A 71,435-nucleotide genomic window follows, 5' to 3' on the forward strand; every position below is an offset into this window, starting at 1 on the left:
AACCCCTCCAGGGATGGGGACTCCCCCCCTGCCCTGGGCAGCCCATTCCAACGCCCAGCAACCCCTTCTGCAAAGAAATACTTCCTAAGAGCCAGTCTAACCCTGCCCTGGCGCAGCTTGAGGCCATTCCCTCTTGTCCTGGCGCTTGTTCCTTGGGTCAAGAGACTCATCCCCCCTCTCTGCACCCTCCTTTCAGGGAGTTGTAGAGGGCGATGAGGTCTCCCCTCAGCCTCCTCTTCTCCAGACTAAACCCCCCCAGTTCCCTCAGCCGCTCCCCAGAGCGGCTCCAGACCCTGACCCTTTTCGCTTTTTAAGCTGTCCTGATCTACTTTACCAGCCATAGATCCATGAGATTTCCCCAATTTCCCTTTGCTCTTTTACTTCCTGAGCCGCTTTTGGGGTTTCCTGTGGTTTTCCCGCCCATGCACCTGTCGGGAAGCACAGCGTTCCGCTGTGGCAGCACCGCTGCCCTCCTGCCCAGCTCCGTCGGCGCCTTTTTTCCTACACGAGGAGTCTTCAGGGCGGACGTGCCTGTTTTTAGCTGCTTTCCGCCCAAACAAGCATCACCTCCCAGGGGGAAGCCCCACGGCCCTGTGCTTCCAAAAGGATGGGTTCGGTAAGGAGCACCCTCTGTTCCCCTCTACAAGGTGACACTCGCTGTAGAAACATCTTGAAGTAAAGCGCCTGTAGCCCCTCCAGCTTCACGCAGCGGCGGGGCGGTGCTACGGCCCTTGCCCGGCCCCGGGCGGGCGGAGCGGGGCGGGCCGGGGGCGGGCCGGGGGCGGCCGCGGGGCTTTAGGGCGGCGGAGGGGACGGTGTTGGTGGCCTCGTCGGGCGCTGCCCGCGATGGAGGACGTGGGGTCGGTGGCGGCGCGGGTGGGCGCGGTGTGGCTGGCGCTGGTGCTCGCCCTCATCGTGCTGCCCTCGGCGCTGGGCGTCTCGCTGGGCATCTCCGAGGCCTACATGTGGGTGCTGGTGAAGACGCTGGAGGTAGGCGGGGTCCGCTGTCCCCTCAGCCCGCTGCCCTTCCCGAACACGCCGGGGTGGCCCGCGGGGCCTGTCCCGCCACCCCGAGGGACTCCAAAATGGCGCCCCCGGGGTCGGCGTGAGGGGGGCGGCTGGGCCTGTTTCCCCTTCCCCCGGTCTGGGCTGCTGCTGTCCGGCCTGCGGCGCCGGCCGGCGCGTTTGTGTCTCGTCCTGAGGGGAGCCGGCGGGCTCCGGCCGGAGGAAGCGTAAGTGCTCCGCCGCCTCCCGCCGCGCCCTGGGCGGTGGCGGCCCCCCGGAGGCCCAGCGGGCAGGTGAGGGGCCGGTCCCGCCCGTGAGGCCCTGCCCGGGGCTGGGGAGCCCAGAGGAGCGTCTGTGCCCCCGACCCGTCTTGGGGAGCGAGGGCCGCGGAGGGGAGGGGGTCGGTTCCCTCCTGTCTGGCGTCATCCGTTTGTAGTTTTGGAATTCAAGCCCTTAGGCAGAGACCGAAATCTGTACGAATTTAGTGGTTATGCAGACTCCGGCGTGTGCTCCTTGAACCCGCAGGAGTGTGAAATAAACCTTGTTACCTAAGGCTGTACCATGTCCTGGGTGCGGTTGTCTCTGCTTGGTGTTAGCTGTTCCCCACCCAAGAGAAAAACTGCGTGCTTGGATATAAAAGCCTGGCAGCATCCCCAGTGCCTGTGACAGCAAGTGCCAGGAGTGCTGATGCTCAGAGATACGGACTGCCATCGGAGTTGAGCGCCTCAGTCGCTGTCTTCCCCCAAATTCTCTGAAATAGCAGGTTTCTCGCAAAGGAACTGATTTCTGGATGTGGTTTAGTTTTTATGTGTGTGAAAATGCTCCTTCTGAAGCTCACGGTGGTGAGGAAGGGTGTTTTCAAATGGCAAGTGGAAATGATCTGGTTTAAATCTTTATGCTTTTTTTTTTCAAGGAGGAGGGGAACCCAAACCAATGAAGCAGTTGTAAGAAGGAAAAGTAAAATGATGCAAGGCACAGTCTTTGGCAACGCGATATGCATCAGTATGTGACTATGGAAAGTAGGTTTTGTCTAATTTCAACTTGTTCGATGAGGTTTTCAGTCAAACCTTGCTCATGTAGTTCAGTGCCTTCAGGATCCTTGGTGCGCTGCCAAAAAAACCCACCAGCCACCTAATAAAAATGGCATCTGTTAAATGCATCTTAAGTTAAAATGTTTAAGGCTTTTGGTGAAAGTGCACCTACTTGAAGTAATTTCTGGGGCCCTGAATGGTGTGAGGATAACTGTTAAGGGTAGGAAATGTGGTTGTTACTGGAAGAAAATTTTTGTATAGCAGAAGGTGAGAAGGTGAAGGTCACAATGGCCTGAGGGAGCAATCCAGATGGCCTAGTAAGATAGTCTTGTTTGGATGACTTGCCTTCACGTGTGATTAACCACAATTCACATTCTTTATCCTTAGATCATTAATCATTATTTTTTTTAGTGTCAACAAGTGTTGTGGCAGGAGGTGACCCAAAATGTCTTGGGCAGAAATATGGAGGAGCAGCTGATGGCATATTGATGATGGTGACTTGTAAGAGCTCTTCTGATGCCTAAGGGAGGAAATAATGACTTATCTTGAGAGTTGCCATTACTTTTGCATGAAATATTTTCTGGAATTACATGACATTTGTTATATTTAAAATATGATATTAATGCATAATTATATTGTACACAAACATTATCTATATAAAATACTATCTATATATAAAAAAGAGAAGCCAGTGACAAATTGGGAAGTCTTCTGAGGAGAAGAGTCTGGTAACTTGGACTTGCTACAGGAGAGTGAAGAAGCTCAGTCCACCTAGGTAATCCACTTACCTCAACTTGGCCTTGCTCTGCCTGTGAATTCTTTATGCCCTCAGAATACCTGCATGGGGAGAATCCCTGAAAGTAAGTGTCTTGTTGTGAAATGTCTTTTGGCTCACAAGTCTGTCTTGGTTAGCAGCCTGACAGGCTGATAGTCTGCCAGCCAGTTCCAAGTGGTGCCTGCAAGAACCACTGCAAGATATGTGTTGTCACACCTGACTTTTCCCTGCCAAAAATCATGTTAACAATGGAAAGTGTTAAATATGTAGCTGCTAGCCTTGTGCAGTTGCCCAGGTGCCTGAAGCTTCCTGGGCTGTTGAATTGAGTGTGCAGGTTTTCTCCTGAGAAGCAGCAGTCTGTTTTGTGGCTGTGTTGAGTCATAGGGTGCTGCAGTCTCTGATGGCTGAGACCTTTTTCAGCACAGTGGTTAACTTGATAGCTTCCTTAAGCTTCCTCTTGGGAGATCCGGGGCTGAAAGCCAAGGTGGTCGTCTGTGTCTCTTTGCAGGAGGGTGGGCTCCTGGGCCTGCAGAGCACTCAGTCAGGATGGTGCTGCTTCTGCTGCCTTCGTTGACTCTTTGGGCTAGATCACGGGAACTGTCTGCAAAGTGGTGGCTGTTCGTGCACCTCAGCTGGATACCAAGTTGCTCTTTGGCTTTGCCTCTTTATATCCCAGGTGTTGGCACAGTGGGAGCACAGGGACTATGCGGTTTGTTTCCTACACAGCATATATTGTCAGGTAATGGCATGTGCATTATTCAAGCTAATCTGTTGTGAGGGCCCAAGTCTGTCAGTTTGGGCACCATGGTACCAGAGACTAAGTAGATGAAGAGTCTTTAGTTCTGTCTGGGATCGCTGTTGTGTGGTACAGTTCACTGTGGTCTGCTGTCATGTCAGATGAAACAAGGCATATAAAAATGAGTCTGTGGTGTTCAGTTGTTGTCTATGCTGTGGTATGGAGCAAGTTGAGGATGATACTGGACTTGTGCTTGAATTTTTTTCCTGCCAATAAAAATAAATCTGTTCCTGCTGGTTTCAGGAGGGCAGAAGCTTGTTCCCAGTGGTGCAAGTACGGCCCTAGAAAAGGGAGGGGAAAAGCTCCTTTTAGGAACAAAGTGTTCTTGTACTTTGACTATGTGGTATTACTGACAAGGGAGATCAGTTAGTGCACAATAGGTTTTTCTCTATGCTGCGCTGCCTCAGCAAGGCACGTGCTTCTAAGCAAAAATACAGCATGTACAGACAGCAGTGTTCTCCTGTTGGGCTGTGTTCTGGGTCCCATTTGACCCTTAAGTACTGCACTAGGGATGGCCAGCTTTATATGGAGTATCTATTTTTTTCTGTGTGATTATATATTTTTTTTTTCCTATGTGAAAAAGGAAAAAAGAGCAGAAAAGCATAACCAGCTGTGGTAATACCAGAGGAATGCAGTATGGCAGGCAGACCACTTGCTGTTAGAAAACCTGCTTCCCCCCTCACATCCTTCAGGTGCATTAACATGCTTCTGAATTGTCTTACCAAATTAAGCAAACTTCTACAAAACTGCTCACTTCTGCTGGTGGCTTCCCTTTCAGTGTTAATAGAAGGATCTCTGGCACAATGTTAGCATGTTTCTTTTTTTTAAATGTTGGATTACTGCTACAAAAGCATCTCCAGCAGCTGTTTGCTCCTATGAGGAGCTAGTCCGTGCTAGTGACCTGCCACGCTGATGCTTGTGAAATCGCTTGCACAGAAATCTTTCCTATTGCTGAAATGCTGGGGACTGCCTCTTGCAATCATCACGGCATGTTGCACTTCTCCCTATTCCCATCAGTTTGTAGAAAATCTGGAGGACTAGTTTAGCCTGTGTGCCTATGTATTTGGCAGTAGCGATAGCAATGATCCCCTTGAGTGATGATCTCTGCTTGACAGACTGCTGCTCACCCTGTTAAGTAATTCCAATACACTTTTTTTTCCCCCAGTCTGCTGTGTTTTTTGGGGTGCGCCTAGCTCCCAGAGACTTGTCAGCAACACTTGTGGCAGACTGCCCTGTTTACCCTTTCTAAAGGGAAAACATTTATTTTTAAACTGCGTAGTGCATGTTACTTGTGAAGTGTTAAGAAATGCGCTGGCCTGAGGGAAGTGAAGTTACTAAGTCACACTTGTGTTAAGAAACAGCCTGGCTGTAACTAGCATGATGTTATTGTGTATTTTTAGGCTAGTGCTTTGTTGACAGCTGCAAGCAGTTTGAATGCACTCCCCCCTCTCCCTGATCTCTCAAGGCTCTTCTGTTGTGGGGCTTGGAGTTAGCAGAGAAAGCATTTCTTGGGTGGTTGGTTTTGCTGGTTGTGCTGTAATGCACAACAGATGCTTGAAGTAGTAGGTGTTTTTCATGTCCTGCAGCTGATCCATCTGGGTTTAATAATGGCCCCTTGTAGCAGAAGCAATTTCTAATAGCTGCTGCTGCCCTGCAGAGAATGTGCATTTGGTAGCTAGGGGGTGCAGCCAAAGGTACTTGTGTTGCAGATGACCCTGACAATGAGAATGGACCTAAACTTGAGAATAATATACCTGTAGGGGAAATGGCTGTGGTGAAACTGTATGTGGTGGCTGTGCAGGGTAGGTGGAATGGGCTGTTACGTCCTGTCTCGGGTATGCCAGGCTGCAGCTTCTTCCCATGAACCACCCTCAGGATTGTGTGTGGTTCTGGGTGTAAGGGTGGGGAAGGGAAAAGGGGAATGGGTAAGCTAATAAATAGGTGAATCATTGTGGGTTTTTGACTGTTTCCTCTTTAACTCAGTGGCCTTTGAAGCAAGCTCTGCTGACTAATGTCATTGCGCAGTGTCAGTGAAGGCCTCTGTCTGTGTAAGAACTGCCGGGCAGAGGAGAAACGGAGAAATCTGAAGTGAGGGAGTAACTGAAGGCTGCCAGCTCAGATGTTAACAAGAGGCACGTCTTGGAGATGTGCCTGATATGAATGACGCATCCCCGTTTACAGGGCTTGGACTGACTTTGGGAATAGTATTTTAGAAAATCTGCTGCATAATCTTGAGGTTAAATGTGTTAACTTCTGTCTCCAGCTGGGTACTTCAGTCACTTGTGTGACAGTTAAACGATAGAAGAGTGTGGATTTCTAGGGGTTCCATGGTAATAACTTATAGCTCTGTAATCTCATAGTCCCAGGATGCTTATAAATAACCTAAGAATACAAAACTCTGAATGTTCTGCTAAGAATGCAGGATAACATCTTGCTTACCTGAGTGTTGTCTTTGCCATGTACTTGGCATCTTAGAGCATCAGGCCTGAAGTAGCAGTGGGATTCAAGAGTTCTCACATACTTCTACATGTTTGGGGTTTTTTCCCCTTTTTTCATCCTTCTTAGTTCTAGTGACACACTCACTTTGTGGAGGGGGGAGGTGATTTTTGTCAGATTCTTGTCTTTCCCTGCAATATGCTGTCTGCTTACCCAGGGAAGTGGCTGAGTCACCATCCCGGGACGTATTTAAAAGATGTTAGATGTGGTGCTTGGGGACAAGGTTTGGTGGTGGATTTGGCAGTGTTAGGTTTATGGTTGGACTGGATGATCTTAAAGGTTTTTTCCAACCTAAATGATTCTATGATTTGAACTTAGACCCCAGTCCCATGAAAGATTATATATGTTTTCCACAGATTAATAACCAAGGCTCCTTGCATGTTAAGTAAGGTTGGCACAGCTGGGGGTGACCCTCTGCTAACTAATACAGCATCCTTCTGGTCAATTCTGATCTGTAACTGCTCTCAATTTCACATCATATGAACACTGGTATTTCTGATACCGTTGTTAAGCAAATGCTGTTAAAATAACAGCAGCTGTATTCAGAGCTTGCCTTAAAGTAACAGTTTGTGGAGCTGGTGTAAAGAAGCTGTTCAGTGTTTCTGTTGCTGATGCCTTTGGTGTTTTCCTGTAAAGCTGGACTCTGTTGTTGTTTGGATACCTGTTCATCAGGAAGGACTTGCTATACAACTTGTGTGCAGAAGAATTTGGAAAGCTGCTTGGAGGCAGTGACAAGGATGTCCCATCAGAATGAGGAAAAGATGGCTTGGGAGACCACAGAGGACCTTTTGCCCTCACTCAGAGATGGTTGCTCCTGTTTGTGGTGGTGTTTTCCTCTACTCCTCACACGAAACAACCCAATAATTGGCATGCAGGTTTTGCTGCATTAAACAATGTAGCATTGGATGGGAGGTGCTGTGAAATCTTGCTGTTACTGAGGTTTGGAGAGCTTCCAAGGAGGAGTTGCATCTAAATTAGCATATAAACTTTTGCCCTGAACATGACCTGGCAGTGCCTTTAAGTAAGGGATCACCAGTGATCTAACTCCATATGACTCCAAATTTCAGTCATCATCAGTAATTCTCTTTTGAATAATTGTCAAGCATTGCTATTAAGCCAGAGGTGATGTAAAGGTGATAAATGGGGTGAAAGGCAAAGCTCTGTTAGGGAAACAGGGGAAGTCCCTGAAATAGTTCCAAATAACTTGACTTATGATTGATCCTAACAAAGTGTCTCTAGATGTGCTTCCATGAAACAACATGTCAAGCTTGGCTTTGGAGTAAGTTTTTTTTGATGTCTCTTGTAAATGTGTGATTTTTTGCCTCTGAGGTCTAATTGGATCTTTTTCAAGTACTGCATAGGCCCTATGTATATGGGAATTGCTTAGTGATGCATAAATGAAATGGATCTTTTGGCATTTTGTATAGGCTGTTGACTTGCTGTGTGTTTGGTTTTTTTAAGGTGCTGATAAATTAGAAGCCTTTCCTATGAGGATGAGGAGAAAAACCTTCTCAGTGAAAGGTTAATACATTTTCCTTGCTTAGCGAAGTGTAGTATCTTCAGACTGTGCCTTGTGTGCTTAAAGCATCCAAACTACTTTGTCCTGAGTAGTTGGAATATCAAAATTTCAGAATCAGACCTGTAGCAGTATTGTGTAGTTTCTGTGATCATCATGTGTTTTAACTTTATGTATTAGTTCAGTGGGTAGCCCCAGCTGCAAAGCTATTTTTAATCTGTTCAGGAGCCTGGTGTTTTACGCTCATTCCCCAAAACTGCTTCAGGAATCCCTGCTAAAGGCTTAGGTCTGCACCAAGGTACTCAAGACTGCCAGCTCAGCACCAGCTGACAATCTGGGAGAAGCCACGTAGATTTGTGTCAGTGTTACTGGTAAGTGATAAATCCAGAAGACCTGCCAGTCTGCTTTTTGTTCATCTTCAGAGTAGAATGGAGGCTATGGCTTATAATTTTTTCACACTTTTTGATCTCTAGTACACAAACACATTATTTTCCCCTCTGTGGGATGGCTCAGCTTACATTGCGATGGCTCTTTGTAGCATAAAGCTGGTCTTTAGCATAGGAACCAGCTGAAACGGTGATGGGTGCTGCAAATCCCTAGCTAGCGGGAAGGAAGGGAAGTTACTCGCATTGCTGCATGCACTGTCACTTGTTCTCCAAATTGGGTGTAAGCAAGCTTTTCACTTGATCAGTGTTCAAATTTTGGTTTTGATGATAGTGCCTTTATTTCAGGTGCCTGAGAATAAGCAGATTAGATTAAGTAAAAATGTCTTGCTGCTTGTTTGTTGGAACATGCATAGTTTTTGGAAATATAGTGGATTGAGAGAAGAAGAAAGCTGACATAGAGGACTGGTTTGGTGTACCATCTGGTAGACATGGGCCCTTGTGAATGCCCGAAGGCTCCTGGCCAAGAGGGATAGCTGGTCTCATCCTTGCTGGTTTTAGGAAGCATGCTTAAATCCCCTGGGAGATCTGACACCAAGAGTAAAACTGCCTCAGCTATTGATTTGTGGAGCACAAGTCAGCTGTCCCCTGGAACGCTCTGTGCAACCTTTGTACAACGTGCCACTCTGGTGTCAAGCTTGTGGCGGTGCTCCCATCTCCTGGGAAGGCATGGGTTAGAGGGCAAAGGGAACTATTCTCTCCAGCATTTCTCTGTGCCCCTGTCTGTCCCCCCGTCCCCCAGGTGGGGTACTGCAGCTTTCTGGAGTAAGATGAACCTGTGGACCAAAGGCCAGACTATTTTGGAATCAGGAATGTACTTTTGTGAATGGGGCAGATAAATGCATCTAAGCAGTAGGAACTTACTTGGGTTATGTGACTTTGCACTTTTTGTCAGCTTCGGGAAGAGTCCACTGCTGCCTCTGCATAGCCAAGTGTCAAAAATACTGCAGTACAGTAGGATGTTGCAAACTTTTTTGTCTCAGTGGCTTGTGCTGAGGCTCAAACTTTTTGACCCTGTCTAGCATGGACTTGTAACTTCAGGAGAGCTTATGGCTCAGGATTAAAGGGAAGGCAGGGGCAGGAGATGTTATAGTGGGGGTCTGCTACAGGCCACCTGACCAGGAAGACCGAGTGGATGAGGCTCTCTGTAGACACACAGGAGCAGCCTCTTGTTCACAAGCCCTGGGCCTCATGGGGGACTTCAACCACCCTGATATCTGTTGGAAGGACATTGCTGCAGTGCGTGAGCAATCCGGGAAGTTCCTGGAATGTGTTGATGAAAGCTTCCTTCTCCAAGTGACAGCGGAGCCAACGACAAGAGGTGCTATGTTGGACCTTGTTCTCACCAACAAGGAGGGGGCTGGTGGGGAGTGTGAAGCTCAAAGGCAGCCTTGGCTACACTGACCATGAAATGGTGGAGTTCAAGATCCGTAGGGCAGCGAGGAGAGTGTGCAGCAAGCTCACCACTCTGGTCTTCAGGAGAGCGAACTTTGGCATCTTCAGGGATCTGCTTGACAGGGTAAGAAGGGATTAGGCCCTGGGGGGAGAGGCCCAAGAAAGCTGGTTAATATTCAAGGATCACCTCCTCCAGGCTCAGGAGTGGTGCATCCCAACAAAGAGGAAGTCAGGTAAGACTGCCAGGAGGCCTGCATTCATGAACAAGGAGCTCCTGGACAAGCTCAAACACAGGAAGCCTGTAGAGGGTGGAAGCAAGGACAGGTAGCCTGGAAGGAGTATAGAGAAACTGTCTGGGTAGCCAGGGATCAGGTTAGGCAGGCCAAAGCCGTGATAGAATTAAATCTGGCCAGGGAAGTCAAGGGCAACAAAAACCCTTTACAGGTATGTTGGAGATAAAAGGAAGACTAGGGAAAATGTAGGCTCTCTCTGGAAGGAAAAGGGAGATCTGGTTGCCTGGGGTATAGAGAAGACTGAGGTACTTAACAACTTTTTTTGCCTCAGTCTTCACCAGCAAGGGCTCCAGCTAAACTGTCCAAGTTGCAGAAGGTGAAGGTGGGGACTGGGAGAAGGAAGAACCACCCACTGCAGGAGAAGATCAGGTTTGAGGCCTTCTAAGGAACCTGAAGGTGCACAAGTCCATGGGACCTGATGAGATGCATCCATGGGTCTTGAGGGCACTGACAGATGAAGTGGCCAAGCCACTGTCCATCATGTTTGAGAAGTCCTGGCAGTCTGGTGAAGTTCCTGCTGACTGGAAAAGGGGAAACATAACCGCCCCTTTTAACAAGGGAAATAAAGAGGACCCAGGGAACTACAGGCTGTTCAGTCTCACCTCTGGGCCTGGCAAGATCATGGAACATATCCTCCTGGAAACTATGCTAGGGCACATGGAAATTAAGGAGGTGACTGGTGACAGCTAACATGCTTCACTAAGGGCCTGATGAATTTGGTGGCCTTCTATGACAGGGTTACTGGTGGGCTAGGTTTTGATTACCTGTTTTAGAGTATTTGGAAGATGAAAACTTACTTTCTCAGCTAGTGTATATGGCTGAGACCCATTAGCCAAGTATGTTCTGACTCTTCAATGTAATAAGTGACTTACCTGCTTACAGAGATTTTAATTTGTTGAATACAGTGGTTCAAGTCTGATCAGAGAATGATTGTGTCAATGTATTTGCTGGTTGGTGTGTACCCCCAAATCAATTTAGTGGAAAAAAAATGTAGAAATGGAGGTATTGTGAATAGTTTCTTCCTTGAATTATGTTTCATTTTGGTATTTCCCAGATCTTTTATGGCCCTAGCACTGCCAAGGATGATGTGTAGCTGGAAGGTACTGAGTTACTCCTACAGGTAAAATTAGTTCTTGGAACAGCTATTGCCTTAGCAGCAGGACTGAGAAAACAAATATATTGACAGGGTAGGTTGTGATTCAGCAAGGCCCAATATAGCAAGCAGTCCTGTCTGTTCCTGGGAAGTTATGTGGTGGAGATTATCTTCATGAGTCAGGATACTGACCCTTCAGAAGGGAACTGCATCCCCAGATGCCTCACAGCTCTGTTGGAGGTGAAAACTGCATGGTTTAACATTGGTCTGGGTCCTTTCTAGGCAGACCAGCGAGGACCATCTGTATGCTGTTAAAAAAAAGTATGCCTTTGATACTGCTTAAATTGTTACGGTTTGAACAGGATAATGTCCTGATCTTTTGATATGAGCTCACTGCTGCCAGGTCATCTGTCTGTCTTGGAAATGCCTATTATAACAGCATTCCTAGAAACAGGATTAAGTCTCGTAAGGGAGGAATTAATGTGTGTAACGGGGAGCCACACAGTCAGTCCTCTTTGGCTGAGCTTTCCGTCCCTCCGCAAAGCTGCCCCATAGGGAAAGGAAGGATCCAGGCCATAAGGGCTACTCTGTCATCACAGGCAGGCTTTGGGGCAGCAAAGGGCTTGTAATCGTTAACCCAGTAAAAATGAGTTGAGATGTAGGAGGAAGAGGGGCTGTTTAAAAGCACTGTGTGGAACTGAGTCAGCTGAAGGTGAAGAAAGCCTTTTGGCCTGAGAAGAGGTTAAACTGGCTCCAGAACCATCCAGGCTGGAAATGAGGAGGTCTCCTGACACACCTGTGGTTCTGCCACAGTGATTTGCAGGGAGCAGAGTTGCTGGGAAGCTTTGACACTTGGAGAGCAGAGCTTACTTTATCACCTATTTCAATCTCCTTCTCCCAGCCTAGCCACTAGAAAAGAACAGGTTAACCCTAGTGAGCTGACAGCTCTTCCCAAGGGCAGGGAAAGGGGCTCTCTCCAGCTATACACTACATCTGGTGTTTTGACCTGTTTCTCTGCTGCTCAGAGTTCTAAAATGCCAAGAAATGAGCAGTTGCAGAGTCAAGGGAAATTTCAGTTTTGTTGAGTTTGGAAAAATCCTGGGTGCGATCCTCTTTAGACTGAGACTGAACTTAAATAAGACTAACCATGACTGCAAGTGCTGTTCTGGTTTTTAGCAGAGTTAGCTGTGTGCAGGCCTCAGTTTGACTTAATCCAGTCAGGACTGTGTTTTTTCGCTCCAGTATGGTGAAACTACTCTGAAAGAAGACAAGCTGAGTTGCGATGTGTCAGCTCTGTGAGCACATGCTGTGTGCTCAGGGGCTGTTGTCTAGCTCGGCTTGTGGAGCTTTCTGTGCAGCCACGGCTCCGTGGCTGGTGTGCAAGTAGCAAGGCAGACTGAGGCCCGTCAGGCTTGGCGGGGCTGTGTGTCTGAACTGCAGCTGAAACACCTGTGAAGCACTGAGTCAGCTTGCCGAAGACAGGCAAGCAGAGTTGAGAAGTACTTGCCAGCACTGAGTGGGTTTTTTTTGATTATTAAATACACCGAGGCAGTGTTTCTTCAGAGGAACTGTGTGTGGGTTTGTGGACACATCTCTGAGGAAGATGGATGGTGATTACTTGGTAATGATATTCTTTGAAAATCACAACCTGTCTGATTAACTGTTGCTTTTTTAGGTGACTCTTTTTCTTAAGTCAGTACTACATTTGTGAAATTGTTTTCTTTCTCTTCAACAGTGGGCCACCATACGGATAGAAAAAGGTGTCAAAAAGCCACAGCCACAGATGCTAAAGACTCCTGCTACTAATGGTGAGAGCTTGGGGTAAAGTCAAATTGGTAAGACTGATGTTCTAAAGTAGGAGAACTGAATCCCTTCAAATGGAGAAGTTAGATGTGTGCGTGAGAGAACTGGGGAAGAGGTGGGGTGGTTACAAGCTAACTGTTACGTCGAATTGTTTTGCAATGCTACTGGCACAAGAACGGTTCCTGCAGAATGAAATGCTGCTTTTACTGACTTGTACTGAATGATTGAAAAATCAGGGGATGAGGAAATAAAGGGTATGAAATAACATTAAGTTTAACAAAACGAAGTAGAGCTTAAGATGGAGACTGTCCTCTGTTGAGGGAAATTTTTGAAATATGCTATGAGCTTGATTTTTGTCTTGAAAGCTGGCTTTAGGTCTCTTTGCTGGGCTGCTGGCCAGCTGTCTTAGTCCTCCCATCATCAGAGTACACTTATGATCTCGGAGGAGAATGTTTAGGGGACAGCACTTTTCTTTCCCAAGCTTCGTGCTTGTTCTGTTGTAGGACTGCTGGATGGAAGCATGTGGTGTTTCACCCCCTGGAGTTAACTGTGTTTCCCAGATGAACTTCTTAAATCATTATCTGTAGAAAGGCAGCTGAAGAGTTGCTTCATATTTCTTCCTTTAGCCTAATTTTGAAACTAGTTCTTCTACTATATCTTAACCCATACTCTGTGTGTGCTGTGGTAGGCTGTACTAGGTCAGAGTTGGCTGTAGGACTTTGGAGTTGTAAGTGCAGGGAGCAGTCTGAAGTTGCCCCAGAAACAGGAGAAGGCTGCACAAGGCACTGCAGCCAGTGCTTGGTTTTCTCCTGATTCCTGACTGCCTCAGTACTTGCTTTTGACATCAGTGTCAGCATTTTCTGTGTGCTCCCTCATTAGGCAGCACAGCTGGAAACAAGACCAGCTTGCCAGTTAGTAGACAAGTCAATTGTTACCTGATTTTATGAATTAGCTCATGTGAACATGATACAGTATATGGGATGGAACTACTGTGTTTTGTCTCCAAAGGAATATCTTTATCAAAACACTGGTATTGTACTATCTGCAGGCCAGGCATGAAACAGGCTCTGATAGTAGCAGATCTGACTGTCAGTTAGCACCTGTAATAATAAACTGGAGGTACTGTACAGCAGCTCTTAAAAACAGGTTAAAATTTGTCTTACTTAATTGCTGACTTTAAAGTGGCTGACAAAGTACATCCTGTATCACTCACCAGTGTCCTGAAAGTTGTGGGGTTGTTTTTTTGGGGTGAGGGGAAGGCAAGGTGAGTGACTTCCAAATAATGTCAGTGCCCTGCTATCTGTGTTTCACAGGTTGTCAGTGATGCAACAAGATATCCTTTTCTTCCTGTAAGGGTGATAGTGTCCCATCGTGTCACGGGTCAGTGACAGGGCAAGAGATTCAACTGTGCTGCTCTAGCCATGCAGTAGGTGCTCTTCCTAGACATCTGATCATTCTGGCATGTAGTTTTTTCTTCTCTAGAAAAGAAAGGTAAAGGAGGAGGGGACCCAGCTAGTAGATTATGTTCTATAAGCTATGTTTCCATAAAACTACAAGTGCCTGTTCCCCCCTGTATGTGTGACTAATGTGTATAGTGCTAATATGTGCTGTAGTTCAGAACCTGGGCTAATCTGAGTGCATTCCACTCTCTGGAGCATTCAGTGATAGTAAAAATGGCCTCTGCAGAGCCCTCTGGGTATCCCTGACTCCAGGCCTGGGTATCCCAAGAGGAGGATTCCCATTTCAGTGACCAGGACCTCTCCTCTGGGCTCATGCAGAGAAGTAAGTGGAGATCAGCCCAAGATATCATCAGCTGTGATGACAAGTTGCCACTCTGTCTTTCAAGAACTGGGCCCTCACTATAAGAAAGACATTGAGGTGCTGAAGCATGTTCAAAGAAGAGCAATGAAGCTGCTGGAGGCTCTAGAGAACAAGTCCTAGAGGAGCAACTGAGGGAACTGGGGAAGAGGAGGCTGAGGGGAGACCTTATTGTTCTCTACAACTACCTGAAAGGAGGTTGGAGTGAGGACAAGTGATAGGACAAGAGGACACAGCCTCAAGTAGCACCAGGGGAGGTTTAGAGTGGATATTAGGAAAAATTTCTTCACCAAAAGGGTTATCAGGCATTGGCACAGGCTGCCGAGGGGAGTGGCTGAGTCACCATCCCAGGAGGCATTTAAAAGATGTGTGGATGTGGTGCTTAGGGACATGGTTTAGTGGTGGACTTGGCAGTGTTACATTTATGGTTGGACTCGATCTTAAAGGTCTTTTCCAACCTGAATGAGTCTATAATGACTCTAGGTAATTCATATAGATGATTGTATGCAGGCTGTGTTCAGGTGGTTTTATGGATGGGGATACACTATCGCACTGGCGGCCTGAAGCAGACTTTTTAATGTCCTTTTTATATTTGAAATGAAAATGAAAACCTCTTTCCATTGTAGGTGGCTCTTACTGCAGTAAGCTGGAGTCTAACTATTCCTCACTTGAGAAGGTATGGGGAGCAGGGGAGATGTGGAGTCTGCAGTGCCAAGCTGGGCTCTGTATATAGCTTTTGAGAGCTTTTTAAGCATAGGTCTGACTTGTGATTAGGAGTCTGGGTTCCCGTATGCAGATGAAAGTACTTAAGGGCCAGGACAGGTGTAGCTCTAACAGTGCAGTAGATAAGCTGGCATCCCCTGAGGTGACAGAACATGGACAGGTGGAGAGGCCCAATTGTATTAAGCAATATTTACTGAGGGAGGAGAAATTCCTGGTGATAATAAATTATGGAGTAGCTGATTAAAACGGGGTAAAGGTTAAGTGTCTATGGTGTGTACACATATGCATGTGAAGTGCTGAAGGAGAATGTGTAGCACCTCTTCCATCTTTTCTGAGCATCCAGTCCTCACTAGGAGTTGGGTCAGGATAGGAGGGAGCATTGCAGATGTATGTGCAAGGGCAAGTTCTCCTGTTCCCAGGCAGAGCAAAAATTGTCCTCCCCAAAGGCCTTAAAAAAAAAAAAAAAAAAGCTTTTAGTCTGAAGAAGAGGAGGCTGAGGGGAGACCTCATTGCCCTCTACAACTCCCTGAAGGAGGTTACAGAGAACTGGGGATGAGTCTCCTTAACCAAGTAATAAGCGATAGGACAAGAGGGAATGGCCTCAAGCTGCACCAGGGAAGGTTTAGACTAGATATTAGGAAGCATTTCTTTCCAGAAGGGGTTGTTGGGTGTTGGAATGGGCTGCCCAGGGAGGTGGTGGAGTCCCCAACCCTGGAGGTGTTTAAGAGTAGGGTCGACTTAGTGCTGAGGGATCTGGTGTAGTTGGGAACTGTTAATGTTGTGTTGATGGTTGGATTGGATGATCTTCAAGGTCTCTTCCAACCTAGACAATTCTGTGATTCTGTGAAAATCCAGTGTCCCTCAATATGAGAGACAAGAGAGCATGACTGAGGAGACACCACCTTTCTCTGCAATACCAAATCCAGTGTATTTCACAACTGTTGCCACAAATGGCAGCCAGTGCCCCTGCATTGGTGTGATAAGGAATAATCCCAAGAAAAACGTTGGCTGGTGTAGCTGCTGTGTGGGGAATTACCTGGTGCTGTCACCTCAAAGTCCTGATGTGTTAGAGGGCAGCATGTTTATGTGCTGGACCCAGTGGTAGCTCTTGGCTCAGCAGATGCTTGGAGGTTAGATGTCTATCTCATCGCAGCAGAATAACCAGCTCTCAGCTCTTGGTGTGAGTGTTGGCTGTGTCAGAAGGCTGTTCAATTCAAGTTGGTGGGTTTAAAAACCACAAAAATGCTGTTAAGTCAGAGTTCGGAAAGTGACATCCACTAAAAGAAAGTCTTATGCAAATAATGTTACTGTAAGTAGATAGTGTAAAATATGAGCCTGGTGTAATTAGCTGACTAAGAGTATGTGAGCTCAAAGACTTGGGGATTGTGCTGAGACACTGAGTAAAGCAGCAGCTACAGCGTTTTTAGGTCGAGTGATGTTTGCTGTACTGCTGCATAATGCTGCCTTTTAGCTGTCTTTGGCAAACTCAGCTCTACCCATGGCCAAGGGATTAAAGGCCATTAAATGTTACTTCTGATTACAAGATCACCTGAACAGCATGTGTTTTAATTCTGTTCATATGTTCAGGTGCTGCTGAGATCTTGGCTCAGAGTAGCTTGTGCCAAGGCTGCCAGGCAGCTTGTGCGTGGGGTGTCGTGTGACAATGACAGTGCAGGCTGGTGAGGCAAGAAGCTACAGCCACGGCTATTGCTATCGGCTGTGCCAGCAGTGAGTGAAACTCGAACCCTGGGCTGGTTTCAGTCAAGCCTTGGAGCCGGGCGAGCCAGCTGCTTGGCTGGTGCTGAACCAGGGGTTGGATAAGGAGGAAGCGTTCCCAGTTTTCCTGGGAACTGGAGAGGAGAGCGGTACTTGTGCGATGGGTGCTGGAGAGTTCCCCTGCCCAGTTTCTTGGCTATGAGCTGCTGTCTCCCACCCCAGCAGCAGCTTGTAGCAGACAGGTTGGGCTCACTCGCCTACAGTCCTGGATGTTTCACAGCTTGGAGGTTTAAAGGACTGACTGAGAGAAAAATTGAACCACAAACCAGGCCTCTGGTCCGGGTTTAAAACACAACACAAGTGTAGTCCAGTGTGCTAAATGTCTGATGCGGTGCATGTTTGTATAATTTAGATCCTGAAGGGCATGTGGGTGTTTGGATGTGTCATATTAATGATTTATGTTTATAGGCTAGCGATAGAACAGTGCACTGAGATGGTCCACTGTTGGAATTGCAAGTCGTGGCCACCAAGTTCAGAGCTGAGGTGCTAATAGGCTTTGTTGCAGTGTGACATCTCTCCTGCATGTTGTTCGTTAGCGTTTACCTCAGTGATTTGTGGGACTTGTATCTTGGAGCTTCTTGTATGTATGCTGCAGTGCAATACAAAGATTTTCCATGTCACTTGTGATTTTAAATGTTGCATGTGATTTGCACAGCAGATATATTCACAGAGTTTTTCTGCTGGCAAGACTTCCTTGGGATGCAGATTTCCACATTGTGGGATGTGTATTTGTGGGAAGGTGCCTAGTAGCTTAAAACAGTTAGGTGCTTCCTCCTCTCCTGTTTTTTTATCTCCACATGGAAGCACAGAGATTATGCAACTTGTCAGAGGGTGTCTGACAGAGTAGCAACCTGAACTTGGACCTCTGTAATCCTAGTTGAGTGTCTCGGGGGATGGTTGTTCTGGTTAAATGTTACTCTAGATTTCTTCAGTCATCGATTTTTGGAGCCAAACTTGCTTACCAGAAAGCAGCTACTTGATCTTTATATTTAGCTTACACAATTTGTCCTTGCCTTTGAAAGCTCTAGTGAGAAATTGGTGCTTATCAGACCATAAATATAAAGAAATCAAAACGGGGGGAGGAGAGGGAATACTTGACTATTTGTGCAGCAGTTCTGAACTCTTCAGGTTTCTTTTCTATTGCCAGGCATTATGTGGGCAGAGTTCAATTGAAACACAGCTGTTAGTGACAAACTAAATTACATCAAGGTACCTCTAGGCACAATTTATTTTGACTTTCTCTTTTTTGGAGGGTTTTTGTTTGATTTAAACTAAAATAAAAAATAGTGTGGTCCTGTCTGCATATAGAAAGGACGTGTGTTGTGAAGCGAGGGAGGTGTGTTTAGTTCAAAGCTGGTCTGTGCGCAGATGTCAGGTAGCTGTGGTGGTCTGGGGCTTTGACGGGCAGCTGTCGAGCATGTCTCAGCTGAATGTGGCTGTGGGACACTGGAATGTCTGACAGGAGACAGGCCTAGGGGGAAGGGAAGCCCCTGTGGAGGAGACTGAATGCCCTTAAATACTCAGAGCACCAGGAGAAGAGAATGGGAAGGCCAGGGTCTCGCTTGGTTTCCTCTGGAAGCATAAGATGGTCTTGGGTAAAGTTGCTAAGTGGGATGGTGGGAAAGGGTTTGCTGCCTTGCTTCACCTTCAGTAGGCAACAGAATGTGATATATTTGCTGCTTGAGGTGTTTATGTGAGGAAGGGGAGCTAAAACTGGCCTGAGTATGCTGTGTTCAGCTACCCGTCTGATCTTGCTCTCATAGGACAGTAAATTTGTCTTGCCTTGTAATGCAGAGCAGTGAGTGATTTGGAGGGTGATTGTTACTGTATAGAATTATTTCCTCATGGTTACTCTTTCATTCCCAAGGTATCATTGAAAGAGATGAAACACCTATGGAGAAAGAAATTGCACGTCTGCATCGAGTGGACTTCGAATTCTCTGACATATTCTACTTCTGCAGAAAAGGGTTTGAGGCTATTGTGGAAGATGAAGTCACCCAAAGGTTTTCCTCTGAAGAGCTGGTGTCCTGGAATCTGCTCACAAGGACTAATGTCAACTTCCACTACATCAGCCTGAGGCTGAGCGTAGTGTGGGGCATCGGGGTTATAGTGCGGTACTGCTTCCTGCTGCCACTGCGGTAAGCTCGTGGGTGTTGAGGGATTTTGTCAGCCTGGGAACACGTAAATACGTGTTTTCTTGAGAAATGGCATCTCAGCTTTTTTAACCCAAAAGCATCATTAGCAGATACAGAAGATAAACCCACCTGAACTCACCTTTGAATGGTTAAGAAGCCATTCAGAACACTTTTATCTTGCCATTTACTGGGGAGAGTAGGTCAGGGCCAGTGGGTCATCTTTTCTGTGAATGCTTCCCCAAAGTTGTCTGTATTGTCAACATAAGCGTAAGTTGGGTGAGCTCTGACGCTCCCTGACACTATATGCACTGAGGATCTGAATCTGCTGCCTTTGCTGGACCATGATTTTGAGCAATGTGTCAGGGAATTACCGGGTTAGAGAACTGGATATGTGAAGCATCTGAGGAATAATTGAATTCCTGCAATCCCTTTCCATTTTAAAGGGAAAAGTATATTTAAACGAGCAAAACTACTTATTTTGATTTAATGTCTCTTTTTGTCTGTAGCTTTACCCTCGCTGCCATTGGGATTACCTCAATGATTGTGGGGACAACAATGGTGGGACAGCTGCCAAACAGCAGGTAGGTGCTGCCTGTGGTGTGTGCGGAATGAACTTGCCAAGTTACATCAGTGCAAACTGCTCAAGATTAGGACTGGACAGATTTTACAAGTGGTGGACTACTGATAGCCCACTCCACCCACAAGCTTGTGGCCTTGCTTTTAGTGACATTTTGAACTTGGGCTGAGGTTGGCTTCTTGCCAGGCTTGGCAGTGAAGTTGGTGGTTTCTGATGGGCTCCTCTTACTGTCATGAGAGACTCGAGGAAACATTGTAAGGGAGAACAGTGCTGGGATAAAAAAATACCCAGTGAGGAGATGACAGCCTTGCCTGGGTAAGTGAGAGCAAGGGTATGACATGTCTTGGCTGAGCTGCTGTAGAGAGTGAGTGGTAGAGCTGGGAATATCCCTCTGTGCTCCAGAGTACCAGGAAAATTTCAGTCCTGAGTTGTGTTGAGTAGGCTGAAAGTTATTGTGTGTGTCTAGCTGCTTTCCAGGATGCTCCAGATGCCTGTTATTTCTTTCAGTGTGAAAAACTATCTGAGTGAAGTGGTCCACCTCACGTGCTCTCGCATCCTTGTCAGAGCTCTGTCTGGTACTATCCATTACCATAACAAGTAAGTGAGCTGGTGTTACGATAACAAAAGCGTGTGTATACTTCTACGTGTGTGAGTTAACCCTTTTGAAACGGGGCAGCTCTCTCCTGACCTGCAGGTTAATGTCACACTAGATGCTGAGTCACCTGACAGCTTTGTGAAACTGCTGTGTGTGTCATGTGGTGATTAGTGCGCTAGTAGTCTAACAAAAATTAATGTAATTGCAGGGAAAACAAACCTCAGAAAGGAGGAATCTGTGTTGCCAACCACACATCACCAATAGATGCGATCATTTTGACGAATGATGGATGCTATGCAATGGTATGAGATCTGTGACGACCACAGCCAAGGGAGAGAGGCCAGGAAAGGGAGAGATTGTGGGGTATTGATTGTGAAGTTCAGTATTTAATTTTGACAGGAGAGATAATAGCTTGAGCACCAGTCAGGGGGGAAGAGTGTAAATTGTGTTGAAGTTGGTCTACAAGTTCTATGCTGGTGAGGTTGTCCTGGCAGTGTCAATGCTAGGTGCTCCATCTGGTGAAACACTTGAGATCTGCTTCCACACATGCATCTAGATCCTTCCAAGGGAATGCGTTTTAATAGCTTTTCTGGACACTGCCCAATCCTGGTTTGCAGTCTCCAGTGTGTTTGGGTTTTTTGAGGGGGGTGCAGAAGAGGAACTTCCACTTTTTCAGGCGTCTCATATGCTCCTGTTGGGCTTGCAGGTTGGCCAGGTTCATGGTGGACTAATGGGAGTTATTCAGAGAGCTGCGGTCAAGGCCTGTCCTCACGTCTGGTTTGAACGCTCAGAAATGAAAGACCGCCTTCTAGTGACCAAAAGGTAAGGTGTGGGCTGGAGCAGGGGATTGCAGTGCTGCTGTAACTCTGGTAACTACTAGTGCCTGAGAGCCACTCCCGGGTATCTAATCCCCAAAGAGGCATGGAACAATCAAAGACCCAGATGAGGAATTAGAACTTCGGAAAGACGGAAGCCCAAGAAGCTGATGAGGTTGCAGTGGGAGACAGGGAACTTAGAACCTTGGGCTCATGAGAGGGCAAAAGGCCGACTTGCGAAAGTGTCTTCTTTTAGCAGGAGCTGTATCTAGTTATCTTATTCCAAATGATGACTGCTGCTTATCAGTGCTGATCACAGGGTTATGAGTTATCTGTAATTCCACGTTACTGTAGGCTAGGATGGTTCAGGGCATTGCAAAGTCAGTGGTTGGACTAGATGATCTTCAAGGTCTTTTCCAACCTAGATGGTTCTGTGATTCTGTGAAATGGGGGTAGATGTAGGTAGAAGTGGAAGCAATCACTGTAGTAGTGGCTCAACAGGAGTGAGTTGGAGGGGTAGTATGCAGCAAACTGGATCATTCAGAGTGACCCAAATATGCCTGCTTGAGTGGGCTTTGGAACAGTAGACTGCAGTCAAAATGTCAGCTTCCCAGGTCACTGAGGAAGGCTTGAAAAGTTTATACAGGGTGAAACAGTTCAGAGCAGAGGCTCTGATAAGGTCTGGATTGCAGCAGACTGTCACAAAACATCTTGTTTGGGTAGCCATCAGCATAATAACTGGTGTGATGAATTCAGATAGATGTTTTGAAAGGATGTAAAGATACTTCAAATTCTGGGACTTTCTGCTGAAGAGAAATACTGATGAAAAAATGGGCTTTCTGTGGTGTGAACTGTCTTGACTTCATTCAATATTGTGAGCCACTAGAAATAACAAGCTTTGCTCATTTGGGTGAGGGGCAAAAATGTGCCTAGTTATACAAGTGAGCTGCTTATGAGGGCAGTTGTCTGCAGAATGTCACCAAAGGCATACCCATTTGGTATGTGTAGTACTGAGAGAAATTCTTCCTGATTTTTAAAGAACTTTCAGGTTAATTTTGACAGGTGAACCTCTTCACCACCTCATTGGCCTCTGTGCAGCAGGACAGCTTTGCCACTTGTTACTCAAATCCTGTGAGCTGTAAGCATTTAGGAGTCCTCCTTTTTAAGAAATCTGCTGTTAAGTAAGCAGAGCCTGGATGGACCACTGCACAAGACTTTTATGTAGGTAATTTCTTGCAGGTTGAGTTGATCAGAGTTAATTGGACTGACTTAATGACATACATTTGTTAGCTTCCCTGACAGTCATTAATAAAATAATACAGAGGAAAGAAAACAGGATGTTGTCTCAGTATAATGCACCAGGGGCCTAAGGCATGGCTTGCACAAAGCTTCAGGTTTGTCAGAAACAGAAAAGCAAGTACAAATTAGTGTACAGTAAAAGCCTTTGGTTTTAAACAAATGTGTTATTTGTAAATATATTTCTAATGTGCATGTCTGGCTAAAGAAGAGTGGAAAGGAGCTGGTTTTTAAGCTTTCATTGTGCTTCCACAGACTCAGGGAACATGTGGCAGATAAAAGCAAGCTCCCGATCTTAATTTTTCCAGAAGGTAAGCTGAATTTTCCTTATCTCCACTCAGTGTAGATGTCATCCCTGTTCTCTTTTCATGGCTTCTGGTGCTCAAATGTATCTTTACCTCTGGCTTAGATTTTATTAGGGCACTCCTATTTTTCATCTTTAATGTGAGATTAGATGAAAACAACACAATGCTGTTGGGTCTCCTGGCAGAAGCTGTAGGCATAAGTGGGAAGATGGTTTCTTTTGCCCTGTGAATATTTCACCATCCTACAGATCTAACCTCAGCCTTGTGCTTTTTGTCTTACACGTGTTCTGACTTCATTCAGGCAGTCAGTCACGAGACAAAGAATGAAAGCAAGTAGGGGGAGATGCTTAACTTACTCCTGAAGGGTCTGCATTTGCTCTTCAGTGAGCATAAGACCTGTATCTTGATGTAGTGTTGCTACTGAAATGTGATAGGTTGTGTGAAGTAATAACTTTAGTTTCTCTTCTGGACAGGCACCTGCATAAACAATACATCTGTGATGATGTTCAAGAAGGGGAGCTTTGAAATAGGAGGGACAATCTATCCTGTTGCAATCAAAGTAAGTGGAAATAGCTGGCTATTGAAAGTTTGGGTTCTGTTTTTTGCCAGGGTGGTAGGAAGCTGTCTCAGTACAACTGCTAACGAAAGCACAGTGGCTCTGGCAATTGGCTCCATGTTGTGGATGACTCCGGGAGGATAAGTGACTGAAAGGAGAAAGTGAAGGCCTTCAGCCTGTGGAGCCTGGCTGGGGTCAGCCTGGTGGGGTCAGCTTCTTCCTCTGGAGAGCTGGAAGGAAGGGAGATTCAGCTAGTCCTCAGCACTGAAGGGAAGAGAATCAGGCAGTTTGCAGCAGACTTGTCTGTTTGGGCAAATGGGTGACATCTGCTGCTGGACCTGTCATGTAATCACAAGCAGCACTAATAAGCACAGGCTGCAAACGTGTCAGTAGTGAATTTTCTTACTCTGGCACGTGACTGAAGAGCATCCACCTTGGATCTGAGACAGGCTCTGGTGGTCTTGTGGGGCAAGGGTTTTATCCCTTGTGTTCAAGGAAGAAACAGAATGACCAGATGTGGGTATCTCTAGGTTTGCTTTATTAACAACTCAGAATTGGGCCAACGCCGCAGTGAATGGCCAATATCCGAAGGACTTGTGCAGTTTCTATACTGTTCCTAAATCTGTTACCCAAGTCCAAAGTCTTTGTAAATTTCCACTCAACCTTTTAGTTCTTGATTCTCATCATTTATTAAAGTTCACTACAATCCCCTGTCTCGGCTGAAATCTTCTCTTCTGGTTCCAATCCTTGTTTCACTTTCAGGGTCATCTTTCGGGTCATCATCTTCTTCATCTTCCTTCACAGTTTTATCTCACACAATTCTGAGACTTCAAGATGCTGTGTTAAAAGCTTAGGTAGAGCAAGCAGTTTCTATGTCCTAAATTCTCTTAATCTAGCAAAACCCCTGTGTTTAGTTGATTCATCATCCTTTGTTAAAACTGTCTCTCTAGGATTAGCTTGATGGGGTTTTAAACCAGCCTTGGGCTGGGACTATACAAGGACCAGGCTAAGAACACTTCTCAGGCCTGTGGAGCAGCATTCCGGTTACCTTGGTAGTATCACAAGATAGCTCAGTCCTGAACACATTTCACTAGGCCTTAAAATCTGTTTCAAATATACCAGAGGTTGTATTTAAAATTCTTCTACAAATTGTGTTTTGTGACCCCTTACAGTATGATCCTCAGTTCGGAGACGCGTTCTGGAACAGCAGCAAATACAACATTGTGAGCTATCTGCTGCGAATAATGACCAGCTGGGCCATTGTCTGCAACGTCTGGTACATGCCACCAATGGTTAGAAAGGTAATCTAGCATTTGGTTAACTGATCACTGTTTAAGAACCTGACTGTGTCTGTAAGTGCCTCTCTTTAGTCTTTTTTTTTTCTCCCCAAAACACCTCCCCACCCCATGTCTTCAAATCAGAGTTTTATACTAGACTTTTGTTAATGTTGACTTTGATGTATGATTGAACTTAGCTTTTTCTGATGCAGCTTGGTACCATCAGCAGTGCATCAAATATGCAAAGGATAGCAGTAAATATAGTGCTATTCACAGTAGCAACGGTCTTAATGTTCCATCCTGTTGGAGCAACATTTTCCCCTAATTTCAAACACTTTAGGGGAAGAATGAGCTAAATGATTGTCACATTGGAACATCAGATTGTGTTGGCATGATAAGGGATGGATCATTTGGCAGTGAGCTAATTTGATGAGGCAGCAGATGAAAAGTGTTATGGAAGTCTGTTTCAAATTCACTTCTCTCTGATTATGTTGGATTCATGACCCTTGAAGGAAGGCGAAGATGCAGTTCAGTTTGCCAACAGAGTGAGGTCAGCCATTGCTCGCCAAGGAGGACTGACTGAACTTCCCTGGTGAGTGGTGCTATCCTTGTGAGACTTGGTGGACTATTCGTGTTAGTTTGACATGTGCTTCCTCCCTTAGCTTTGTGACACATAATGTTCAACTTTATTCCACTCAGGAGACAATGAGGGAATAACTTCACATGCACGTATGTGAAAGTACAAATAAAAAAAGATGCATAAAGTCTGTGGAGCATGTAGCTCTTATGCAGTGAGTTTCACCTAAAGGCTTGATGCTTTTGAAGAAGGGCCCCTTCACAGTTATTTCTCATGTTGAGATTAAGGAGCGGAAGTGAAGTTACTTGGCAAAGCTGCTGAACAACAGAAAATAAAACACAGGGCTTGAGGAAGTTGGAGCAGAAAGCCTCATGTCCTACCTCAGTAGGTAGCAGCATAATGTCTAGATGTCATAGGACTGTATGAAACAAACTTGAGAGCAAGATTCTGATGAAGAGAACTGGCAAACGCATTCAACTACGAGGCCCAACTGGCCCTCTGAGTGATGCAAGGCAAGAAACGACTATGGTGTTGCAGAAGATTGACTGCCTCTACAGTCTAGGGAAATAGCATCCCAGATTGGCAAAGATTTCTATGGTAGGTGCAACCTGTTACCTACATGAGTAGGCTGCTTTAATGGGCTAAACTCAAAATTTGGACTGTGTAAGCATTAAACATGCTTCAACTTGGGTGTTCTAGAAGTTTTGAAGAAAAGCTTTCTTAATAATCTTTTAGCTTAAGACTCTAGAGTTGACTAAGATAATACAATACGTAGTTTCTAACAGTGGTAAAAATCATGATGGGTTACTATTTTTTCTCTTGCTCTGTTCTAGGGATGGAGGTCTGAAACGAGCAAAAGTCAAAGATACTTTCAAAGAAGAACAGCAGAAAAACTACAGCAAGATGCTAGTAAGAAATGGATCAATAGGAAGTCTGTCTACAGGAACAGAGTCAGACTGAGTGGTGGTTCTTGAAAACTAATTTTGCACAACCAGCCTTAGCAGGAATAATGTTTTGTAATTTAAAAAACCCCAAACACAAAAACTGGAGCAACAAAATCCCTCATATGTATGCATATTCCCTGTGTGGCTGGTGCAGAGCCTGCCAAGGGCAGTGTCTCTATCTCCTTCCCTTTTCACTCTTCTCGCTCTGTGCCCCCTCCCCATATTCATGTGATGGTGCACTGCAGCTCCTGGTATTCTTGAGCTGAATGTGTGGAGGGACAAAAGGCCAAAAGCACCATGAGTTTGTCAGGATGAAGGGGAGTACACTGAACAGATGCTGTCAGGACACTGGTTGTGAAGATACCTCTTGTTTATGGTACTCAGAAGCTTTAAACATAACAAAATTTCTTTTTCCTGTTGCTCAGACTTTTAGTTGTAGATGACTTAAATAACATGTTTTAGGGTGTTGTCAGAGCTGTAAGGTTGACTCTCTTGGTTAGCTTGCACCTGTATGTGCAAGGGGGGAAGGGAAGCAAGGGCTGCAGACCCTCAAGGATGGGCAAGGAGCTGCCCTGTCAAAAGCACAGTTCATGGACCATGAGGAATTTGGTGGCCTTATAACATGGTATTGCCTTTATTGAGAACTGCTACCTGAGGGAAGATAAGGGGCAAGTCCTCAATCTCCTTGTCCACTGCTACTGTCAAGATGGCTTTCTTGAGATCTGGAGCTGTAAAGGTAAGATACAGTAAGCAGCTGGATAATGTAGCTGTGATAAGTGAATTTTTATGAAGTGGGTTTTCAAGACAACCCTTCTGCAAAAATCACTGCTAATGGCTTAAAGATCTCCAGAGAGCCATTCCAGAAACACACTTTCTGTTGGCCTGGGCTAGCAATAGCTATCACAACTATAAACATAGGATCCCTCAGTCACCTGTGATACAAGATGTGGCATGTTCAAATCTGCAATATATTGCTGTCTGAATGTAAAGAAAAATAAATTCTATATTTCTAATGGGTTTTGTGTGACATTTATACTCTTCTCTAAATGTGTATAAATAAAACAGTTACACTTCCTGAAAACTTAAAATTAGGGTCATGAAAACTTTAGTCAGTGGATCAATTGTAGTTGAGCTCTTACCCAATTTCTAACCTGACTCTTCCTTTTTTTCACTTCCTTGTACTCTAAGGAACATACATGGCTTAGCATTTATCCTTTCTAGGGTAGGAGTGGCTCATCACACACACTGAACTTGAAATTACAACATGAAGTCACATCAGGGAGACTCAACTAAAGATTCTATAGTTAAGTGGAAAGCAACTCTAAGCTTCTAAATTTGTAACAAACTGAGTTCATTTGTAAGTAGTCCTTTCCTGTAGCAAAGAAATTTCCAATTTAATGCTGAAAATAAATTACTGTTCCACAGCCCATAATCAAGTTTAAAAATCTATTAGAACATAGTCTTCAAAAAAAGGGGTTCCTGATGTGTTTTCCATTATCCCTCAGTCCATGCACTTACACAAGAACAAATATATTTGTTCAGTGAATATTATATAGGCATGCAGCATATCGTACTTTGCTTTGGAAATCTGGTCATGAAGCCTGTTGGAGGTGTGTGACCTTGGAAAAAAACATTGGCAAGGGAGTCTTAGAGAATTGTTTTTGGGTTAACATGGCAGGCCTTTGAGAACAAAATTGTTTATATTAAGAGGGTTAGAGGGGCAAGATGAGTGAGACACAGCAAAGGCTTTATGCTTAATGTGAACCTAGTTCAACTTTGAACTGAGTTACAGTATTATTAAGATGAACTGGTCATGCAAGATTTGGACTAATGAATGTGTTTGTCATAATTCATGGATATTAGCTGTGAGCTTGAGCTTTCTTGGATTGCAGTCATGGTAGGAAGCTTTGTAAGGACAATTTACCTTTTTAAAAACACACCTGCATGTGTGCACATAAAATACAATTAGGTAACATTAAAAATCTATTATGTATAAATATTGGGGGGTGTGTATAAATATAACTTTTCTTCTAAGGTATAGCTTGTCATGTAGTCCTCTATAGATGGAACAGGAATTGGTTTGGTGAAGGCTTAAATACATGATTCCTAAGAGAATCTTCACAGTCTGTGGGCTGATGTCCCTCTGCTTTCTTCCTGCTTTTGATCATCAGTAAATGAACTGTGGTGGTTTTCGAAATCTTAACTGTGCTCACTAGGATGCCCTCTTAGGTGCACATGTTTACAGCAGCAGGATTGTGAGTTTTGGGAGAAGTGCCAAAGACTGCAGTTTGCTTCTTGCTTAGGGCAAAGCTGGATTGGAAGACAAGAAGCCCTGCTAAGAAGAAGGATGATGACAATAAAGTAGTACAAGGATGTTGTAATGAAATGTCTGGCAAGCCAAAGACTTTTTTAGAATCTGTGACTTCAACAGATTTACCAATAGCCTCTACTGAACTTGGTGTTAAACAAAATCTGCATTATCTTGGAGAGAACTTACCAAGAAAACATGTAGATTAGCTGAATGAGTATATTGCTATGGCCATGAGATGAGGCATCATTCACTCAGTTCTTAATTGCTGCAAGAGTGGAGAAGATACAGGTGAATGAATAAGCTGATGAGGTTTCTTGAACCTGCAGTTGCTCATACACCTTTACTAAGCAAAATGTTGCCCTGCTTCATAGGTTTTTGGCACTAGCCCTAGACTTCTCATACATGTCTGAAAATGTTGTGTTCAGAGAGGCTGTGTGAGCAGTGGTGACTACTAATAGATGATTCTGGACCATAGCCCAGATTTGTTACAGACATGAGATCCACATTCAGGTGGTTTGGAAATGAGTCTGCTAACTTTGGAGAAGTATTTTATAGGGCAGCAATGTGTACCACAATGGCTGACAGCAGGACAGTGAATAGAAGGGATTGCTTGGCTCAATGCTGGTTAAGCAGCTCTCTACTGCCTTTGGAAAGCTTTTTGTACAATTTTTTCCTTTTCCCCTGATAGATCTGGGAAATGATGCTGCTAAATTTGATTGGAAGGGTAGAGACAGCTCAAGAAATCCGTGCAGCAGTTGAACTTGAAGTCTTAGTTCCTTGTGCTGGGCGCATAGAGCACTGATTCTTATTTAAGGACCTAAGTACATAATATTTTTATTTAGATTTAGAGGAAGATCTTTGAGTTTAGAGAAGGGATGGCCCCTTTCAAGCTCTAATAGAACATGTATGTTCCTCACTGGCTTTGGGCATAAAAAACTCAGCTAGTTGGGTTCCAGTGATGATGGAATCCAATTCAAATGTCATTTATTCTTTTTCTGTTGCTGAACTCTACAGACTGTTTCTTCCTTGAGCACAGTGGGTATAGCCAAGGGTTCTGTTTGTATCCTGTTAAGTTGCTCTGCCTCTGATGCATGAGACACATGCAGGGTGTCATTATAGAAAACTCATGCTTGACATGGAGGCTAATGAAAATACTCAAATCTAGAGTCCTTGGAAATTTGTTACAAAAAACCTCAGTATTGACTCTGGAAGCTCCTGGGCCCAAATCTAAATTATGTTTTGCCCTGAGATTTAAGGTAGTTAAAAATGTCCTTGTCCTCTCTACTACTGAACAGATTAATAGAGGTTTCTGGTTAAGATTTAGGTCTTTCTACCCTCCTCTCCCCCACTGTTTAGCTGATATAACTTCTAGAAGACTTTAAGCTGGCAAATGTGATGTATTTCTGCTCTTCTTTGTTTTGACTAGTACTTCTCAAGAACTAAACAGTCCGGATATTATCCAATCTGCAAATTCTTGCTTGAGGAGTGGAAAGGATTTTAAGCAGTGTTGAGGTATGTGAGGAAGGGGCCAAAGAACACCCTAAAGACACATAACTAAGATAAAAGCAGTCCAAGGGACTAGTACCAGTGCCCTAGAAGGAGGTTCCTAGTTACTGGATGTTGGACGATACCTAGGTGTTGGAGAAACAAAAAAATTACCAGCACTAACACTAAGGAAGCCTGATTTTACATGCAGTTGTGTCTCAACTTAAATTGCAAGCTCTAACTGAAGTTGTGGTATAATAATGGTGTTTTCATAGAATCATAGGATGGTTTGGGTTGGAAGGGACCTTTAAAAGTCATCTACCCACCCCGCCTGCAATGAGCAGGGACATCTTCAACTTGACCAGGTTACTCAGAGCCCCGTCCAGCCTGACCTTGAATGTTTCCAGGGATGGGGCATCTACCACCTCTCTGGGCAACCTGTACCAGTGTTTCACCACCCTCAAAAAAAATTTCTTACTTCTATCTAGTCTGAATCTACCTTTTAGTTTAAAACCACTACCCCTTGTCCTGTTGCTACAGGCCCTCCTCAAAAGTCTGTCCCCATCTTTTTTACAAGCCCCCTTGGAAGTAGTGAAAGGCTGCAATAAGGTCTCTCTCTCTTCTCCAGGCTCAACCCCCCCAACTCTCTCAGCCTGTCCTCAGAAGGATGGAACATCTCTTCTACAATCATTTTTGTTGCCTCCTCTGGACCTGCTTGAGCAGGTCCGTGTCTTTCCTGTGCTCAGGACTCCAGAACTGGACCCAGCACTGCAGGGGGGTCTCACGAGAGCAGAGCAGAGGTGGAGAATCCCCTCCCTCACCCTGCTGCTCATGCTTCTCTTGATGCAGCCCAGCACATGGGTGGCTTTCTGGGCTGTGAGCACACATTGCTGGCTCACAGTCAGTTTTCCATCCACCAACACCCCCAAGTCCTTTTCTGCAGGGCTGCTCTCAATCCACTCATCACCCAGCCTGGATTTGTGCTTGGGATTGCCCCAACCCATTGGCAGGACCTTGCACTTGGCCTTGTTGAACTTCATGAAAGTCACATGGGCCTGTTTCTTGAGCTTGTCCAGGTCCCTCTGGCATCGCCTCCTTCAGTTGTGTCAGCAGCACCACTCAGTTTAGTGTCATCTGCGGATTTGCTGAGGGTGCGCTCAATCCCACTACATCACTGATGAAGATAGTAAACATACTGGTCCCAGTATGGCCCCTGAGGGCCACCACTTGGAGCATGGATGGAGGCCAGTATGTTCTGCAAAACATGGGTCTCGGCTCAGTCGTGTGTGAGCGTATGGAGTTGTACTAGGAAGGTGCTAAAAAGTCTTGGGGATTTTTATTATTGATTTGGATGAGAAATGAGCTGTTCAAGCCTAACAGTGAGGGAGAGCCCTTGGTTTTGTCACAGCTGTGCTTTTCGGCACTGCTGCTCCTGAAGAATGTGTCCATACCATGACCAGCTCTGATTTGTTCCCATCCAGAATGTTGCTTTTCTTTCCCTGAAATGAACATCATAAAAAAGGCAGAAATGTGACCTCAAGAGTCAAGATACAGACTCCAATGATTGTTCACTGTCTCCATCTTTTTATTAGATTTTCGGAGGCTGTGTTTTTCCCTTGATTTGCTGGATAAAATCCATACAAATGAAATACAGGCACAGTCAGTAAATAATAATGAAAAGGTAAATTCATTTTACAGAGAAGCCAGTGCATGTAAGACATCATCTGGAATGATGGTGAGCTTTTGGGTTTGTCGATCACGAAGCTATTACAGTCATTCAAAATTAATATCTGGCTTTTAGTCTCTTTAAGGGTTTGTGTGGCCTCTTCTTACCCTTTGGCTAATAAGAAAAATGATTTTGTTTTTAAATACAAGACACACAGAAGAGATGAGAGTTCCATGGATAAGAGTGATACTGCTGTTGAATGGCATGGAATGGGCAAGTGCCTGGCTCAGTTTGCCAAATTGGAGACTGGTGATGGGGCAGGGCGGTATGGAGTGGCTGGAGAGCTGCCAGTCAGAGAGGGACCTGAGGTGGGGTGATTGCCAGCCAGCTGAACAGGAGCCAGCAGTGTGCCCAGGTGGCCAAGAAGGCCAGTGGCATCCTGGCTTGTATCAGCACTAGTGTGGCCAGCAGGGACAGGGAAGTGATCTTACCCCTGGACTTGGCACTGGTGAGGCTGCCCCTCGATGACTGGGTTCAGTTTTGGGCTCGTCACTCCAAAAAGGCCATTGAATGACTCGAGCGTGTCCAGAGAAGGGCAACGAAGCTGGTGCAGGGTCTGGAGCACAGGTCTGATGGGGAGCGGCTGAGGGAACTGGGGAGGTTTAGTCTGGAGAAGAGGAGGCTGAGGGGAGACCTCATCGCCCTCTACAACTCCCTGAAAGGAGGGTGCAGAGAGGGGGGATGAGTGTCTTGAACGAAGGAACAAGCGCCAGGACAAGAGGGAATGGCCTCAAGCTGCGCCAGGGCAGGGTTAGACTGTCTCTTAGGAAGTATTTCTTCCCAGAAGGGGTTGTTGGGCGTTGGAATGGGCTGCCCAGGGCAGGGGGGGAGTCCCCATCCCTGGAGGGGTTGAAGAGTCGGGTTGACCCAACGCTGAGGGATCTTGGTGGAGTTGAGAACAGTCAGTGTGAGGTTAATGGTTGGACTGGAGGATCTTCAAGGGCTTTTCCAACCGAGAGGATTCTGTGATTCTGTGAGTTGTCCATATCTGAGCTTCAGTGAAGCTGCCCTGCAATGTGGTGAGGAGGCACAGAGGAATCTCCCTGCCAGCTTCCTTCCTCTGTATGCCAGGGGTGGAAACTCAGCTAGAGGTAGCCAGTTGCAGTTTGTACATCTCTGTGGCGGGAAGGGCCACCTGGCTTGGACCTGGCCTCACCCAACTCCAGGACATTTGCAGTGCTCCCATTAGCGGCAGAGGCTCTGTCGTGTCCTTACACCATCATAGCGTACAACTCATGGGCTGGATTGTATTCAATCGTTTCTCGCACACCGGATGACATTCTGTGTGCACAGCATGTCTTGGAGACCTATCTTTGTAGGGATTTTAATTTGAGAGAGAGTGTGAGAGATTAATAACCTTAACTTCTGTGAATTGCTCTGCCATGTGCTGTCTTGACACTATTCCACCAGTGTAACTTGGTTCATTTTACTGGAGTCATGTCAGTTTAAACCAAGAATGGATCTGAGGAGTGAGGTTTTTAGCTATACCTTGAACACATGTCCTGTCTTAAGCTTTTAAGTCCTGATCGTTCCAGAGTTGTCTCATGTAAAAGCAAGTTGCATGTAAATCTAAGGGTAATTTGCCTGGGAACCTTGAGGCCATCGCCTGAATCCACCCATGTGCTGAATGCATTGCAGGACAGAGACTTCCTTGCCAAGCAGTCTTGTCTTTCAACTGACGACTGCATGACGGTTTTGTGGTTTGTTTGGGTTTTTTTCCCCAAATTACATCCTTGTGCAACGGATTGGCTCTGGATTAATTTATAACCTGATCTTTCTACAAAATGGTGTAAATGTTCTTACTTTGGGTGGTGAAGAGGGCTTTTGGGATGAGCTGGTGTTGAGGTAGGATGGGAGCAGGGGACTCATGCTCAAGTCTTGATGCTCTTGGAGTTTTCAGGTAAAGGGAATTCTTACCAGAGTGCTGCCACTGACAGCTGGGGGCCCTGTGCTGGTGTTAGGCTAGACATGCTCAGACTTTCTGCCTCTGAAGTGACTTGTTGACGTGAGTCAGAGCTTTATTGAACAGTGGTGGGGTTTTATGCGTGCTTTTGCTCATTAGGACTTTTCACCTTTCCATATTTTTTGTCATGCGTTTGGGTTTTTTTAAATGTTCTCTGGCTGTGCCATTTCATGCCTGATGTTTTTTGGTTTTGTTTTGTTTGTTTTTTTCAAAAGAAAGGCACAAGTTCTGTCACTGAAGAATGATGTCTGTATGTACTTTCAGTTTTGATCTTCTCATATTGCTTGCCTGTGGGCTCTGTCTCTACCTCCATTCCCACACAGTAGCAAGTCACTGTCTCCTGCAATTAGTTACATAGAAGAACGATGAGATTGGCCCTGTGTTCTCCTCACTTCATCCTAGGATAATGGATTAGTCCAGATGCTTGACAGCATTGCATAAAGTGAATGTGATGGAGTGCAAGCCCATGTGGGGACAGCTCTAGCACAAAACAACGCTGGCATGGCATACTCTTCATTTTCTTCCTCATGCTTCATCTCGTGCAACGGTTCCACTTAATTATCGCGCTGCAGAAGTCAGCTGCCTGGGCAGGGATTAATCCTTTCTAACAATTGCAATCAAACTTCCACTCATGCACTCGACTCCTAATGCTGGGTTCGTGCTTAGGGGAAGGGATGGGAATTCAGAAGCACCATCTCTTGTCAGCAGCAGAAATTTCTTCCTTGTCGTGCTTAACAATAATAATGACTGTAACTGTTGAGGAGGGAGAAGAAGAACCTGGGTTAGGAGGTAGTCAGTGCCCAAGTCAGCCACATGAAGAAACCAGTGATCAACTGAAGTCCCAACCCCACCTGTTCATGTAGCTGGGCTGGCTCAGGGTAAAAGTTAAACATTTTGTCTGGTGTTTTGGGCAAGGGCTGGAGAGTAAGGGAAGGTACTTGGGCTTCTAGGGTTGTTAAATGCCTGGTGGGTATTGCATGCTGTCTTGGGATGCCTAAAAAACTTGTATCTTAATCTTCAGGTGCCAAAAGATCTTTGGAAATTGTCCCTGACACCTTGAGAAAGGTAGCACCCAAATATAAGTCTTGAATCTTAATAAGTTCAGAACAGGCTTGGACTACTTCTGTGAAACTACAAATAACGCGTGATTTAAAAGGAAGGCATGACTGGGGAGGGAATGCAGTTATGGCTTTTGAAATAACTTACTGCTCAGAAATGTAGCGCTCAAGCCACTTTATCATCTTTAATTTGTACTCATCTCAGTATCTTTTGGATCTGTGCTGGGCAGTCTAACAACCACCTCTTCATGCATCAAAGGGGCAAAACCTTTGCTTGTGTTCAGACTTGAGATGTTGTCCTCGCAGTTTTGAATGTGTTTTGGTCAGGATTCACCTGTGCTCCCCCTTCACTCAGTACAGGATTTACTGTGTTTCAAAGGAGGTCAAAATAAACCTTACGGATGGCAGCAGTGTTGGTCTTGCATCCCGCTCCTCCCTTGAAATCACACACACTCATTTCTCTCTTTAAGAAAACTCATGGGGAGTTGATAACCAGTGCTATCTCAGGTCTAGGATTTCCAGTTTCCATAGATAGGTTGATTTCTGGTCCATAAGTGCTGTGAGCAGGGTGTTCAGTGCTGTATTTACAGAGGTTTTCAAAGCACACTGAGAGGGCTGGAGTGGTTTGGCAAAAGGGCTAAGATTTGTACTAAGGGCTAAGACTGTGAGTTAACTTTTACTCAGAGTGGCATCACCGTCATGTTACTATGAAACGTAGAGAAAAGATTAAGGTTAGATGCATGTGTGTGCTCACTAGCAAGTACTAACCAGCCTGTCTTATTTAATCACCACTACAGGTGCCATCTCCAGGTGCCAAAATTAAGGCATGCTGTTACTTTCTTTAAATTATTGTTATGATTTTTATACAATAATCAGCCTCTGGCATAGCTACATTTCTGTCAAATGAATTTCACATCCTTTTAAACTGCATATACTCCTCATTTTAGGTTCTTTTCAGATACTGCATCTTCCAGCAGGACATTGGCAGTGAGTGTCTGGCTTTTTTAAAAAAATATATATATAGATATATGTATGTTTCAAGTTCTGTTTATTGATCTCTATCTATTTCACACAGCCTAGAGTGGTTATGAACCCAAAATACTGCCAGAATCCATTGGCAAAATCTCAGACCATGAACTGTGTAGGTAAGTTTTACTGCTTTGAATCCTCCATGTTTCATGAAAAATGAATATGCCTTTGACATAAGTACCATCACATGTGTGTTGTAAAAGGACCAGGCTCCATTTTCACATCTTGCCTGATTGCTTGGCAAAAAAGCTCCCTGGAAATTTGTGTTACCTCATGTTCTGACAGCACCCCTAGATAAAGAAAATTCCCAAGTCATTGGGACCAAGGAGGTTCACTAGCAACTCTTCCAGCTCTTTAGATAGACCGATTCTGGGGACATGATTAATTGTAAATTTTATTGAAAAAAGAATAAAACAGTTGCATGTAATTTGGTGAAAACAGATCCACATGCTTCCTGTGTGTCCTCAAGGTTTATGCCAATGACATTCAGCTTCCTAATTTGCACTGGAATCTCTTGAGGCTTTAGAGTAACAAAAAAACCCCAACAAGCAAACAAACAAAAACCCCAGACCCCAACCCCAGCATTGAGTGCACCAGTAATTTAAAGACAACAAAGATTCAAGTAGTCTTGTAGAGGATCAGATACGTAGGGAAATGGGGATTTTCATACTCTAAGGTTATTCAAATCCGTATGTAGCAAATCAGACCTTGCTTCTCTGATGGGCTCTGCGTGGGATGTGGGATGTTTACAGTCGTTGCTGATGGCAGCACCAGGAACTGGTAGCTGTGCTGCTCTGGGGATACTGCTACTCTCACTTTGGGCCTTACTTTGTAGGAGCAAACAAGACCATTTGGCCTCTCCTGGCGGAAATTCTCACATAGCGTTTGAGTTTGATCTGGCTAAATCACAGTAAGCTCGTATTATAGAAATCCAGTTGAGGAAGCCAGCCAAGTACAGGCTTATTGTCAGAAAGATAAAATTATTTGCTTAAAACTGTACTGTCCAGCTTTGCAGAGTTGAAGTGTCTTAACAATCTGGGAGCTTAAACGGGATTAATATTTGCTTGAGATAGCTTTATTTGCCTTGTGCCATCACCAGCTGAAATGCAATTGGGCAAAGATGGCATCTGTGTAAATGGGCCCACTGTTGAAGCTTGCGTGGGGTCGCATTGTAGCCCCCTCTACAAAGGGCTGCCTTCCTCACAGCAAGTTACGGTACTCCTGCCAGTTCTCTTGGCTTGCTGCAGGCTTGTTGCTGTCCTTGAGATTTTCCAGCAGTAAGGCAGCCTTCCTCATCTTGTCTGCTGTTATATTCTGGCTGTTTGCGGAGCATCTTCTCCTGTAGGCCTAAAAAAAGAGAGAGAGATGTCAGTAAATAGATAAAGAATGAGGTTGCTTGTATGTGTCACTGTGGTTCTTTAAGAAGATGGACTCTGTAGGGAGTAAAACTCTCAGCCATTAAGAAAATTGCTATTTGAATTGGTTGTGACCCAGAGAGAAAGCAGAAGAAATACATCCCAGGATGCGACAGGGGAAGTGCTGTCTCGAGAATGCCCTTGATAGCCCTGAAATTTTTTTCATGGGCATGTGATGACAATTCCAGCAGACCTCGCTGCAGCTTACAGAATTCCCTTACTGCAGCATCTCAGACAGCCTCCTAATTGTGTGCATTTGTGTTTGTGTCCTGAAATGAGAGTGGTTATTTCACACTATTCTCTTAGCAGAAAGGTAAAATAAACTCTACAGGATACTTTTTCAAGGAGGCTATTATGCTACTGAGCATCATGTTACTTTGCACAAGGATTTGGTCATTGTTTTCAAAACTGTCTGAAGAGGGTGCTTTTCACTCTATATAGCGGCTTGTGAAGTAATGAATAATTTTTTTTTTCCACTTTTTTGCTTTAAATGTTTCAGTTCTAACGCTTTCATTTCTTGAAGTTAGAGATGCATAGTATTTAAATGGGATGAATTTTTTGAATGGCAAAAATGCTAATGTCTGGATTTAGCTCAGGAATCAGTTACCTGCAAATATGCAAAGGGAGTGAGGGTCAACTGTGTTTGGAGCAACTGAACCCCCAGATTTGGCTTCTCACGTCTCTTAGGTATGTGTGTCAAGATTTAGTGTTAAAGGCAGTTACGGTTTGTCTTCCATGCTTCAAATACAGCATAATTATGTTCCTTTTCAAGGTGCTTAAAAAACTATCTAGCTATAATATGACTAACATAAAAATAACAGAGAGGAAAAAATCCCCAACACAACCCCAAACCCCTCAAACACACACAACCCAAAAGCCTGGGCTATCTTGTGAGTTCAGAGTTTCCACATCACAAACAAAATTGGAGGCACCCTGGTCCCGCAGAAGTCACATACTTCATTTTAAGTCCTTCCGTAGCTGCTGTTATGTAGTTTACTGCAAGTCCTGGCACCACTGACAAGCGTGGCAGTAAAGCATTACATCATGATTTTTAGGTAACCAACGGACAGATGAAGCTGTCTATCAAAGTTGTCTGTAAAGCCAAGGGTAGAGTCTCACTACCTGGGCAGAAAGCCGCTGTGCAGGAGGCTTTTGGCCAAAAATATACTTGGGCTGTAGCCAGAGAACTGGGAAACTCAGTGCCTGCAGGTGACACCTTGAAAGGAATAATCCTGTCTGTTATGAGCAAACTATGGGAAAATCAGTCAAGATGAACAGGACACAGGAAGGCCAGAATTTTGCGGGTGTATGAAACTGGATCACACTGTCCACTGCCCACCGCATGCCCGCTGCAAGGATGTGCGTGCAGTCACCGCCCAGCCTCAGTACTCCCGTGGCCGGGGTGTGCGGAGCTGTGGAGCGCTGGCAGGAAAACAGCTTCAACTCCAAACAGTTCACGTGGCGGTAGTCTTGTTTCTCCAGACAGCTAGGCGTGAACATCCTGGCAAACTTTTCGTTTGTGGTTTGAATTTTTGCAGTGAAGAGGACAAAGCTTCCTGAAATGCTCTTTTCCTAAAATTATTTTTGGTTTGGTGGGGGGAAAAGACGGCTCAGATTAGAGTGCTGGCAGGGTGGGTGTATATTAATGTTTATGCTGGTAGCCAGAACTCTCTTCTGGAGACTAAGAGTTGTCATTTGAGAGGGCAAGATGTTTAATTGATGCGGGTAGCGGTTGGATGAAATCCTTTCCTTGCAATATAATTATGCGCTGCTTAAAGTGCCTTTTCTTCTTGATGTAAGATGATGAAAGGAAGGTCGGCTCGGTTTTCTGTAGCTTTGCATGCACCAGTTCTTGTAATTAACCTTGAATCTGCTTTCTGAGACACACTGGTGTGCTTTCTGCAGCTGAAATGACTGAGCAGGAAGCTGATGAACAAGTGCTGTAGGGCCCAGAGTCTCTGCTACTTTTGCATCCCCTTTGAATAAATCGGAAAGGAGCTGGTGTTTTACAGCACAGGCAGCTAGGGGCCAGCACCAGCTCACGTTTGCGTTTGCCTGACAAGTGTCTTCCTCAGCAGTGCCCGAAGCAATAGCAGCTCGTCTATATGGTGCACTATTTGCATACTCTAACGAGATGGGCTATAATTGGCCTTCATTGATTTTGTTTTCATTGAGCTAAAATAGAGTCAGAGCTTCTTAGGCAAGAAGAGCTGATTGATTTGTGGTAGGATTCAGGACTATTCAGTTGAAGAAATAATTAATTATGTTCTTATTTAGTAATTGTCAGGGTCTAAGTTTACTCTTACCTTTCAAGTAGACACTGCTGAATTTTCTCTCTAGACTGTGTCTCTCCTTTTAAAAGCTGGGATAAGGTGGCAACATACAGAAGACAATTCACAGGAAACGCTCAACTCATTTTCTTGTCTATCCATTCATTACTGCCTCTTTTTCTCCCTGCAATTCCTTCCTACTTATGCATATGCATGCCACTCTTCTTTCCTGGTGTTAATTGATCAGCTCCATCCCCTGGCGATTTTATTATAAACAATTCCAAGAAAACACCTTTTTAACCAAAAGTTAGAAAACAAAAGAAAAAATAATTGCTTACTTAAGAAAATTTGAATAGCAACAGACTGTTAACATTTTTAATTTTTTTTTTTTAAGGCAAGCTTCTGCCCAGATGACATGCTTTTTTGTGTTGAGTGTGGGTGTTGAACAAATACACCTGCAAACATCAGGAGTTGGGGTGTGTTGATTGTGTGCTGTTAGACACTCATAAACTTGAAACAGTGGATATGTTTGTGTGTGAGTGACTTATGGTCTTGCCAAAACTGGAAAGGTACTTGTCCTTCCTTGTGCTTTTCTTGTAGAGTATCCATTTAATTAAACATTAGCACTGTGTGAGCAGACAGCGCTGTACGGCAGAGGCAGATTTTATGGGCTGTTTCAGTAGAGTTGAAAGCAAGGTTATAATGGCCACATACTGCAAAGTTAGCATTGGCAGGTATGTAACAAAGATGAGGTTTAGTATATTTTCTCCTCTTCTTATCTTGTGCTTGCAGCATAATATGGTGGCAAGGTTTGCTAGTGCTTTTAAAGTGGTGGATCTTATTACGAATATAATGTTAAACGCTAATGAATTGAGTCCAAACAGTTTCTGTGCTGCTGCCAGGAATGCAGTGCTCAGTAAATACCTTGCACCAAGCAAGTAAATGACAAAGGAACTCCCTGGGCAAACAACAACCAAATGCGAGAGATCGTTCTTTGTAATAAATCAGTTCTTGAATGGAAGAGTCTTCCACCAGCTTCACCAGATGAAGCCTCCTGACTCAATGAGTGCGCTGAAGTGGATGCAGTTGCCAATAATAAGTAGGACACAACTCCTGAGTGGCCTCAAATCCTTTGCGGTATGTGAGTTGTAGGGGTGGGAAAACCAGAAGAGAAAATTGCTGACAAAATAATAGGAGGTGAGGTTGTCTTGGCCACTGGCTCTGAGTAAAGAGCCAAGTCTAGCTCTGAGAGGAACCCTCCAGCAGCTCTAGTCTCTGCTGGGCAGGTGGAGTCAAGTGTGTAGGTAACTCCTGCCTGCTTGCTGCCCACTGCACTGGAAGAGACAATTCTGTCATGAGCACACTATTGTTGTTCAGAAAGAAAAGGTGCCTCTAGACCCTTAGCTTGGATATGTTCGGAGGGAAGCAGTTTTCTCCAAGAATGCTACTTCTTTGCATGAGAGCTGGTGGAAACCTTATGGAAACTGAACTGCCAAGAATTGAATTTGGAAGGATCTTAGCGAAAATACCATGTTAGAGCTCTGTGTTAAGGTTTATCCTTTCTTCCCCTTTCATTTCCAAGGAAAAGCAGGAGGAGAAACGCTTCCATACGCAGAAAAATCTTCTTCCCACTCATCAGTTTCCTTCAAAAATTATGAAAAGTAGAAAGGAAGTAGATTCTGAGGGTTTGTTGTGTTTTTTTCATTTTGGAAGGAGAAAGGTGGGTTTTTTTGCATGGGAGATCTTTTATTTAGAAAAGTTGGACCGGATTTCTTTAGCAGTTTGGGGAATATCGTTCCTACTCATTCCCATTTCCCAGATGTGAGCAAACATCTTTAGTCCTACTGTACCGAAGGAGCTCCCACAGAGGGAGGGAAAGGACTGGAGGCAAGGTTCTTTAAACTGATGTCTTTGAATGCCATCTGAAAAGCTTCCAAAACTGTGGCAAAGGTTCTTTAGACTGATGTCTGAGTGAACTTTGAATGCCATCTGAAAAGCTTCCAAAACTGTGGCAAAGTCACAGCTAGGTAATAGTCCTTCCCCAAGCCCTACTGCCCCCACAGATGTGTGAGCTGTTTATGCTTCCCAGCACTGAAAATGCTCTTGCTTCCTTGCTTGCTGCCTCACTTTTTGGTTAAATCATCTTTTATCACAGGTGGTGTTTATGGACTGCATGTACACACACACCACCGCTGCCCCACCCAGTTGCCTGCCTTGCCCTGGCCTGAAGAGTCCCAGACCCTCTGGCTGTCGGGTGGCCTGTGTAGTTAGGAACTGGACTTTGACTGGGATACGGGGTTATGTGGGAGGCCTTGGAGGTTGGAGTCTGAAAGAAAGGAGGTTTAGGGAGCAAAAGAAAGTAGGAGGGCAGCTGTGTGATCTTGTGGTGGTAAATCAAAGTCTGTGCCGACCAGCATATTCCTTTGAATTGGACACTCCCATTACATCAGCTAAGTTATTCTCTTTTTGGCAGTGACTTTTCTCTAAATAATGCTCTATATTACTCTGGTTTTGAGAGCTTAAGGTCACAGGCTTCGCCACGCCCATAGAGTAGTTTATTCTCTTCTCTTCTCTTTGTTACTGACCTGTTTTGAGGAGCAGAGATGCATTGCAGAACCTTTTTTCCTGCAGAATCTTCCTCTGCAAGGTTGAGATGGTTCATCATAAAGTACCTTTTTTGTTAAAAAGGTGAATGGGTGCACCATGCCACAAGACAATTAACATCACTTTGTGTCTGAATGTTTTCTAGTAGGGAGTTAACTTGCACATGTACCTCCTGGGATTTCTGTGGTTTGTGCTGCTAGCTTGCTATTTGTTCTGCGTCGGAGGTTGCAGGTCATTTCAGAGCAAGGAAGGCAGGAGCTGGGATATTCTGCACGTGTGCTTTCCAGCTTTCATACACCAGCAACCTGAAGGCACTTCTTGCCTACGTTCAGTTTACCAAAGGCAGATTTCTTCATTGCATATGCATCACTTGGATTGGATTCTTATCTATTTCTGCACTGGGACAGGCTGCTTAGAGCAGACCAGTGCATTTGGTAAGGTTACCTGGTTTTGTCAGTATTGTGGAATGAACCTGAATTCCATGTACTTGGTAAGAGTTTTCCCTTTGCTTTCACTGAAGGCAGGATGAAGCCTTAAACCCGTTTAAGATTAAACACGTGTTTACGGGCCTCTTCATGTGCTTAAGGTGGACCAGAGGTTCGAAGACTTGTCATTTCTACTACACTGACTGCCTTGAAAAATGAAAAAAAGTATTCTGTGCTGGTACACTCTGGATAATGAATGATCAACTTAGGAAAAGATGAGCACTTTGGGGGTTCTAAGGATTATTGGATTGCCTACCCTGGAGCTTCAGCTATTACATTGTAAAGATAATGAATGATTAATTAATCTCATACTTTGTACTTAACTTAATTGGTAGCAGTGCTTTGGCCACACTGACTGGTCTAGCAACTTAGCCTTAGAGGATATACTCATTATGAGTAAAAATTAAAAAAAAAAAAAACGTGGAGGGGCATAGGACAAGGAACAGAAAGTGCCACCTCACTGGCCCGCATAATTGTTGTGGGTAAAATGGGTGTAAGGGGAAGAGGACTACAGCAGGAATGCTCCCAGCTGGGAAGATGTGGAAACTCCCCGTCTGGAGCGAAGAGCTTGCATTGCATCCTTCTCCCTTACCAGCTGAGACATCATTTTTTCTTTTTTCATAAGAATACAGAACTCTGTTAAATGCCTGAAGTTTCTCTCGCATAATATTGCTGTACCAGCCTCTCTCTAGAAACAGGCTGACCCAGATGTCTCTCCTGGGTATCTGCTCCTTTACAAATGAATTTATTGCAGTGAGCTCCAGCTACAAGGGCTTGTTACCGCTGTTGTGTTATTTCCTCTTCCTGGCATTACTGCTTAGGTGCTCTGTGTCCTTGGTGGATTATTAAGCCCTGTACTCCTGTGTTTCAAGGGTTGAGTTACAGAAATAAGTGGCTGTTAAAAGAGGCAATCGGCCACTTTTAGTCCATGTTAGATGTGAAGTTAGTTCCTGTTAGTGTTGCCTTTGTCTTTGTAACCAGTAAATGCCTATTTTCCGCCCCTGTTTGTGTGGTATGTAAAATAACTTGCCAGGTCTAAAGGGAGCACTGGCAGCTGTGCAGCTCTAATCTTGTGTGCGACAAGGGAGAGTCACAATCACATTTTATCTAACAATCTGCCAGAAACCATCACACATTCATTTCACAAAGTGGAAGGAAAAAGCTCTGCAACTCCTCAATGTAAACCAGGGAACAAGCTGTAGAACTACATTGTCTTTCCTCCTTCCTGATGAGAGGAGAAAGGATCCTATAATGACTTGCATCACAATAAGGTGCTGCAATAGGTGCTTTCGGGGTTGTTCACCTGTCATCTTGCCAGGTGAACCTTCATCTTGATGGAGGTGGTGGTAGTAACATATAATGGTTAGAATTGTTCCTCTCGCTGAAATTTCTCACTAGTTTGGAAACAGGCTTAAGCAAAACTAGTAAAACTGCACTTCTGAATGAAAATAAGGGCATTACATTGCACATAAATGTTTGGATGAACTTACCAATACTTCTGCAGCAATCTTTATGACCAGGGTACTGACTTGGGCAAAAAATCCCTGAAGCGAAGTACAACTTTCAACCAGATTTTGAAAAGTACTAACATCTGTCATTAGCGACCCAGAGATGTGAAGTCCTGTCGGTGGGAAAATAAGTCTATTTTCTAATGTGCTGTTTCCACTTCTGCAACTTAGAAATAATTGCCAATATAAGAGTGGGAACAGATACAAATGAGTATGCTATGCTGTTAGCAAGTGGAGGTTATGTTAGTCTTGGTATGAAGAGTCCATGTATGTTAATAATAATCAAATAAAATTTCTCCTTAATAATTATCATAAGTAATATTGATCTCCACAGCACTTTCCACCCAGATGCTCCAAAATGTTTTACAAACTTCTGAAAATCACAGCAAAATGAGGTCAGAAATTTTGTCTAGTGTAGGCAGTGGTGGGGGGAAATGAAATCTGGGGTCATAATGACTCAAAAACTTTCAGTGAACAAAGCCGACTTGTCCTGAGAAGAGCTGAGATTTCTTGCCTTGGTCTGATACATGAAGACCCATGTTCCCTGATGTTGCTGGAGAGAGGCTCTCTTCTGGGTTAACTGCGGTTGGAGAACTGCCACAAAACTTAGTATCTCTGTACACTGCTTCTGCTGCTAAGGAGCAACTTCTTCTTTATACAGTCTTTGGCATGTGAGATGCCCTCCGAAGATAGTGAGTATTGTGCATTTCATAGCAATAATGTGTGAAAAATCTTTTAGGTTGGTTTTCTAATTTGTTTCTACTTCAATTAACTTTTTTAACTGCATGTCTTGTCTCATAAAATGATGAACGCTTTCCAATTTATTGAAACAGTGGTTCTATAAAAGAGCAATATGCTTGAGCAACTCTTTGTACTGATACATCATCATCAACCTTAGTAATGAGTGGGAGAGAGATAGGGCTGGTTTTGGCTCCATTGAAAACATTTGTAGATTTTATCTGGAACAGATTTTATTAAAATTGCAACAAACTTTATAAAGCCCAATATACGCTTCATTAAGGGAACATTACCTTACAATTATGATTAATTAGATTAAACTTATGAAAGTGTGTTATTTGTTCAAATCAAAACGGTGGCAGGGAAGAATGATGGATGATGAAAGAGTGTGATAAATGAAGAAAGCAGCTGAACTAAATTGAATGTGTATTCATCCGTTTTCACTTCATAACTAATGATAAATTGAGCATGTCACATTTAACAATACATGTCTGAGCTTAAGCACAGTCCCAGCTCCTGTGGTCTAATGTCTTTTGTCAGGTAGCTGCATTCAGGGGACGTGATATTTTGTTTGGAGACACCTACACAGTTCATTATCTATCTGTCCCTGCAGCTAAAATCACAAATGAAACCTCCTGCTCTCTCTTGAAATAAAATCACGGAAGTCTCAATTAAGATAGAGTTGTCTAGGAAGCAGAATCTGACTGTGAAGTGTTAATTTGACTTGAAAAGCAAGTGATGTATTGAAAATTGTGTGTTGTTGACAAGAATACATTTTGGGATAATTGTGAACTTGAACAAGCCTGTGAGGGTCAGAGTCTGACTCACGGGCTCACAGTCACTTCTTGTGCAGCCACTTGAGAAAGGTGCTATTCAGCACCAGCTGAAATGTTTGAATTTGGCCCGAAAGACTCAGGGACTTTGTGTGGGCGATACCTGGGTGCCTTGGGATGATTTTGCAGGCTTCTGAACTCGTACCACATTTTCCTCTGGGTTACCTTTTTTTTCCCTCTGCCGGTCAACATAGCAAACAGTCTTTCTGATGGTAATCTGCAATTCTGCTTCTATTCTTGGTCGTAGTGCATGTGAGGCAGGATGACAGCAGTGAGTGAGTACTGGGGAGACGAACTTATTATCATCAAAACCAAAAATGAAAACATCGTGTTCTGGGATCACTAAAAGCTTTGGTCAACATTTCATGCCAGAAATGTTGCTTTAGATGACTTCGTTGTTCCTCCAAACCAGAAATGGAGTAATGTCCTGCGTCTCTTAAGAGCACTGAGCATAAGGGGATGTGCTGTAAGCAGGTAACGACGGAAACTGGGGAGCTGAGCATGGCATAGATGTCACGTATAGTGCTAGCCAAAGAGTGTAGGGAAAGGGCAGTCTCTTGTCTTTCTCGGGGAATTAGGAGGGGGTTCCTTGTTGCTTTAGTGCAGGATCAGAGACCCCTTTTGCTCCTAAAATGTTATGTTGTCTCCTGCTTGCAGTCAAGTCTCTTGACATGGGAACTGCACTCTGTGCCCCATCCTTGTCCCTTGATAGGAACACCCACTGGAGTTTGAGTGACAGTTACATTTTGAGTGACAGTTATATTCTGAGTGACAGTTATGTTTTGAGCCTCTAAGTCAGGAGTGGACCAAGCCTCATTCCTATACAGTGCTGCCTGTAAGACTGGGTATTAAACAGGTTCTGGACAATTAAAGTAATTTAAGAAAGTTAGTGAAATTTAACTTTGCCAGCCTCTTTAAATGTAATGCCGGGAGGAAAGGAGTTTGTGTGCGTAGAAGTTAAGAAAAAACTAAAGGCCACCAAATAAAGGGAAGGAAACCGTATTGTTAAACTTTGTAACCAGTTTTAGTAATGACATCGTCCCCTCCTAGACTAATGCCACTGTTTTAAGTGGCTGTCGTACTGTTCAGCCCTGGCCTCAGGTGGCCAGGCACTTTGTGGTTATATACCAGACATCACACCTGGATGGGATGGGTGTGAAGGAACTTCTGTGAAGTCCTCCCTGCTTTATCTTTATCTCTTTCCCAGGAATGCTGTAAAATGTTTTAGTCTGTTTGACTGAGGAGTGCAATAGAGAATTTCTTGGTGTGTAAAGAAGTAATTTATTTACACCTGTGACCACCACCCATAAAACCAGAACCTGACTGTGTCAAACTATTAGTCTTATCCTTCGGGAAGGCTGTGATAACACGGCATGGAGTTGGGTCTAGCAGTCAGGTTAATAGGAGTAGGACTCTGTTTAAATGATGGGCTTTGTAGTGAAATTAATTCTGCAGTTCACTTGTGTAGTTACTGGCGACAAAAGTTAAGGAATGTAATGGAAGTCCTGTGAAAATTAGCCGTTTTATTTATCCCTCATTCCATGAATGCAGTTGGCTGGGTTTTTTACGTAGCAGATACGTGGAGACCTAACATTGTCCTTATCGTTGGCTGTTACTAGCAATGCTTCTTAAACAATAGTTTATGGTTGCCACAGAGATATTTCTGACTGTGACCTGATTGAGGTGGATTTTTTGAGAAATGGTCTATGCTGTGAAGATATTTAACACCCTAGGAGGTGGAGGTAAGTGGACCATGTGGACTACTTTAGCTATCTGAAGCTTCCGTACCTCAATACCTGATCTTTACAGTGAGGCTAGATCTGGGTGAGAAAGGAGGGTGTGAGGTGCTGGGCTTCTTTTTGGAATATTCCCACAGGGTCTTCAGGCTGTGTCTCCTTAATGCAGTGCCCTTGCATCTCTGTATTGCCACCTCTGCAAGCCCCCTCCCTGTGAGCTCTGCTCTGCTCAAGCTGCTGCATTCTCTTGTAGAAAATAGTGAGCTGACTGAGCAAGATGAGAAGGTGACTCTCCTGGAGGAAATGCTGCGGACTGTTCAGCCCCCTTGAGGACCTCACTCCTTCAGTGTGCCACCATTTTGGGTGGCCCACTTGGAGACTCCTTGAAAGGAGATGGCTCTGCGCTCCTTCTGGACTTCACATTTCTCCAAGGCTTTGCAGTGTGAGCTCATATAAAATAGAGGTACTGGAAATTGCTCCCTTCTTAAAAAGTAGCCTTTCATCTTAAAAACCTATGTAGGCTACCCTTCCCCCATGGCTGGGTAGAACGAGAAGGCGCAGAGGAGACACGGGTGTAGGAATCATTAAAGTGAAATGTGAGTCATGTTCATTAAAGGCAAGCTAGCAGAATGTCTTATATTAGTGGCTGCGTAATGATTAGAGCTTCCTGTAATAATGATGATGGCGATTCTACTATATGAATTGAACATTCATTCTAAGTTAATTCACATCCTTTTAACTAATAAGTTATTTAAGGGAATAAAAAAAAAGAAAACCTTTTTAGCTCTTAATTTGAATAGACTGGTCAGAAGAATACTGAAATAGCAACCCTCCCTCTGTGCTGGGGAGATTCAAACACTAATCTGTATCTAAATTTTGTAGTGAAAGCATATTTATTTACTCATAATTCATTGCATCCCTGCTAAATATTAGACCTTCCTCCCATTGGAGATTATATGTGTGTTCACTAGCAGTATGTTTCTAGTTGAGATGATGATAAAGAGCTTTATTTTGGTGTGAAATTATTTAAAGAGAACCTCACTTTGATTTTTATTATACTGAGACATGGCAGGGAGACAAATGATTTACTGTTTGCCTTACAAACATCTCCATTTTGAGCAAGGAATCATGGCCTACAAATATTTTTCATCAGGAAAAAAATTTTAAAGGGGGAAAAATTATTTATTGTATATAGGACATAACAATCTAGAATAGCAGGATGAAAAGGAGGGTGTTTAGTTTAAATATTGAAGGAAAGCTTTGGTAGTGGCAGCTGTGGCTTTGCAGTAGTCTCTTGGCAGGGAGGAAAACCTGTGGTTAAATCTGTTTAAAGATAGTCTGGGGGGTAAAAAAGCATATAAACTGCCCTAGCAGACTGAAAGATGGATACAATAAGTTCATTGGTCTTTTGTGCTTGCAGCTTTGGTCATTCTGGAGATCTGGACCCATCAGCAAGTTGAGGACTTCAAAAGCTGTTTCGTTGATGTCAACTCTGGACGTTTGCAAATTCACCTGAACTATTCAAGGTCTTTGAGTTAATAAGGTGGGTTTTCTCATCATTTTATCCAATACCTTTGCCTTGCAGTCAGAATAGGTATGTCAAAGACAAGTTTTGGCATAGTTAGGTATGAACACTGTACAGAATACCTCAGTGTTTAAGTGCTGCTTAGAAGTAACAACTGAATTTTTACTATGATTTCCCTTCTGATTAAAGGATTACATTTATTAAAATATTTCTTGCACTGCCATACATTTCAAGATTAAACTAGTCAAAACCTCAGCTCTGAAGACTATAAAAACTTGGAGGAGTTCCAAATTGTGTGAACTGAGAGGTTCAAAGTGAAATTCAGATTAATATAATTTGATATGAGCCTGGATGATACGTTCTGATGCCCTTGTACATTCAAGTTTGTTCAGGTGAGTTCTAGCATATAATAGCCTTTACAGATTAGCATGTGCAGAACTGTAAACATGTAGAAATTGTGAATAACTTGTCATAATTTACTCTTTAGGTTGTGCTCTTGTTTCTGATGTTGTCTAACCTGCAAAGCCGTCAAAGTCAATACTTATCTATTTGAGTCATTGCAGGTATCTGCTTCCTTGTAATTTATTCACTTGATAATGAACATATGGTTATTTGAAGTGTAACTCAAATTAGTTTGGAGAATGTTTCCTTTTGGGTGCCATAAGAGATTCTGGAGGAGAACAGCTGTGGAAGGAAGGCTGGCAGCTGATGGGTCTATCTGGGAGGGCCCAGCAGGCTGAGGGAGCTGTCCAGCTTTGTTTTCTATATGAATTTTGCAATGGTGATTCTTACAATTTTTTTTTTCTTCCCTTAAGATGAGCGCTTTCCTGTTTTCCTGCTCAGAACTAGAAGAAAATCCCTACTGCAGTCAAAGATGCTCTGGAATAGCATTACTGGAAGCCACCCCAGGTCAGGCTTGGATAATCTTTTAGTAAATAGCAAATACTAACTACCTTAGTTAAAATAGGCTGAAACACTAGCACCTTACTGTGTTATGATGCTGCAGATGACATTCTCACTTGAAATAATATCTAAAATATGGCCCTCTCCTCGTCTATAGCCTGAAAAAAAAAAAAGTGACTTGAAATTTCTCATAAGTAGTAAGCAAACAAATGTTGTTTTCTTTAGGGTTTGGGAATATGCTGCTAATCACTGATGGGTAATTTGGCGACAAGCCTTTGAAAGAGATTTTTTTTTTTCCATCTTAAAGTAGTTTTTATTCAGCTGCTTCTTAAAACTGAGTTGTCCTCAGACTCTGTCTCTATTTAGTTCTTACTGCATAGCATCTAACATAGGAGACTATTTCTGGTAAGGTACTAACTTAAGTAGTTTCTGAATGCCTCTGATAATCTTAGTGGTTTGCATATGCTTGGACATGGGTCTGAAAGACATGGTATATTGCACCAAAGGTTCACTAGAGTTGATAATCTTGACCTGAAATCTGGCAGACTTTTAGGAATCTGTTGGTGAATGGTGGAGTCTAAATTCTGCTGGGTTAAATACAGTTCTGGCAGCACACTCTGTGGGTTTGAACTTCTTGGTAGGCTCAGCTGTTCTGATTTTAAGCCATATTGCCTCCCTAAGAAGTGCTTGTGTGCTTTCATTGTCTCCAGTGATGACAACAACCTAACAGCGTTATGATTGTACTGTGACGGAAATACCGAAGGATGCGAGCTGTCTAACCCAAAACATAGGGGAAGCAGAATATGTGGCAAGGCCTAGTATATCCTATCTAGTGCTTGCATGCTGCAGTGGGAGATAACTGGGTGTTAGGAAATGAATCAGTAGCCAAGATGATAGTGATCAAAAAGAATGTTCGTGGACCATAATTAGTGATCTTTTGGCTTTATGTTTTTGCCAAATATAATGTTCTGATGAAGTTGTAGTTTAATTAACCTTATCTTAACAGTATCTGAAAACCTAGTCTTTGCAGGAATCAGTGGAGGGTTGGGTCTACAGTGATGTTACCATCTGTCTTGTTTGCTGTAATCTTCCCGTGTTGACTGTGAAAATTGCATCCGACTTCGCTATGAAATTCATGAAGAACTCTGCTTTTGAGCAACTGCCAGAAGTCCTTTTTATCCTTCCAACCTGAACATTCATGTGTTTACATTTAGCTCTGTGGGAAACCACTTGGAGAAAGGGATTTTCTCCTTCCTTTTCTGTTACTTTCCTCCTTCCACTGCCTTTCCCAATGCTCTCCTTTACTTCCACCTTCCTTTCATAACCCCATCTAGATACCTATTAGCTCTCTCTTACAATAACACTGCTCTGGCTTCCATGAAAGTGCTTTTTAATGTAGGAGATGTACTTCAGCCATAACACCAGGGTCACTTTCTGAGTAACATTTTATGGGATTGATTAAACTTTAACACCATAACTGTTGACTTTATAGGCCAAGGAAGAGACACTGAGTGCTAAGCTCCGGATAATTTGTGCTTCACAATTTTTTAAAATCAGATAGAGATAGAGTTTAATGTGTTTGATAAAACAACCCTCTATTTTTTCCCAGTGCCTCCTATTTTAAAAGACCCACAACATTCACCATGAAATAATGTCTTTAACACTAATGAAGTAAGGTTATAGTAAATAACCATATTAAAAAGAAAAGGTGTTTAGCTCTATGGGAAGAATATGAGAAAAAAATTAATTTGCTCTCTCCTTGGCTCCAAATGTGAACACCTCATATTTTTTGTTATTGCTAGAAAGTGACTGAATGGATGCTGTTGGCTCAGAGTTGAAGTTGCAGAAACATGTTGTTCCTTCTCACTGCAGATTCTCTCCTTGCAGTGACTTTGGTAGGATAGAAAAAATGGCGGTTTGCTAAATTAACAGAAGGCCCTCAGCTCTCCTTAAATTGTTTCTTTCAGTGCGCACGGGCGTTGCTGCTGAGAAGTGCTGGATGGTAGTGCCTCTTGCCATGTAGCAAGAAGAAGGATGAATATGAAGGAGTGCTTGATGGATGAGTGTGACTGCAGATCTGAGGACAGTTCCCAGGTTGCTTGCGGTCTCATGTGACTTTAAGTAGATCACCTGTAACCTCCTCATCACCTCACCTCTCAAGTGACTAACAGAGTACTTATGTGCCAGGGTTTCCCTATTCTTTTTTGCCTATGGGTAGCTCCTCTGGCTGGAGCTGACACGCTGTTCCTAATCACACTGGTATGTTTGCCCAGCAAAAGGGAAGTGCAGTCGTACTGGGCCTCAGATAATAAATGATAAGAGCTCTTCACGAATCCCTCGAAATGTTCAACTGGTGTCATGGTGAAACCCAGGCACCTTCAAGGTGAGAGAGACCTTTCCAGTTAGAAAAGATGGCTTGGTGTGGCCAGTGAGTGCAGTTATGGCCCGGCATCAGCAGCTTTCCTGATGAAGTCACAGTAAGATTGCTATTTGAGAAAATCAATAGCATGGTTAATTGTCTTGTCCTAACATTTCTTGGGAAGGGTAATTGTACAGCTTAAAAAAGAGCCAAATTTTAAAAGCCTTGTGGCTTACAATTTGAGTAGAAACATTTTTAATTGAAAGCCAAATCATGCTTCTATTACTAACTTCCAGAAAGGGGTTCGTCTACTTGAACACCTCAGCAAATTTCCCTTCTTGAGATTCAAAGGAGTCACGTAGAGGGATTCTTTCTCTCCTCTGAAAGCACAAGAGACCTGACCTCCTCGGTCTCTTGCAAATACCCGGAGAGCTGCTGGGAAAAGCTGGAGAGCTCAAGGTGGGTTATTGCCAAGGAAGGGCAACCTCTCCGTGAGCCCTTCACATGATGCTCTTCTGCCCAGGCCATTGCCAGTAGCACTGACCAACGTCCATCTTAATGCCCTTCTCCAGAGATGGGTGGTAGTGGAAAGGGGTGGGGATAGCACTGAGTTAAGGACAGCTCTGTAGAGCTGCTCCAAATTGTCAGTTCATCAAAAGCACAATTACGCTGCTGAGGGGACTGGCTATCACAAGTGATGTATAAGAGGCAGCCTCTGGCTCAGGAGATCCCTGACACATTCCTTGCTGGAAACTGGGAATAATACCCAGGAGAACAAATGCTCCATCCAGATTCCTGGCGAATCTGCTACTTGTAGCTGTCAGAGATAGGTGAAGTACTGAATGGATCTTGGGTCCGTTCTCAGTGCTTGTGAAACCCAATTCTTACCTTATAACTAAAATAGTTTGATGTAAGCCTCCAGGCAGCTCCGTAGCACACAAAATAAATGTTGCTTTATTTTCATTCCCATAGTTAAGCATATGAAATCTGGTAGACATTTTTGTTTGTTCAAGTTTCTGGGTTGTTTTATCCTCTGACTGAAAAAAATAGAAGAGGAAGAGTTTGTATTTTTTCTTTTTTTGTTCATGTTTTTTTTTTAAAGCTAGTCATCCACAGTCTGTAGACTTTTTCTTTTCATAAAGACTTGCATATGCATAAGCCAAACCCCATATTTTTTAAGATTAAGGAATGCAGTCCAAGATCAGACGAAAGTAAAATCTCTATGAAAAACCAAAGTGTGTACTTTCTCTGGATTGCTGTGCTTTCTCAGCTGCAGCAGAACGCAGAGGTTGCTATTTCTGCACATAGGCTGAATCCAGGAAAGTGCAGATCGCTTGTGGAACCAGGAGTGCTTGCGACCGGTGTTCCCTAGATGGAATTTCACAAGTTGAGTGTAAGGCTGCAGACGGTGGAGCCTTGACTGCTGGAAATTCACTGTATCAGATGCCTGTTTTCTCTGCTACTTCTTAATCTTTGTCATTCTCCTTCACGTGATATTTTTTTTCTAATTTTATACTTTGCCTTCCCAACTTTGCTAGAGCTTTTCCCTCTGCTTTTGTTCTCTGGCTTCTTCTCCTTTGCCTCCTTAAATGTCATCTTCCTCACCCAACAAAGGAGTCTAGTAAACATCTTTTCCTTTCCACGCTGATGAGTTAGCTGTATATTCTCCTTAAGTCAAATTTATTTCTTAGAAAATTTCTTGCTAGCTGTTACCTTCTCTCACTGAATCCATACAGGATTTGTTACTTGCAATTCCCCTTCAGTATTTTCTTTGCTCTTGAGTCTCGTGTCCTTCAGTGTGCCACTTAAGCTGATCGCTGAATTCTCAAGAGGGCCTGGCAGGCACTGTTGCTGTTTTCTGATCTTGCCAACAGTAATATTTCTTCCAGGCAAGGCCCTCATAATTCAAGTGAGGTCAGTCAGGACCCAAGAGCTGAACCTGTCCTTTCCAATGAATCAGCAGTGGGATTGAAAGTATTTATGCAAATCATCAAAATGACTGTGTTTGTTTCCGTGTTGGGGATAGGTCTCATAATGCCACAAATTTTTTCTTTTCCTCAGAAAACAGTAAAAAGTGTATGATCCATCAGAGATCAGCTCAAGCCTCCTTCATTCTAGATGTGGGCCTTGAGTCAGTCCTTCTACTGCATAGGAAACAGGAGAATGAAGCTAAAGCCAAACATTTTAGGTAACAATTTATCACAAGCCTTCTTGTTCCTCATTGGAGTTTCTCACCACCACTCAGCTCCTAAGAGCCTGCCTCTCACTTAAGGGAATGTAGTTTTTCTTTTAGACCATAATTAATTTCCTTCTCAGATAAAGGCACTAGACTGGGAATTTGTCTCTTACTGTGTGTTTGGCATTTTTTAGAGACTCTCAGAAGAGAGAAGGAGGTATTTTTCTTAGTGCAAGCTGTAGTTTCAGAATTAGGTAGTGTAGTAAAAGTCCATCTACCTGCTCTGGTTGTTTTATTGAAATTAGAGCTGTTCCAGACTCAGCAGCATATATTTTGGTATCACTTAACTTTCTGAGGGATTTGAGATCTGACTTCTATTCCAAGCCTCAATTTCTGTTTTGGGCACTCATGTCATAATGAGGTGGATCATAAGAGAGAGAAACACAAAACACAGAGCATTTGAACCCTCAGGAAAAGCTTGCTACCACAGAAATGCTATGGAAAAAACCCTGAGTGGGTGAAGGTATGCCTCTACAATGGATCAGTAAAATCAGTCTGTGTGCACCCTACGGTAAATCTAGTAGGTAAAGACAAAACTTGTTCAGCGCGTGCTCCAGGCTGCCTGGAGCCAAGTCTGCTCTAGTGGGTAATCTCTTCCTTAGGTACCGTGCTTCATCCAGTATCTCACTGCCGATGTGCCTTTGTAAATACTCTATCCTTAAAAGTTAAGATAAGATACCTTCTAATTCTAATGCCAAAAGACTTTGCGTGTGCAGATTGCTACCACTGTTGAACTAACATGCTTTAGAAATAAGATCGGCTCAATTTTCCTGAAAACTTAAATGTAGACATATTTAGATTCAGCTCTTGGAGATTTTGAAACCTTTTCTGTACATAATATCCTACTTTACACACTGTTTAGTTTTAGTGTTTCACCCTAAAGTAAATCAGGAGCATTAGTAGTAGCTCAGCAGTGCAAGTTGGACCCCCCACAGCTCTCCACTGCCTTTGGACCATGGAGCCTGTACAGTCCAGGTCCAGTTCCAAAAGTCCGTTCTTTGTTTCAGTCACTTCTTTACCAAGGAAGAATGTCTTTCATCCATGTAAGTATCCAAATAGTCTTAAGTCTGGGGTGCGTTGTCTTTGCTGCCATGAATGGCACCTCAGTTCCTGAGCAGTCCTGGACTTGCCGGTGCTTGCTGGAGCAAGGTGCTGCCTGAACAGCCCGATGGTTGCAGTCTACCCGTGGCGCAGGAGCAACGCAGAGCACTTTAAACTCACAGAGTACGTTTTTGCACACTTCTCTCCCTTGAGCATGCTGCCAAAGCAGACATTAATCAGCTTTACTTTAGGAGTTAGAATAGAAACTCGCTTGTAAATTACGATCATTACATTTCCGGCTTAAATTTCCCTACTCCTTTAAGCTAATGTTTTAAAAGACTAACCGTACCACTCTGGCAAGAGCCACGTCTTGCCTTTATATCCATTTGGCACTCTCTCTGTCTCTCTCTTTTTTTTTTTTAAGTTGAAGAATTACATTATCTCTGTGAAATAACTTTCCTTCTTTAGTTGTTCAATTTGATTCAAGGATTTTTGATTAAGCGTTCAGGGGTTATGAATAAATAAGAACCAGCAGCCCAGTAATTGGTATATCATTACTCCCTAGTAGCACATTTAATCCTCAGCTTCGCTGCACCACATAACCTTTTCCTTCAGTCCTCCTCCTCCTCAATACTGCTTACAAAAAAAGAGGGGGAAAAAAAAAAAGCAATGTCACTGCAAGCTTCGCAAGTTACCATTAAAATGAATACTTTTTAATTTCTCTGGATGAGATGGGGCCCTGCGCTCTGGGACAATGCTGATGGATGACATTTTAATGCAGCTGAAATGTTATTTTTACTGAACCAGGGAAAACTATAAATTTTGCTTCATTGCCACTGATGGCTCTATGCATAAAACTATGGTGGCGCCCATTGCCCATGAATAATCACCTCACCATGGCAGATGTTACTTCGCGGGGAAAGCAATTCTTATGCCGAAGAATTGTGGAAAGATTAATTGTCTACAGCTGTTTCATGGCCCACAGCAATCTTGATACATTTATGATAAGTTTAAGAGCTCACTAGAGGCAGCTCCTATTCCCTGTTGTGAGAGAGGGAGGGGGGGAGCTGAATGGCTTTATTTTGACACCTGGATTCATAGAATCTGTCAGCTCCATTACAGCCTTCATAGAAAGCCGGCTGTTGGCAGGTTTAGGATGATTGTGAGCAGGCTAAGATGCAGGAATTATCTAGACATAGATAAAGAAAAGGAGACTGAGAAGAATTATTCAAATTTGTGCAAATGAATTGCTTCCATTTTTCCTCCCTCTGCCAAGTGGAAATTGAACGTAACCCGCTCTGACCTTTCTCTATTAAGTGCTGCAAATTGCAGTAAATGCATAGTTCTGAGTGCCCTAATGAGACAAAGCTCTAGCAATGCCTCATTAATAAGGAAAGTTTGACCTTGCTGGTCAGCCCTTCATTCGATATTGAAAAGAAATAGGAAAAAAGAAGAGATGACCTGCTGTAAATTTTGAACAATACCTTTGATTTAGTTTGTATATACTCCCAAGCAGACACTTCACAACCTTTTTTTTTCCTTCCATTTTTACTATAGAAGTGAAGAAGAGGTATTTACTTACTAGGTTCCTCTGTAAATTCATGAGGACAGTGGTGATTTGTGGCAGGAATGCACACAGGCGGTCTGATGAAGCTTTTTGAAATGTGTTTTTAGTGTACTTGTATTGATGAAAGAATATTGATACCCTCCATCCTATACAGGTCTGTTTTTCTGTTTTCCTCAACCCATATCCATTATCACTGTATCTGAGTGCCAGCATGTATTTGTGTGTTACTTGAAAAGACTGCTGCAAGGAAATCATATTCTATTCTTAAATATGCAGTTGCTGGAGAAGGGAGTGTCTCTGAGAAGGTGATGGGAGATGTTTGCTCCGCAGCCTTACAAATGAGCTCTCTGATTCTGGTCACCGTACTGTCCCAGCTGAGATAAATACAATTTCAAGGGCACAATACTTTATTGAATGATATATGCCAATAAACCTGCCTAAACAGCTGTATGAGAAAAATCCCAAACCTGTGAAAGCATGCATATTAAGGAGAAAAGGGTACAAGGGTAAAAATTAAGAGAGAAACTTGAAAGTCAATAAATAGATTTATATAGGTTGAGTGGTTGTAAAGTGTGGTGTTCTATGGTCAGTCTCACTCTGAGAAGTCATAATGGGTCAAATATTGCAAATGTTGCAAAAGTATTTTCCCCTTTTGAATGACTTGTTCACGATCATGATGCATCTCCTTTTTTTGATACTTACAGGGTCTAGCTTGATTTTTATTATTTGTTTTTTATATTGACATTATTTTAGTTATATAAACAATATTTTTATATTTATTTTAGTTGTATAAACAATATTTTATATAATGATATATTTATCCATATTTATGTTCTATACTTGTTTCTTGTGTTCTTTATTTGTGTTCACTATTTCAAATGTTTTAAGTCACACATTCAAGGAATTTAAATAAGCAGTGAGGCTTAGATGTTTTCTCTGCTTGCTAAAACTTGCTTGTGTTAGGTGCATTAGATGACTACAACCAGTAAACGAATAGGTGAAAAGTTGAAGTCTGCTCAAAAATGGTTAATGAACCAAAATAATGTCAGTCAGTTTGCTGTATAACTTACAAAGCATGAGCTGAAGAGCTCTGTTAGACATTATGGTTCCTCCAGAAATTGCATCCCCTGGGATTTGGGGGGGGGGGTGTGTGTGCAGGTTGATGCCTTTGGGGATACCGTAACAAAAGGGAGCTGGACGGAGTGGTACCCAGCAGTGGCATCCTTAGATCAGGTTTTGGAAGTTTAGCAGAGCATTGAAAACTGTAATCAATTTTGTAAGTGGAGCAGCAGCCCTCTTGAGGTGAAAGACACTGCCAGACAGAAAAGAATATGAGTGTGTGCTTTGCAAGATCAGAACATCAGATACTGAAATGTTGACCGAGGAATCCCGTTTTGTCCGCCCAGTTTTGAAAATGCTAGCTTTAGGGGCTGAGGGATGTCAGGTCTTCATTCAGTGCTGTTTTCTAGAGAAGAGCATAGCAACTGTGCTTGCCAAGTGCCTGTCTGGGACATGCCGCTGAAAGATTTCGGGGAATAAAATAGATGCGTTATAGTGGTTTTATATATACAGTGCTGTAATCAAGAGCAGAGTTCGGGTGCCCTCGACTGCTTCTCAGCAATACCATTTATTCTATAGAGGTCTCCCAGATACAGTTGGTGGACCCTATGTAAACACGCACACCTGAAAGTTGAGCTGCAAAGCCCTGGTTCCTGGTAGTCTGCTGTCCCTGACGTCATGATAAGTGGTCTGTGACAGATCTGCAGACCTGTAACCTGGAATAACATTTATATAATCACAGATTTCTAAGCAGCACTGGTGGCGGTGGAGAAGATTTGAGGGGTGACAGCAATCATCAGTCTAAAACATCTGGGAATCTTTGTAGTGAAGGGACATCAGCTGTCAGTGAAGTCCCACAAAGGGATTTCTATAAAGGAATCTAGGTGGGTGCTACATACAGTAAGAGTTCGTGTAAAGGAAGGTATGAGCATATGGAATAAGGGCATTTTTAATGGGTGCAATAGTTTTAGATCTTTTTTTGACATGTTTTATATTTCTAACTTTGCCATCCCTCTAAGATTTTACTCTTAGACCTAGAGTAAAAGGTCAGTAGCAAAATGAACACAGATATATGAAGAAAGAATCCTAAACAAGTATTAAAAATATCAGCTTAATAGTTCACTTGCTTCAGCATATGTAATGTAAAGAGTACAAGTGCTACATGCATAGCAGCATTCATCCCCAGCTTACTAAGACTAGTAATTTTTATTTCTTTTAATAAGTTATATCTGGGAACAGATAGGATTTTCTCAATATATTCATAATTATAAATAATTCATTAAAATTCTGCAAATGTGTCTTAAAATCAATGTTATTTGTAAGTGGGCTCTGACAGTTACAATTTTAAATATACCTAAGTCGAGACAAGCAGGATGGCTTTCTTTGGATATGTGAGCCTCACACCTCTGGATGAGTGTAAAGCTTTGAATCAAATTCCCACAGTGAATATTTATACTTAAGACTTAAAATGTTCATTTTATATCAATATTTTCCAACGTGAACTTAAAATGTACTGTTTCTGCAAACATTCCTCCAGAAGGAGTCATTTGTTTGAACACGGTGAAAGCATCTCAAAAAAGGTTGCCCACACAGCTGGAATAATTTTGAATAAAAATTCTGATGTGTTTACTTACAGGTTGTGTAATACTCGCTTTCCCCTCATAAAGGGTGTTACTTGAGCCTGATGAATAAGATTAATAATCTGTTGCCAAATTCTCCATTCTTCAGGATCAGGTTTTTAAGCGTAGCTCAAAAATTGCAAATACTTAGTAAAAGATTAATTATGTAAGAAACCTTTTTGCGGTCTGAAGTGCCTTGTAAATAGTAGAGTCAAGTCTTCTGTATTACTTGGGTGGGAAAATACAATAGTATTTATTCAGAGAAGCAGAAAAAATACAGAAGCAGCTAAAATGATCTTTTGTGGGAGCTGTCACTAAACTAAAATATGACATGATTTCAACTAGATTTTTTTTTCTGCTATAATTAACTTTGTCTTTTGACAACTCCTTCTGAGGCATATATTAATTAAATATGGGATAATGAATAGAGACAACTAGATCACCAGGGTATAAATCAATTGAGGGGTTCTGATGATACCATAAACCACAAGAATGGAGTATGTGCAGTTAATAATAACATCAAAAGACTGTGATTGATTTGGAACTTAGCGATCCTTCCACATTCATTATTATTTTATATAAAGCATAAAAACGAGTGGTGTTTTATGCAAAGACAAGATGATTTTTCTCCCCCGGGTTCTTTGATAATGGAGGAATTGTCATTGTTCATAGTTAAAGAAAAAGACCGTGCTTATTATGTGGAGAGGGATGGCAGAAGATCCTTGTGTGGTCACAGACAAGCTCTGGGACTAAGGACAGTTTTACTGTAATTATTGATAGACCTTCTGTGGAGAATCTGGGGCCAAATTTTCTGCTGGTTTAAAATGGTATTGCTGCTTGCAATCCACTAAAATTTTACTGACTGATTGGGGTTTTTAATTTTTTTTTTTTTTTTTACCCTCAGATTGTGCCCATTTACCAGATTCTGTTCCATGGAGTGTAAGACCTCCCTGTAAGTGACCTCAGATTTTTATTTTTTCCAGAAAAATGAAACCATACACGTAAGTATGTTTAAAATATATAAATGCTAATAACCTTAATTTATCAATGGTAACATTAAGGTCAGACTGGTGGATTTTCCCTGCAGTTGTGCCTCTTGCACAGTAAATCTGGACCAAAGTGTGCTCTTTATGGTACAGCAATAGTGGTTTTAGAAAACTGCATGGGGATAAATACGTTTGTGTGTGTACACACGCACACTCACACACATATATATATATATAAAAATGAACTTTTGTAAAATAGCACTTGATGAGCACAGCGTGCCTCTGGGTTGTGCCACACACACTGCTTACATAGTCAGTGTTTTCCATTTTAAATTTATTGGGCATGGGAAGATGAGGTGAGGGAACGTGGGATCTTTTGGTTCCTAATTCAGAACATTCAATGGGAGATGTCTTCAGGCAGAAAGCTGAGCTCATGATCCTTTTAGCTACACTATGATGATGTCAGAAGTGCATATGGAAAGGTTTTTAGCAGATAAATAGGGCATTGGTCAAAGTCTCATTATTATTTCTTAATAAACCTTTTAAACATGGTCATGGTATCGTGGTATCTCTGGGCTGTGCAACACTTTTTACAAAGTGTAAAAGAAGATGGCTCTGCAATTGCATACCATGCACAGTGATGGAACATGATTTTGGCTATTTGATCAGATTTAAGAAAGAAGAGTCCGATTTGAATTTGTCAGTCAACCCAGCTATCATCGCCAACCATGAATAAATGCATTAACTTACAGTCTCTGTCCCCTACCACGCCGCTGCTTTCCCCAGGCTAGTCTGCAGAATTCCTGGCAGCTAGCATTCATTCTTTGCTGGTAACTTTTGAAGTTATAGATATTGAAAAGAAATATCCTGTAGTCCTGGAGCCCTGGAAGTTGTCAGCTTTGCAGTTCGGCCCTTGCTGCTCCTCTAAACATTGCTTATTTGGACACTGATGCAGGCACCTGAGAATCTGCCATGTTTTATGTGCATGAGGTTAGAGCCAGGGTGTTGAGGAAAGGCTTTGGGCACTGGGAGGAGAACCAGGGTGGTGCAGGTATGAGACAGCACACCAGCTCCAACCCCTCGTGGAAAGCTAGGCTGGGCTCAGAGGGCAGGCCGCTCCAGCACAGCCTCCCCTGCACAGGGAGCGGCAGGCTTCTCGGGGAGGTAAATCCCAGCACGTAATAAGCTCTGAGAAAGGTGTTTCCAAAGCTAGAAATGCACGGGAGGTAGAGAAGGACTGTCAAATACACAGCACTGTTTATCCAGCAATATAAAAGGAGAATCAAAGACTCCAGGGGCGTTTTGGTTTACCTTGGCTGCCTCGCACTCTGGCTACATTTTAAAACCAAGTTCATTTATATTTACCTGAAAGTTATAATTGCGTGCACACATAATCCAACGTAACGGGTTACTTCAGGAGCTTCTCTTTCCATGTAATCTGCTCTGAGCCTAAAAGGAATCTGCAGATGGCTTGGGCTCAAAATCTTTTTATATCAGCTTAAGTTGGCTTCTAAACACTTGGGCAAACACAACCATTAGGGATTTTTAGAAATGTCTATCTGTCCATTTAAAATGTAAATTTGCTGCTCAGGGCACTGCGTATAAGTAAATCACATTTTAAACATCAAATCCATTTTATTTGCTGAGGCTTTGGGCACATTTTAATACTGCAATGCTAGCATTTTAAGTGTATTTTTGTGAGGCCTCTAGAGCGCTGTCGCAGATAGGCACCGTATAAATAACATTTATTGTTATTATCATTGTATGTCGTATTCACTCTGTTTTGCTACCATTAATAAACCATTCAGGCAATGTTGTTGTAATGTATAATATTAGCAGCAGCCTCCTCTGGGAGACATATAACTGGGTACTTAATATTCTAGCTGTTTCCTGGGCCATCTCTCCACAGGCGCAGACGCTACAGTGTGTTCAAAGTTCAATATAAAAAAAAGGGGCTGGCTGTGCAAAGATCACAGCATCTCACAACACGCCTAGCAGTAACTCACACCGTGCCCGTTGCTGTCAAAATTCTGCTACACTAGATAATAGTAAATTAGTGAAATTGCCTGTGATTTTGGGAATGCTATTTTGCTCCTTTTAAATTCGTCACTGCTCAAAAAAAAAAAAAAAATTGCATTCACTAAATTCATCCCCCTCCTCCTCAGCCTTCCAGATAAGGTTGTTGCCCTGCAGCCCTCTTGCAGGGCTGCCTAAATTACAGGAAAGGCTGGCGCTAAGGAAAAGCAAACTGCAAAGCCCAGGGTTGTTTGAGGGCTGTATTAATTTGTGCTGAGGATCTGAGCCTTATGAATATCCTCCTTAATGGCTTGCAAAGCAAAATCACTGTGACCTTTTCTCTTAATAAACAGTATACAAAACCCAACCATGCTTAAAATTGCACTCTTAAAAAACACAAAACCAAACAACATTTTTGGATAATGATGATGTTGTGAATACAGAAGAAAGAGGAAAGTATGTAGGTGTGAAAGCACTGTTGGATTAGTGGGTGGCTTTGCCAGCCAGGGAGGAAAGATGGGGGAAGCATTGCTGCTGCAGAGCCCCCACACCACATATAGCCACCCAAACGCTTCACAGGCCCACAGAGCAAACCACATGAGCTGGCAGATGCCCCTGCCCAGCCAGTCTCCATGGGCTTTCTTCCTCTGGTCTTGTACACCTTTTTCTGTCTTGCTGTTTTTCCTCTTGGATCCTGTCTTTCAGCAGTCCTGCCCCTGTTTGTGATGTGTTCACCTGTCCCATCCCTCTGTGGGTTTTCTCACAGCTTTTTCCAGTCCTCCTGAGACATGGTGATTCGGCTGGGACATACCAGAGCTGGCCCGTGGCCTCGGCATGCCGGCTGCTAACCTCAGGAGGAGAGGAGGGAGCTCACGTCCCGCAGCATCAGCGCTGACAGCCATCCAGGTAAGAACACCAGCCCCTGCTCCATCACTTTTTAGCTCTAGACACACTTTTCTTTCCTCATTGCCTGTCCTGCTCGTACATTTTTCCCCTCTGGGACAATTTGCATTTTCCCCTTGCTGACATCAGTCAGCAATCACACACAAAAAGCCATGGCGAGCAGCGCCCTGCCTGCCTGCCTGCCAGCCTGCGGCGGTCCGCGGGGGCTCACTACATGGCATGGCCCACTGTCCCGCGACTGAAACCCCTTCTTGAAGGTACGAGTGCACTACCACCTCCTTCCCAGTGCCATCGGCGGAGCCATGGGGTATTTCCAGCAATCCATGCTTTTTGCCAGTCTTTCCTTCCTCATGCCACATAAAGCTTTTGATGTAATAATTTGCACACTCATGCATTACTTGTTTAATGGCCTCTCTGGGACCGATTGTTCCATCTCTTTGAAGGCAAACTGTTAACTTTTCTGTCTAATGATGTGATCACCATCTTAGTCCGTATTAGACCATGGAAAAGTCCTCCCAGCCCTGCATAGCCCAGGAGAAAAGTTTCCTTGCCTTTTATTGGTGGGAAACAGCATTTTAGGGCAGGCTGACTAGCAGGTTTTCAACCTGCACACAGGATGGGAGGGCAGGGCGCTAAGAAACGTGTCCTCCTCAAGGTCTAGTCCAATGCCCTGTTTCTTACACAGAAAATGCCATAGGTTCGTGTCACCTCATGAAATGTTTGCAGCCAGACAGTGATGCCATTTTGGCCAGTGGTCAGGAGTGCAGTGAAAGTCTTTGGGGTTAATGCTCTATATGGTCCCTAAATGTGTCTGCACATTTGCAGGGCAGCTAGTGCTAAAAAACACCAGATAAACTGATTTTAAAAAGAAGAGACTTAAATAAATTAGAATAGAGAACAATAACTGAATTATATACAAGATATAAAGTTCCAAAAGCAGTCCTGGGTTTCTTCTTGAAGATTATATGAGGAATGCAGGATTTTAAGGATCATGGACATCACTGTGTCAGCTCCCTCACAGAAACAGGCAACCATTTAATAGACACCATGTATGGAAACGCCTAAAAGGACTGTAGTCTCTGATTGCCTAGTGTGTTTGCTAGGTACTAAGCCAGATTGTACCTCATGGTGACAGAGTTCTTTTAAGTAGTGTCCTGCTAAAGACTTTGTCCTGAACAAGTCTGGAGGATTTGTACCAGTGTGTCTCACTTGGATTTCTGCAGTTCGGTCACTCACTGGATACAGACTGTCATTCTTCCTTGGTAGCATGGAGCTTTTCTGTGTGATCGTTGATGGGAACCTGAGGGTATTAGAGGAACACAGTATGGCAAAGCATGAGGCAAGGTGATGGGGTCTGAGTCGATCTGTAATTTACGTATTTCTGCATGTACATAAGAAACTTACTTCAGTACACAGGTCAGATGGGCTGTGCGTAGCTTGTTTTTCAGCAGAGCTTCACCCATTTAGTCATGTATTTTATTGTGAGAGTAACACTCTTCCTATTATGACCACTGCACAGATGTGGTGCAAAAAATAAACACCTGTTTTTTCCCAGAGATTCTCTGTGTGTCAGATCTGCCAGCATAGAGATGCTGTGCTGGTGTTATGGTATCATCTTTATTCCAAAGGAAGGCAGGAAATGTTACAATATTGGAATAAGACCCTTGACTTAAAATGTTAAGACTGCTGGAATATCACAAGCAGTCAGGGTGACACTCTCTCCCACTGAACTAAACATGGGAGGAGAGATCACATATCCCTCTTCAGCATCTGTGAGCTGGCTGCTACATCCTTTTAGACCCTCGCTGACCCAGGCTGTCACTTGTAGAAATCCCAGGGTAGCGTGTAGGCTTCACGTTGTTCTTTGTGCTTATTACTTTATTTCAGCCCTTTCTTTTTCAATTTTGGGATTGACATGTGGCTCTGGTGGTGATGTGCAGTGTCATAAATAGACACCCTGCGTGCAGACAGTTAGTAGCCTGGGAAATCAGGGAGTGAGCTGTTGCCCTTGCACTCCTCCCTCCTTTGCCCTAGGCTGTAAAGCTTGGAGAAAATGGTGTGGGTCCTAATAAGTAAAATTATTTATATGTTTCATTATGTGCAAGAATATTATATGTAATCGAGCTTATTTTTTCTTTTAAAATCTTTAAGAAGAGTATCTTAATGGTAGCAATACCTCAACGTTTGTTTTAGAGCTTTATGCAAAATATTTGCAGGGCGAATCAGGCTCCCTGAAAAAATACAGTGCTCCAGGCTTTGATGGGCCCCTTCCTGAAAGCCCTTCAATGGACGCTGAAATTTCCTGGGACTCTTCACTTGCCTTTTTGGAAGTTGTGTGCTGATGACCCATTTGGCTTTCACAAGAGCACTTGGGCCGTGCATTCTCCCAAGAGTGGGGAAAAATGAGTTGTGGGGTGGAGCTGGGGTGCGGTAGAGGAGGATAGAGGGTGGGGAGAAAAGTGCAGTGAAAGCAGCTCATCAAAGTCCACTCTTGGCTGCTACCTGTTGATAGTGAAGAGAAGATGAATCACCAGCTTAGGTCTGTGACAGGTTTCCTGAGATGAGAAAAAAGGGGCTCAGTAAATGCATGCAGCCTTCTCCCATCATCCCTTTAATAACCTGTAATATTGTAGCAGGATATTTTTGTCACACCGAATCTGATTGATGGTCTTGGCTATAAGACATTACAAGTGTAGAGTAAATTGACCGAACACCTAAACATACAAATTATTAAAAGGAGGGGGGAGCGGGCTTGGGCCTCCTGGGGAAAGCAGGCAGGCTTTAGTTAAGACGATCCCATTTCCAAGTGCAATTTATAGTCTATTGACTTGCAGCAGTGTCTTTTCAGATGTGAGGAAATTGTCATACATTGCAAATGAGAAGCTGTTTTGACATCAGGATCGCGGAGAGTGCCAGGAAGAAATGATATCAATGCCTGGTCTGTTAAGGTTAAATGAAGTTGCATTGTTGCCAGCAGATAGGCATTCATTTCCTTTTCTTCCCTGCCTGTCCCTGTGTACAATTACTGTGATTAGGATGAGTAACAATGTGCTTCTGACACCCATTGTATTGACAGCTCGCCTAGTTTTTTTCCACTCAAGTGGCACTAGTCATTACTTAAACACTTGGGTATTTTGACAGGGAAGATCCATGCCTGCCAGTCAAGTGTATCAATGACAAGGCGGCCTTAGCCCCTGGACACGTACTGCTGAATTAAAGCAGTCAAAGCCATCGCTGCTGGAATATGATGAACCTTTTTAGAAACGGGGCTCTGGCAAGCCCATGGGTGCACTGATACACTTGGTCTGTTCCTCCCACCTTCTCCATAGATTACTGCTGTTCGTGCACTCGTTTTGTCCCCGTGTACGTTGTAATCTTTTTGAGGAAAGCCTGACTGTGAAGTAAATTATTGTAGAGGGGAAAGGAGCTTTTACACTGGGGGATAGTTTTAATTCGGACTATCCTGGAAAAGAGCATCAGTTAGCATGGCTGGGTCAGCCTGAGGGCTGAGCAGGATAATGCCTTGATTTGTTGCTGTGTACCCCTTCAACGGTTTTAGTGACTGTTGTTTACTTCCTGCAGGGTGCATTTTAAGTGCTGTAGTACTTGGACCCACTTTTGAAGGACTAAGAGTGCAAACTAGCTGCATTTCACCTGTATGCCACACAGCTCCTATTACTCTAACAGTGTACTGCTAGCAGTGGCAAGCAAGCCTTCATCAAGCACTGAGGGCTACTTTCTTGAGCAGCACTGTGTCCCTGTACTAGAAAGGGGCAGTCTTGCATATCTAGATACTGTCAGAGAAATGGTAATATGGAGTCATGTGAGTAGAGGGAGTGTTTTGCTGATTAAGGATACCAATTAAACTCAAACACCAGAGTGAAAAGAGTACGTGTACTTTACTGGTGATAACCAAGTAATGTAACAGCGTAATACAGAAAACATGCAGTAAGAAGAAGCAGAATAGTGCACTTAAAGCAACAAACAGGAAAATACAGGGTAATGCATCAAATCATTACTACACGAGAGAGAGAGAGAATAGTAATTAAGAGAAATACATCACCACTTGCATATATTATCATCATCATCGAGATCCACAGACGCTGGGCAGCCCCGGTTACAGCGAGGATTTGGAGAGCCTGTCCCGGCAAGTGGGAAATCCTACGCGGTGCATCCACCCATAGGTGAGGCATCCAAAGTCTCTGCAAACGGGCCCAGCCTTATATACCAGAGATCGACAAGCCAGAATAGCTGGCACCTTTGTTTTGAGCGGAAAATATCTGGTTTCATTTTCCTGTTGGATTCCACCCGAAGCCTGGCCAGGGCTCGGGGCGGGGAACCAAGGGAGTTTCTAACAAGGCCAAATACTTAGGTTCTCAGCCTTGAACATGATTATGTTTTGTCTTTCACTAGCGAGTTTACATATTTTACTAATGACTACATGCTAAGTTAGCAGCTTCAGCTTGGGGCCTGTTGTTCAGGCTGCAGTATTTCAATGCTTTAGCACTTTTTACACCAGCATAAATAGGTTGTTATAACTTAATACAATACCTACTAGCACAATGGTTATCAGTTATAAAATATATAGGATTCATCTATAGGTCAACTCTGGCTTGGGCCTGTTGTCCAAGCCTTAGCACTTCAGGGAGGTATATGTGAGACCAGAAGGCAGCCAGTTGGCTCTCAATGATGCTTTGCAAAGAAATCCAACTACTTGTAGGCTGACGTCACACCTAGCACCTTTCCTTTGGTCTGGCAGACAGTCTTAAGTTTTCTCTGAATGCCTGGAGCAGGCAGCTGCCCTGAAAGGGCAGCAGGGTGAATATACATGTTAGTGCCTGGGGTAGCACTCATTGGGAAAGCACTTGGGAAAGAAGTAACAAATTCTGCAGCCTGAATATATTGAGTAGGAGAAGAGATAGAGTTTTTTTTGTCAGTGTGACCTAAGTTATGGTATATATTATATGGGAAACTTTACATAGGGTAGATCTAATTACAAGCAGGTGATACACTGCATACTGTGTGACATTTGTCATATACGTTGAACTGTACACACTAGCTTCCTCTATTGTGTGCCCTGAGATCTTTTTCCAAATTCCACCTTTCATATGTTTCAAAAGCAAATAAATATACCAAGATTCCCTGATTAATTTTTTTTTTTTTTACTGTTAAGAGGCTTTGATAGTTTGGGTTCAATTTGGAGAAAAACTTGGCAGGAATAAAAAACCAGCTTTGTACAGAAGGAATCTGAAAATTTAAAAAATATTTGTGCTGAAGGTGAAAGGATGAAGGGGAAAAACTAATATACATAGAACATAAAAAAAAAAGTACCAGCTGTGAGTTTTTACCAGGTCTCATTCCAATGTCTTTGAATACTTGAGTAAGTGCTGGGGGCACATCCAGTTGCTTAAGTATTATTGTGCTTTCAAAGACCTTTAGGGCTTTGCAGATCTCCTTGTGAATATATGAGCATGTGCACATGCACACAAAGAATTCGACAGGTTATTCTCAGAGCTACTAAACTAGTACTCTGCAACGCTGCTGAATTTTCATAATCTGCTCCCCCTCCCCCTCCTCCCCTGGTGCTGGATGATAATAATAAAGAAAATGGTTTGCAGATTTCTGTTGGAATCAGAAAGGAGTCTAAGCTTTACTGGAAAATCAATTATGTAGTAGGTGAAGTACCCCATAATGTTCAGCAAAAAAATATGCTAACATCCAGGTCAGTACATTGGAAAACACATTTATCATGATTTCCATGATAGCCTCAGCCTAGTGCATCACAAGAGCAACCTCTGAACTTTCTTGAACCAAATAGTCAAATGGACAACTCTGCCTACTTAGCATTTTAAAAATTTGCTTCTCTTCTGAGCCTTGAACTGGAAGCATCATAAAATGGGCTCTTCAGTCCCCCCAGAAAGGTTTTAATCCACATTTCCTGTAGAGGAGATTTTTTGTTGCCTGCCTTGTTTTTTTGACTCAGGTCTAAAAGGAGCTTCTTATGTGGGTCCCCAAACTTCTTTTGCCAGTGATTTGCCTCAGGAAACATTGACTATTAAATATAATTAAATGTAAGAGCATTAAATGTATATACTGTCAAATTACAGCTTCTGACAGTCACATAGGTTTCCTTTAAATGCTTGCTTCTTTACTTTGCTTGGTGTTTCACATTTCTATTACAGATTATCATGGAGAAGCTAGTTATGGTCTCGGCAGTGTTGTGCTAGGTGCTGTACAAATACAAGGCTAGAGATAGTAGAGGCAGTCCTTTCACTGAACTATTTACAACCCAGAAAATATGTGTGTACACCTGAACAAGTGGTTGTGCAGTGACTGCATGAGAAAACTCTAAATGGCTGCACATCAATCAAAACTAATCTTACCTTTGCCCTTCCGGCACTTCTGAGAGCTGACAGCTCTGCTGCAGCCTTGGGACTTGGAATGCAAAGCAAATTTCCAAATGAAAAACCAGTGAAGATCTTGTAGAGCTGTCCATGAGGAAGATGTATCCCAACATGCAGTGTGAGGCACAGAGCAAACCTCGGCAGCCCTCCTCCTCTGAGCATGGCCTGCTGCAAAGAGCCCTGGGCTTTCCCCTAGCTGCCTGTGTCCCAGGGTACAGCCAATCACCCTGGTGTGGATCCCTTCCCCACTTGGCTCTTTCTGCCTGGGTTGTAAGCAGAAATTGTCTTTGCTAGGTAGCGAAGCAGTTTCCAGTAGAATATTTGAAATAAACTAGGGGGAGCATTTGGCATCCAAATTTGAATGGCTTGTTCTCTCAACTTTAAGATAAAATATTAATGTTGTTAGGCCTCGCTAGACTTTCCTAGTGCCATTCCTCTACACAAACTAGGCCCAGTATGGGGACACAGGTGCACCTGCAGATTCCTTCACTAAAAAAGGTGGAGGATTTCCCTCTTTCTCTGCCACAGTTTTTACCCCAGCTATATTCCTGAACTGACCACAGAAACTGTAGACAAACAGACAGAGGGGACCATTGAAAGCAGTCTTGCACATTCCTCTGCCCCAGGCAGGCTCAGCAATGCTTCTGTCATTCCGGACAGATGTCTGTTTTGTTCCAGTTTAAAGATGTCTATTTCTGGAGGCTTCACAGCCTCGCCAGGAGGTCTGTTGGAGGGTTTCCTCATCCTTCCCATTAGAAAGCTTTTTCATGTCTAACTTTTTTTTCTCTCCCCACAGTTTTTGGCCATTCTTTCTTGGCTTATCTACTGTGAATATGGAGAACAAGTTGATCGTCTCCTGTTTGCAGCAAAATTTTAATGTATTTTATGGCTGTTAGGTCCCACATCCAGTTTAGCCTCCTCAGGCTGAACAACCCCAACTCTTGCAGCTGATGGCTTTCTCTCTATCATTTCACTATGTATCTTGTGAGGCTTATTGATTCATCCATGTGATATTCTTTTCTGCAATGATAAAATTGGTTTGATAGTATTTTTTAATCCACTTTTAATGATGCTTAAGCATGAAGAGGATACAGTGTATCTCTTTCCATAGTCGGGAAAGCCAGTCTCGCCTGCTTCCAACGTAGCACTTGCCTCATCAATGCGCCAATATCTTTGGCTAATGGAATCTTGTGACTTTATTCTCCTTGATGGATGGAGACAGAGTATGTGTGGATGAAAGGAAAGTACCTCTGATCTCTTATTGCTAATTGTGATCTTGAGAATATTCTGTAGCTGGAGAAAAAAAAATTATTTGATGGAAGTCTATACATTTTTCTGTTATTTGTGACCTAGAATTGACTAATTTCTGTCGTGGCAGTGAAAGAAAACAGCATCAGTCCTATAAAGACAATCTACTTAAAATCAATTTGTAATGAATTTTAGTGTGCGGAAGGAATGGTGTTATTAAAATGGTGCCGCTGTTGCTGTTTCTCTCAGACAGATGAGGTGGTTAACACACTTACCCAAAAGTGGGCCTAAGGCTTGGGATGATCAGGGGAAAATGGGAAAAGAAAAGTCTATCTCTCATGGCTTTTAGCTTTTCAGTAAAAGGATGA

General features: G+C 43.4%; 1 protein-coding gene across 4 annotated transcripts; it reads left to right on the plus strand.

Moving 5' to 3' along the window:
• Nucleotides 1-781: 781 nt before the first annotated feature.
• On the plus strand, nt 782-27,053 carry LOC141923174 (glycerol-3-phosphate acyltransferase 3). Of its 4 annotated transcripts, none has more exons than XM_074823785.1 (12): nt 782-990; nt 12,579-12,651; nt 18,831-19,101; nt 19,605-19,679; nt 20,183-20,272; nt 20,479-20,572; nt 20,977-21,092; nt 22,637-22,692; nt 23,160-23,245; nt 24,415-24,543; nt 25,032-25,111; nt 25,930-27,053. In XM_074823785.1, the coding sequence occupies exons 1-12, from the start codon at nt 847-849 to the stop codon at nt 26,054-26,056; spliced, it is 1,341 nt and encodes a 446-aa protein (XP_074679886.1). In that variant the 5' UTR covers nt 782-846; the 3' UTR covers nt 26,057-27,053. The 4 variants fall into 4 exon arrangements, with proteins under 4 accessions (XP_074679886.1, XP_074679888.1, XP_074679887.1 ...); XM_074823787.1 differs by lacking the exon at nt 782-990 and adding an exon at nt 1,982-2,024; XM_074823786.1 differs by lacking the exon at nt 782-990 and adding an exon at nt 7,338-7,382.
• The last annotated feature ends 44,382 nt before the right edge of the window (nt 27,054-71,435 follow it).

This window comes from Strix aluco, chromosome 4, assembly GCF_031877795.1.
Source record: "Strix aluco isolate bStrAlu1 chromosome 4, bStrAlu1.hap1, whole genome shotgun sequence".
NCBI classification, from domain to species: Eukaryota; Metazoa; Chordata; class Aves; order Strigiformes; family Strigidae; genus Strix; species Strix aluco.

Coding starts and splice junctions, on each gene's coding strand:
- LOC141923174 (XM_074823785.1), top strand. CDS start 847: ATGGAGGACGTGGGGTCGGTGGCGGCGCGGGTGGGCGCGGTGTGGCTG. Junction 21,093..22,636: donor CGCCTTCTAGTGACCAAAAG/GTAAGGTGTGGG, acceptor GTGCTTCCACAG/ACTCAGGGAACATGTGGCAG. Junction 23,246..24,414: donor TCTATCCTGTTGCAATCAAA/GTAAGTGGAAAT, acceptor GACCCCTTACAG/TATGATCCTCAGTTCGGAGA.